The sequence below is a fragment of the Tachysurus fulvidraco genome, chromosome 17, assembly GCF_022655615.1.
Source record: "Tachysurus fulvidraco isolate hzauxx_2018 chromosome 17, HZAU_PFXX_2.0, whole genome shotgun sequence".
Lineage (NCBI taxonomy): Eukaryota > Metazoa > Chordata > Actinopteri > Siluriformes > Bagridae > Tachysurus > Tachysurus fulvidraco.
In genome coordinates this window covers 6780932-6838075 of record NC_062534.1, presented here as the reverse complement: position 1 = coordinate 6838075, position 57144 = coordinate 6780932, and the positions used below count along the sequence as shown (strand labels likewise).

General features: G+C 38.3%; 4 protein-coding genes across 5 annotated transcripts; all 4 read right to left on the bottom strand.

The window, feature by feature from the left end:
• Positions 1-2928: 2928 nt before the first annotated feature.
• Positions 2929-7822, bottom strand: rnf4 (ring finger protein 4). 2 transcript variants are annotated; one of them, XM_027154785.2, is made up of 8 exons: positions 7674-7822; positions 7028-7127; positions 6750-6873; positions 5798-5874; positions 5605-5617; positions 5312-5435; positions 4476-4527; positions 2929-3630 (listed from the first exon to the last, which is right to left on the bottom strand). In XM_027154785.2, exons 2-8 carry the CDS (start codon positions 7037-7039, stop codon positions 3481-3483), a joined length of 552 nt encoding a protein of 183 aa, XP_027010586.2. In that variant the 5' UTR covers positions 7040-7127; positions 7674-7822; the 3' UTR covers positions 2929-3480. The 2 variants fall into 2 exon arrangements, with proteins under 2 accessions (XP_027010586.2, XP_047658567.1); XM_047802611.1 differs by having other exon boundaries at positions 7587-7724.
• A 985-nt stretch (positions 7823-8807) lies between these two features.
• selenot2 (selenoprotein T, 2) lies at positions 8808-13812 on the bottom strand. Its single transcript, XM_047802483.1, has 6 exons — positions 13495-13812; positions 12789-12899; positions 12134-12260; positions 11841-11928; positions 10760-10908; positions 8808-9697 (listed from the first exon to the last, which is right to left on the bottom strand). The coding sequence occupies exons 1-5, from the start codon at positions 13704-13706 to the stop codon at positions 10787-10789; spliced, it is 660 nt and encodes a 219-aa protein (XP_047658439.1). The 5' UTR covers positions 13707-13812; the 3' UTR covers positions 8808-9697; positions 10760-10786.
• A 2137-nt stretch (positions 13813-15949) lies between these two features.
• Positions 15950-18594, bottom strand: rab33a (RAB33A, member RAS oncogene family). The gene is made up of 2 exons (XM_027154536.2): positions 18265-18594; positions 15950-16860 (listed from the first exon to the last, which is right to left on the bottom strand). Exons 1-2 carry the CDS (start codon positions 18511-18513, stop codon positions 16414-16416), a joined length of 696 nt encoding a protein of 231 aa, XP_027010337.1. The 5' UTR covers positions 18514-18594; the 3' UTR covers positions 15950-16413.
• An 811-nt stretch (positions 18595-19405) lies between these two features.
• Positions 19406-31976, bottom strand: si:ch211-159i8.4 (matrix-remodeling-associated protein 5). The gene is made up of 7 exons (XM_047802034.1): positions 31868-31976; positions 29015-29232; positions 28576-28705; positions 27877-28267; positions 24410-27691; positions 22672-23575; positions 19406-22140 (listed from the first exon to the last, which is right to left on the bottom strand). The coding sequence occupies exons 2-7, from the start codon at positions 29206-29208 to the stop codon at positions 20232-20234; spliced, it is 6810 nt and encodes a 2269-aa protein (XP_047657990.1). The 5' UTR covers positions 29209-29232; positions 31868-31976; the 3' UTR covers positions 19406-20231.
• Positions 31977-57144: the final 25168 nt, after the last annotated feature.

Sequence of the window (57144 nt, the reverse complement as noted above, 5' to 3'; positions counted from 1 at the left end):
GAATCAGAATGAGCTTTATTGCCTGGTATGTTTTCACATGCGAGGAATTTCTTTTAATGACAGAAGCTCCACAGTGTAACAGAATGACATATACAATAAATATACAATTTGTATGTACAAATGTACAAGTGTGAAATGTGCAATTGAAATATAAATAGTATGTGCTTTAAGTAAATGGATTGCTTGAGGGAGGAAACTGTTCCTATGTCTAGTCGCTCTGGTGCTCAGGGCTCTGTAGAGTCGACCAACTGGCAACAGTTCAAACTGGGAGTGTGCTGGATGTGAGGGGTCCAGAGTGATTGTCTTTGCCCTTTTGCTCACTCTGGAGAAGTACAGATCTTGGAGAGAGGGAAGAGTTGTGCCAATGGTTCGCTCAGCAGTCCAGACTACCCTCTGTAGTCTCCTGAGGTCAGATTTGTTAGCTGAGCTGAACCACACAGTCACTGAGGTGCAGAGGATGGATTCAATGATGGCAGTGTAGAACTGTTTCAGCGGATCCTGTGGCAGGTTGAACTTCCTCAGCTGGCGAAGGAAGTACAACCTCTGCTGAGCCTTTTTCACAATTGAGTCTATGTGAATGTCCCAATTCAGGTCCTGGGAGATTGTGGTTCCCAGGAATCTGAATGACTCCACTGCTGTCACAAAGCTGTCCATGATGGTAAGTGGGGTTAGAGCAGGGGGTTTCTCCTGAAGTCCACTATCATCCACTGTGTTGAGCATGTTCAGCTCCAGGTTGTTAAGACTGCACCAAACAGCCAGCCAGCCAGTTCAACTTCCAGTCTGTAGGCAGACTCATCACTGTCCTGGATGAGGCAGATCAGTATGGTTTCGTCTGCAAACTTCAGGAGCTTGACTGAGGGGTCATTAGAGGTGCAGTATACAGGGAGAAGAGCAGTGGGGACAGGACATCAACCCTGAGGAGCGCCAGAGCTGATAGTGCGGGTGCTGGATTTGAGTTTTCCCAGTCGCACTAGCTGCTGCCTGTCTGTCAGAAAGCTGGTGATCCACTGACAGAGGGGTTGCACGGAGAGCGGAGTTAATTTGGGCTGGAGGAGTGACGGGATGATACACACACACACACACACCTTTCTGCAGATTTTGGTAAAGAAAAGGTTCTTGCTGAAATTTACTAAATGTGTTTACTCTTTTTAAAAAAAAGAAGTGCCCTTTACAATGCAGGTACTATTTTTTTTTACTTAATGCTGTGGCTTTGTTATTGGTGTGAAAATTCTCTGTTATCCGTTACTGGGTGCCACACTGACGTCACAAGAGGACATTGCTAGTGCAGTTCTAACATTTTACAGAAATACAATATATTGCCAAATGTTTTGAGACGTCGGCCTTTACACGCACATTAACTTTAGGGCCCAGCCTTTGTAGCTATAACAGTTTTGACTATTATGGGAAGACATACAAGGTTCTACAAGGTTTAAAAGAGTGTTTTTGGAGATTTTTGACCTCTCACTAGAAACCCATTTGTGATGTCAGGCACTGATGTTGGATGATAAGGCCTGGCTTAAGGTTCCTCCTTAATTCATCCCAAAGGTGTTCTAGCAGGTTGAGGTCAGGGCTCTGAGCAGGCCAGTCAAGTTCCTCCACACCAAACTCGCTTAACCATGCCTTTATATGTACCTTGCTTTGTACAATAGTGTGTGGTCATGTTGGAAAGGGCAGTCCCCAAACTGTTTCCATGAAGTTGGGAGTATGAAGTCCTTGTCCTGGTATGCTGAAGCATTAAGAGTCTCTTTCACTGGAACAAAGGCGCCAAGCCCAACACCTAAAAAAAACCAACCCCATACCATATTCCCCCCTCCAACAAACATTAAACGTGGCACAATGCATTCAGGCAAGTGCAGTTCTTCTAGAAACCACCAAACCCAAACTCGTCCAACGGATTGCCAGACAGAGAAGCATGGTTCTTCACTCCAGAGAGCATGTTCTAGAGTGCAGTGGTGGCATGCTTTACACCACTGCATTGCACTTGGTGATGTAAGGCCGGGACACATGTAAACCAATTCCTTTAAGCTCTCTACGCAGTTCTTGAGCTAATCTGAAGGCCACATGAAGTCTGATGGGCTGTAGCTATTGCCAGCAGAAAGTTGCACACTGTGCACCTCTGCATTGGCTGACTTCTCACTGATTTTACATGGAGCTATTGTTATTCCTAATGGCTTAAATTCACTTTTTTGAATTTGATTTCTTGAGAGCGATCCATTCTTTCACAAATGTGTGTAAAAGCAGTCTGTGTACGCCTAGGTGCTTGATTTTATACACCCGTTTCCATGCAAAAACCACAACCTGCACATGCATCCTTTTCTACCTAATTTGTGGTCCAACATGAAGATATCGAACATCGATCTGAAATGCTCGACAGCATGCATAACAGCTACACAGTCACATTACAGCAAATTGTGTGTTCATTTAATTAACAATTGATAACACAGAAAGCAAAGACAAGAATGATGGATGAAAACGACAGTACTTTTAAACTTTGGGGCCTAGAACACTTGAGTTAACAGAACAGATGAGAACAGCTAAACAGACTAAAGTACTGCTGCATTGCTCTCGTTTAAACAGACATGATATCAAGTGGTGCCATTAACATAAGCTAGTGAAGTGGTGTGAGCAATGTAGAAATCCGTTAACAAAAGCAAAATATAAATTGGAATGTAAGTCAGGCAGAGTGAATTTTTCCTTCAGAAAGGTGAAATCAGATCACCTGCTAGTCATTCTTATCCTTAAATAACATTCATGGAAATGATTCTACAACATGCTGATTTTTTTCTTTTCCCCCCCAACACCAAAACATATTAATGAACATAAAGCTGCAAATTGTATCATTTCACATATTAAATTACCATAAGGAATACAGAAACAAAGCTTATGATCTCTCCTCAGCTCACCAGTAATTTTTCTAAACAAGTGAACTGACGGCATTATGACCATTTATTGGAATAAGCTTAGAATCCACACGTTCCTTACTGTTAACTTACTAGATCTTTGTACAGTCATACATACAAATATTTACAGTGAATGGATTCATGGAACAACAAAATCAATTACACACAGCTTTTACAATAAATTGCAAGTACATAACCTAAAAGCAGTTGGCAAAGTCATTCTGTCTGTAAGCAGTAGAGTGCACGGATTCATTTCATTAAGCAATCATTTTGCTTCATCCTAAGAACTATACACAAGATGCACTTCGTCTAGAGATTCCTGTAAAATACAGTAAAGCACATCACGCCACCAATATTTTAGTGTGAATGTACCATTAAAAGCAATACTTTACAAAGAACTTAACTGCTTTCTGGTTTCAGGTCCATGATCAGATTTGATCTTTGTGGACATAAACCCACAAATGCGTGATGTGTAGAAGCTCAGGTGATGTACCATGCCAGCTTTAAGAAAAGAATTTGTCAGAGACGGATAAACCGTCTGGTTATGCAGGACAATGAAACTGCGACATCCCTTTCTGTCTCAGATATAGATAGGGTGATACTGTTTATAAGTTAGTTTCTTCCGGCACGTGGGGCAGTTGTGAGCCCGGGCGAGGGAGTCACGGATGCACTGGCTACAGAACAAGTGGCCACACTTGGTAGAGACCATAAGCCGCCCACTCTCGATGATCTGGAAAAGATTAAGACAGAGGCTCAGGTTAGAAGCACGGTTACTCTGAATCACTTGTACCTTTAATAGTTCAACACAGTTGTGTGTAAATATTTGAAATAACCAAAATCTTTCTGCCTCATATACTAAATGTTTCTTATGCTGATCACCATAAAATGCAAAGCATGTTCCAGACACAGCTTATTTGCAATTTCGGTCACACCCACAAAAATCCATAAGTTCAAGTGCACAGAAAGACCTTGACAAGAGAACAATTAGGTTAAAGAGAAAGACATAATACAATAATATAATACAAAATAACAGCCAAGTACCAAATCAGGCATGAAATAAATGAGGCATTTAACAATAGCTTAAGCCGTACTGCTTCTTTAGACATTGTTTTTTTCTCTTCGATTTTTAAATTAAATTGACAGATTTAAAATATTGGTTAAATTAGTCACTGAAAAAGTGAACTAGTATGAGGATTTTTGCTCAGGATAAAGGCATCTGCTAAATGCTGTAAACTTAATAAAAACAGGCATATTCACACACACTTAAAAAAGTAAATCCGACAGACAACCATAATAAATCACATGACAACCAGAACAAATGCTACTGCAAGGAACACAATGTACTGTACAAGGCTGCAGTCATGAAGCATGCTTTTTAAACGCAAGCCTTAATCCCAAACCCCTTAAGAAAAGAACAGCGAATTATTTTCTTCTAGTAGTGCAAGGATTAATGTTTACTTGTATTTACTGTTATTATTTACTCAAAAAAAAAAAAAGGATAAAAATGACTAAAATACTAAAAAAAATTATATAAAAAAAAAAAAAATCATGTATTGAATTGGAAATCATTTTTACCTCTGCATAAGCATCCATGCACACAGGGCAGCTGACTGCTCCGGGTGTAGACCTGCACAAGGGCACACAGATTTTCCTTGTTGGACTTCAACTGATTAAGTGATGATCGTACATATGACAAATGTTTTGTGGATAATTTCATTAGGAGTAATTCAATATTTCCAACAAACCAAAAAAATAGACTATACTGTGGGTGTGAGAGAAGCAGAGCAGTTTCTGTAACTGACAAACTATAGTGCATTGGGGGGGGGTTACTAGCTTCAAGCAGTCTGTTTCATTTATATTTCAAACAATTACTGTAAAATTAGGAGATAGTACTTGAAAAATCAAAAACTGATCTTGCAGGTGTTAGTCGTATGAGATGGAAAAGATCAGGAAATTTAATGCAATATGCAATTCTTTGTTTCAATAATATTTACACACAAACCAAAATATAGCTAATTAAAGTAAAGCCCAAAAAAAAAAAAAAAAAAAGATGCACTTATTTGCATATGCTTATTTTAATGGATTCAACTCATCTTTGCTTATGTGGCAGAACAGAGGAAGGGCTACTGTTTGCCATGAACTGGGAAATATCGGAACGGTTATAGTTCAGAGTAGTAAAAAAGCCCTTAGTGTTAAAACTACCAATTCAAAATTCATAGATTATAGAATACATAGTGTGTGATGCATGTCATTTGAGATGTAGCTAGAAGCGCTAACAATTTAAATAAATAAATAAATAAATAAATAAATAAAAATAAATAGATAGATAGATAGATAGATAGATAGATAGATAGATAAAAGGGAAAATAAACAGAGTTCTTAAAGCCCAACCCTGATGCAGCAAGGTTTACCTGGCTCTTGCACTTGCATGTAACGATGACAGAAGAGCTGGACTAAGACTCTGACTCGGCTCTTCCTCATCATCGCTACTCAGCACATAACTCTCTGTGCCCTGCATACGTCTGCTCTGTGTACCTTCCAAAGCAATAACACTGTGACTAATTTTTAAATCACATAACTGAATATGACAAACAACAAAAGCAGGGTATACTAATTAATAAAATGTTGCATAAGAGTCAATATGAAAAAAAAGCCTATGTTTCACATATACAGGGCAAATGGTCTGAACAAGGAGGTTTATTACCATCATCCACAACCTGGGTTTCACACGGTGATCAGCATGATTAAACAGGAGAAATGGGGGAAGAAGACAAAAAACAAAAACAAATACAAGCATTCAATAAAATGAGCCATACTGGCATGTTGATGGACATCACAAAAGTAAAGCCATGAATTAGTAAGGACTTTCTTCTTGTTAAAGAACAGAACAAACTCACCACCACGGAATCATTGTTTGTGAGATCAACCACAGCTGGCTCAGATCCTTCACACGTTAAGTCTACTACCTCTTCACCTAGAACAACAAGGGAAATAAAGTGGATAAGTGAGAAGGGGCAGTAAAAATGGACAATTCCCAATCAAGTCTAGTCCTTGACTATTCAAGAAGTACACAAACAAGAAACATCTTGATGGCAAGCTAAAAGAAAGCTATTGATTAAAAAAAATATATTTCAGACATTTGACCTTGCTGTGACCTTGACTGGATCAATTTCAACATGCAATCAGTTAATCTGCAATCATCACCAAGCTGAGAGGCTAACAATGGAGAACTTCCTTTAGCTGGATAACATGGAGAACACCTTTTTGTATGTAACTTGACATGTCTGACAAGATAGAGAACAAACTGAGGCAGTAGTTTGCTTAGTGGTTATAGGATTGGATAATGGATTTAAAAAAAGGTACCACCAAATAGTTCCCTTTTGGACTCCTGAGCAGAACCCTCATACTTGATTAAATATACAGTTTAGATAATACAACAATTCCTGATTAGTTACAACCAAGCATCCTTTTGTTATCCATGCTATACTATAGTGTTTATAAGCTAATGCTCTCCATCAGCTCTTGAGATCATGGTATATTTTATTTACATTTCTGTCATTTAGCAGACACCTTTATCCAGAGTGACTTACAATTTACACAACTGAGCAATTAAGGGTTATCAGGGGCCCAGCAGTGGCAGCTTGGTGGACCTGGAATTTGAGCTCATGACCTTCTGGTCAGTAGTCCAACACCTTAACTACTAGTCTGACATCTTATGTGAAGTTTGCAGCTCAAAAAGCAGTAAGATGAAACCTAGTCACCCTTTCTTTTCTAGATCTAGAAAGAATTGCTGCTTAATCCTACACCTACAAACCAGTACATGTGTACACCTGAAGAGACTCCACTTACTGCTTAATCTATCGCTTTCTAGAACGTCAATGGTCTCCACTGAGGCTTGAGACATTTGTGTCCTGCTTCTTTTGCTCTTGCGTCGTGAACCTGAAGTGGAAGTCGTCCGTCTCTTCCTCTGAGTCTACAAGGGGAGAAAAAACAAAGTGTTTGAATAAGTTTAGAAGACACAACAGGTAAGCAAAGCCAAACCTCAGGCCACAACCATGGCTTAAATGTAATCTGTGAAAGTCACGTGATTGCTATCAGATCACGTGGGGGGAAAAGAAATCACTCACGGAGCTGCTCATAATTGATTTGGGAGGTTCTTAGCAGGTAGAGAGGAAATAAATGGTCATTGACGCTACCAAAGATGCCCAAAGGTCTCCAATACACCAACTATAAGGAAAACAAATGACTTACAAGTGAGATTCACAAGATACAATCTAGTCGTGATTATTAGCCATGACATTTCGAGTAGTCTTGATTTATGCATGGATATATGAGCAGATGTACTATAATAAGGCTTACTTTAGCACGTCACACTGAGTTTTAGATTCGATTATAGAAAAGTTAGCTTCATGTTAGCAGAGTAGCTGAATATGTGTTAGCCGAGAAAATACCCAGAATGCTAACTTTAGCAGTCGACATAACCTGGTAAGATAAGATAACGTCGTATATCTTAGATTATATTGAATTAGACATTAAATTTAAATTAAACTGAGGGGTAAAATGGACTTCCTGTTCAATAGCTAACAATAACAGACTTCCAGCAAAACCAAATCTAAGCTAATATATTAGCCTGCAAAGCTATGTGATGTTTCCTGGTTTATTTTCAATCCGCAAAATTAAACTTACATTTAGAAATAATGTTGGTGAAATTTAGCTTAAAATAATATGGATGAAATGAGAAAGAAAAAATAACAAGTTCTCTCGTCTACATACTTTAAAATCATCGACAAAACGAACCAGCTTCTGTAACAAAAATCAACGGTCGTGTACATTTACTAACGCACTCTAGTCACTATGTCCTATTTAGGGTCGATAGAAGAGACTCCACACCCTATATAGTGCACTTCATCATCAATTCGGCCGCCATTTAGGACAAAACCTATATATCGAAGGCTCCATGCTGCCACATATAGGTGTGGATGATTATTATTATTCTTCTACTATTATTTCCTGTTGGCTTCTAATTAGAATCAGAATTTGATAATATATAATACAAGATTTCGACAATAAAGCTATAAAATTGCAAATTGTTATTTATATTATGAGAGAATTTCAAGGATAAAATCATAACATGTCAGGAAAAAGCTATTACAAGAAAAACTTAAATATTTAGAGAAAATCCTATTCTAAGAAAAATTGTGTAATATCTGATACGATGAGAAAAAAGTTCCAATATTTGACGAAAAACGGTGATATATTTGATATTTTAAGAAAAACACTGAAATATTTGAAGAATAAAATCAATACTATCGTAGAACGAGCCACGTAAACAAATAAATGGCTTACAAATAAAAAAGGCTGAAAAAAAAGCTAAAAAAAAGCAAATGAAGCTCCTATTTTAGAACTTTGAAAACTACTGTGCAAGAAATTGAGTTTATTTAGAATAAAAGAACCATGTGAACTTGAAGAAAGGTTCAGAAGAGTTAACAAAAGGGCAGGTACAATGATCATGTGTTACAAACTGTGTTGAGGATTTGTCTCTTTTGTAAAAAAAAAGGTGAAATCACAGACAGTGGTCACCTTCAATGTAACATAACTATAATTCCAGATTTACTCATTCCAGCAATTGAGTTGCAGACATTTTCCCATTAGGCACAAACTATACACTCACTCTACATTTCCATAGGAGATTCGGTGCACCTGCTCATTTGTGAATCCATCTCACAGGTTTTTTTTCCCCACTTCCACATGATTGAATATTTAGATTCAGGCATGAATGTGCAGGCGCAATAATTCATATTAAGTAAGTACATAAGTAAATGTTTCATGCTTTTGATCTGTGAGCAACCTGAAATTTGATTTTTGGTATAAGATTGTGTCTAAGAAATTTAGAAACCAACCCACAAGTGGTGTAAATTTTTGTCCTCTTTATTCTTTTGAAACAAAGGTAAAATTTCTGATCGCTCAAGATAAATTTCAACGTCATCGACATTACAATTTCATGAATAAGGTTGATTAAAAGAAAAGTTTCTTATTATTTCACCTATTAAAAGAAAAATTGAAAAATATAGAGAGCGCTTTTGAAAACGATGAGTACCATTTATATCTGATATGCAATGTACTGTGTTCTCATTAAGACAGTGGTTAGTCCAACAACATTTTTATACATTTGCTAAAAAAGCCTGAAGAAATAAGAGGAAAGGATAAATCTGCAGACCCCAATAGATACCATGTTTCCCATCTAACAACATATCTTCCCATCTCAACTCTCAGCTAGAAGTACATGAAATTACACGTTAACCAAAGTGGGGGAAAAAATTAATTGCACATTACCAGTAATATTTTCCTTATCCCCGAAAAAAAAAACAACTGTTCAGTGCAAGTGAAATGTATATATGGGAAAGATCCTGTATACATAATTACAGTTTTACAGCAGCGCCCCACACACACAAAAAAACATACCCTTGATCAATCGTTTGCAGACAAATGTGAGACATTTTATGACACTTTCCTTATTAAGATTATTTGGTCTCACATGCTCATGTATCTCTAGTTTCAGCATTCGAAAAATAAAGTTTAGAGTGTCCGGCTTATGAATGACTTTTACACAATGGATGCGTATAGCACGCTGCCCGGTCAAGATTGAGTCAGTCTGGAGGAGTGTGTCGCTGGTCAGAGGAAGCGTGTGTGGTGACAGGAACATCCAGTCTACACCCACAGCAAGCTGTTTGCAGTGCAGGCCTTCATTAAGCCACGGTCCACGGTCTCACTGTCCAGAGAAACAACTCCAGAAACCTGCAAAGCAAAAAGACAGTTAAGGCTTAGAGAACAACTTTAATGAGGTTAACATCCACCTGTTTTATTTATTTATTTTTTCATTTTTAACACTTAAATATAAAAGGTATTAGAAAAACTGTTACTCTTGAACAAACTAAAAACCTACAAAAAAAAAACAAAACATGAAATATTCGAAGACTATATGACAAGCTATTGTTTATTGCCACTGTGCAACGTTCTGACAATTTGGATTGATGCTTCAATTCAATAAATGAATTAAAACGAAGAAATAGAATGAATAAAAAAATGGAATTCATTCATTTTCTACCGCTTTTCCAAACTACTCGGGTCACGGGGAGCCTGTGCCTATCTCAGGCGTCATCGGGCATCAAGGCAGGATACACCCTGGACGGAGTGCCAACCCATCACAGGGCACACACACACTCATTCACTCACGCAACCACACACACACACTACGGAGAATTTTCCAGAGATGCCAATCAACCTACCATGCATGTCTTTGGACCGGGAGAGGAAACCGGAGTACCCGGAGGAAACCCCCGAGGCACGAGGAGAACAAGCAAACTTCACACACACAAGGCGGAGGCGGGAATCGAACCCCCAACCCTGGAGGTGTGAGGTGAACGTGCTAACCACTAAGCCACCGTGCCCACCAAAAAATGGAATTGATTATTGTAAAAGGAGAAACTTGTGTAAAAGAACATATTTTTAAACTGATGTGTATTTGAAAATGCTGGTGAGATGATTGCCTGTAACACTACCCATGTTTTTCACATATTGGCTACTAAATACCTTTATAGCAGATTCTTTGGAATATCAAACTGTTGAGTACCACAATCATGTGGTAGCCAGCGGTTTACACCCTTAGTTTTTAAGCAGTGTATAATTCTACCTAACAGTGCATTCTAAATACTAAGTTTCCAGATCTCCTAGATATATAGTGTAAATGTTTAAAGCATGCAGTTTAAAATAGAATGTCTGGCTTTCTATGAAATAAGTAAACAATGGTGGGTGCTGAGAAACAGGAAGCAGGTCTCAGTAATAATGACTTGACCACTTGCCTCTCTCTCTCAGCTCAAACAGCAGTGCTACGGCGAGGGGAATTTGAGGTTGTTTGCCTGATTCATCTTGAGGTGGTTGTCCAGAATGTGAAAGAGCTCCTGAATGTTCGGTACATACCCTGACTGTAGCTTCGACCAAATGGGAACATCTACAACAAAGGCAGAGCGTAAAAATGGAAGTACAGAAACACAATTGTACACTGTATCCTGAAGCACGAGACAAAAAAGGCATTCAAAATACAATAAGACAGAACTTTAAAAATTCTATTCTCATGAGGCATCATTTGCTGCTGAAATGACGAAGTGGCTACCAAAACGCTGATGAATTCTCACCCTGATTGCTCTGGTGGTGTTGCATTCTCTAGAAAAGCAGCTCTAATACCACTGACTGCAGGTTTTACATGAATGTGCTTTTTAGTATGTGACTTATACACATAAATCACTGACATGGTGATGATATATGTAAGAAAATATTTAGCAGTTTTGTCTAATGGTAACACGATAAGGTTCTTAGAAAGTTCAAAAGAAACTGTAACTATAATTTCAATAATGAGAGCGATAACAGACTTTCCATGAAATTACACGGAAATCCAAACAAAGAGCATGAGGTGTTCTTTATTTAATCACAATAGAGGAACAGCTAGAAATAGCTAAGGTGTGAGAGCAAGAAAACATGTTGGGATCTGCCATTACTGGGAAATAATCAACTTTAGGCTGGCAAAAGCTTTGAGTCAGTCCCTGTGGTGTATTTTCCTGTAACAGCATGTTATGGCCTTGTTTATATAATAATTAACGCACAAGACATCATTAGGATGCAATTAATCTAATATTTGTCAGTTTAAAGTCAACAAATATAAGTGTAAACAGTAAAATTGACAAAGTTTCTTTAAAAAGGCCCCCTTATAATCAATGTTCACGGAGTTTTGATGTTTAAAAAGATTAGTTAGTACTTTTTTAAATCGCAAACTATTACTATTTCTGTCCACTAATGTACGCAATGGATTATTAGACAAATGTTCAGAGCTATAGCATAATTTAGCATAAAACCCTTTAAAAACATGAAAAGATACCAAAGAAATACCATTTAATGTTATCTCAAATGCTCCAGTAGACAGGAACTGTGTCTCCAGCATGTTACTGAGAAAGAACATCATGAGACATGAGAATATCTGAAAGAGAAATAAAATGATATAATGTCTTAAAGTCCAACACATTTCCTGCAGAGGAGTGTTTTACAAACAGGCATATCATCTCTCAGCTCACACACAGCTGCCAGTTTTGACCTCGACATTCTACACATTTCTCAGAACAGGCTTCAAGTTCAAAAACAAACATGAAAGTAGTTCCACATGCTTGAGCTGCTGCATTTCATACCTTATTTTCTTGTCCCCAAGACCAAACTCTTGGTGTGTTTGTTCCAAGCATTTGGAAAGGGTTTTGTCCAGTGACAATCAGAGCAATGGCAAGCAGTTTAAAGTAGGAGATGAAATTTGCAAGGTATCTGGGGAATAAAACACAAAATGATTTAACATTTACCTGCTTGCATGTAGAGCAAGTTCAAGAAAAAATCCACCATGTGCCGCTTACATTTTAATAATTTACAAATAACATGTAACAAAATTCCTAGCTGAATAATGAAAATGTCTTTCGTTGACGTGTTGGTCTGTATTTATTTTGGTGACCTGGTTTGTATGTCACGTAGGTGGTGCAGGAGGATTTATGTGGGTGAGGTTTGGTGGGTTTGATATTTGCATGATACCCGCCTCTAGGATCTTAACTGGCCTGCACAGTGTCTATAAAATGACTGAAAAGAGGTGGATCCAAACACAAACAAGCATTCAGGACAAGAGACCTGTTTCCACATGGGGTTTCTCAGTGACTGTCTGTATAGTCGTAGTCTTAACCCACTGCTTTTTGTTTTTAAATCATGTTCTAAATATGTTACAGGTTATTTGTAAACAAAATAAATAAATGTGTGCGTGTGTGTGTATATGTATATATGTATGTGTGTGTGAGCTAGTGAACTGACTTGTTGATGAGTTTGGGAGGATAATTATCTCCCTCGATTTTGATGTCAGGATACAGCTGGCTGATAGACCTGGAGTATTCCTGGAACACCTTACTGTACCCTCAGGAAATACTGACAAACAAACAACATTAAGATGTCAACATTACCTTATTTACAAAGCACCTTTAAAAACATTACATTCACTAGTTTGTGTGTCTTTTTTATTGCATTACATATTACATTTAGAACACGCCTCACAGATAAGATTAGCGTGCTAATTTAGCATTAGCATAGCAGTTAGCATAGTTAGCATACTACTACAGAATCATACAATAATATAGAAAACACAATCTAAAGACTTTTTTCGGTGACACGAGTCTGTTGATCAACCTTATAAGACAATATTTACGCTCTACAATATTTCTAACATATTACTTTAGGACACAAAATCGAACCGGGTCAACGAGCTAGCTAGCCTGTGCGCGAGCCCTATGGCTCGGTCCCAAATTCGTCACTACTTCCTCTAGTAGCGCACTACAAAGGGTAGAAAACAACGGCGTCTTATACACTACGAAGGGCGTTATGGAGTCATTAGGGACACAACCTCGAGTCCTACTGACAAATAGAGCACGATAGCTAGCTTATAAGGCTAAGACTACATTTATATTTATAATAGTTAGCTATTTAAAAAGAACGGGCTAATATTAGTATGTTAAAATGCTCTCACCAGTACTGAAACTTCAGCACCGGTCCTGTGTAGAATTTCGGCTTGTTCTGCCTGTGTGTGCTGCTCTCCGCCTCCGGGAAGCCGCCGGAGGCCACGCTGCTCTGCGCGTCCTGCTGCTCTGTCGCAGTGCGGCCCAGGTAAATATCTCTCACCGTCACGGCCGTAAACAACAACAAAGCCGTTAATATACCCGTGTGGCTATATTCGGCCATTTCTATGAAGAAGAAGCGAGGGGACCTGCATGAACTGCAACGCCCCGGTCACTAACAGGAGTGACAGGTTCACTACACACTGTGCAGACTCTCACAGGGTTGCCAGATATACAGAACCAAACTCAACCGTACTATCTATGATAATAGTTATAAAATAAGAATTAAAAGAAAGGATGAAATGTATTATCTAAGGAATAACACACCATCAATTAATTATTTTTCACTTACTACAGAATGGCCTGGAGTGTGTTGTTATTCTGCTTAAATATATATGTGTGTATGAATATATGTGTATGAATGAAGACATGTAAATACATCCTCAATTTGCATGGGAATGGCGGAAACGGCAACCCTGCTCCTTAACATCAGGCGAACGTTCCGGATAAAGTAGTTTCAAAATAAGAGCCCTGTTACAACGCCCCCTGCTGGTGACAAGGTAATAGCTGCCTGGGATTAATACCCAAGTTTTATTTCTGAATTGTACCCTTTCATATAACTGATTTAGCGTTCACATCTAAAGCTATCTTTACCTGCAATGGAAATATTGGTAAACTGTGGCAATGAAGAGATCCACATCAGCAACCACAAGTGTTTTAAAGAAAATGGTATTGTAACAAATTTGTTGGATTGCATTTTAACAAATTGTAACACCACCACCTGGTGGTGAATAGCTCTTACTGCACTATTCGCGCCTCTTCCTTCTAGATGACTATTAAAGGAAAAACGTAATTGTTTTTACATTAATTTAAATCTTGAATAAATCTTTTGATCCATATATTTTCTCTCAGCTCTGTCAAAAGAATTCAATAGCACATCATACATTTGTTTGGAGGTTTAATTTTGAGCTCAGAACCTGACAGAGGAACACAAACACATCGCTTTGCAAATGCTTTTGTCTGAAAAATAGACAAATCATAAAGACAAACACACTGCCTCATAGAGGACGCAAAAGAAACACTTCAACTCAAGGTACAGACAAGTTCATGAACGGAATACAGTAATACTGGAACTGTGCTTGTGAACTTACATAATCATTAGTGCAACACTTTTTAGTGTCTATGCTAACAATACCTTCATTTAGGACCATTTATTTCACCAAGAAACACTCATCTTTGTTTAAGAAACTTCTACTTTTTTAATATAGAGACGTGGTCGCCTATTGGTTAAGGTGTTGGACTACTGACCGGAAGGTCACGAGTTCAAATCCCAGGTCCATTTTGTAAGTCACTGTGGATAAGGGTGTCTGCTAAATGCTATAAATTATGTAAATGTAATATTGATAGGTTAAAGAAAATAATATTCTGTAACAGCATGGCTTGGAATATCTGGTTGCAATGTTTATATGAATGTGATTCTTTTAATATTATCGACTACATGGTGGAAGCTCCACATAAACGTCCTTAACTTTGGTGTGGTAACATATCACACCACCTCTTAATGTTTTAGTCCTTACACACTACCAAGAATTTTATAAGTGTATATCCCAAAAAGTAGTGTTTAACAAGTAATGGCCACTGAGTTGCTTGGTCAGCAGGCATAAATGATGCATCACAAATAGATGCTAGAAGACAGATTCTGCTATTGGTCCACGTATAACACACACCGCTATGCAGAAGGCACAATAACTATGACCTCAAGCTGTATGTTACACATAACACATTTAACTTTACTTTAAGTGAACAATTAGTTTAACACAGAACATTTGTACACAATTGTTTCATGTGTAAAGAAAAATATTTTTCAGCCTTAAAAATGATGAATGCTGACAATTACACACGGTCACTTTAAAGGTTTTCTTGAAAAAAATAAATAAATCACATAACATGAGTTCTAGTATCTGGGATGTTTTCTAAAATGACTGGATGCATTTGAGCATTTGGATAGATTGAGTTATTTTTTTTAGGCCTTTAATAAAAGGTTGAATGTTAGACTTAATTTTGCAAAATGTTAATAGGATGTGACATAACACACTGATGGTTAGCTTGTATCTTGCTCATATTGCTCATATCTCCACATATTATCCAGTCACAGCGCTGATGTGTTCTATGGCAGCGTCTCATTTCTTAGCACTAGCTATCCTATCACTAGCTTTTACTCTCCTAATTTACTTTCAGCATGCAGGATAATCATCTGTTAACACAACATGCAACTATCAAGGATGACTACTATTCCACTATTGTGTGGCGTGAACGCAAATACTTTTTAGACTTTATCAGTAAGAGTCCCAGAACTGCAATCCAATATACAGCTTACAATCTGTTTATATGCAACTCTTGTCTTCAAACAGATAAATAAACAATCAAATGTGGTATGGTACGTACTCCTTATTGCACTCAATCTGTCAAGCTGATTGTATGCTGGGAGATGAATCCATATGAATTATACAACACATTAATACAACAAGATTATTTGGCTGACTGGATATAATAACTGAAATTTCTGTTTCCAAATATTAGCTGAAATGTAACAGTTAAAAAGGCATGTACAACAAATCAAACACCAAATGATGCTGTGGCCTGTGGATAACAATGATTCCTATGTGACAATGTGACTGGCAAGATAAAACAGAGAAGGTGCACAGAGACAAACAAGCAAACCAAAGCCTCAATATGAATCAATTTTTGCAGGCACGTTTTTTTGCAGTTATCAACGTCAGTCACAGTTGGTGTGGAAAACAAGATAGGATTATTCTAGGCTTCACAGGTCTTCAGCATGGACAGCTAGTCTTAGGATTAGGTTCTTGGTTAAGCCTCACTCTCCCATCCTCCCTCTCCACATTCCTATAGATGAGAGATTTTTGGGCCTTCAAACGACATGCCAGGCACATAAAAATGGAGTCCACATTCTGGCTCTCCTTGGGGTCTTTGGCAGATGTCTCAAACAGCAGCATGTTGTGTGCATCAGCGAACTTGAGTGCCATGTTGGACGGAACTTGGATTTGGTTCACTAGGTCGCACTTGTTACCGACCAGGACACGGGGCACTGACGCTGACACACGGTGCCCGTTGCACTCCTGGATCCATGTCTTCAGGTTCTCAAATGAGGCCATTTTAGTGACATCATAAACAAAAACAACAGCGTGGACGTTGCGGTAGTAGTGCTCCACCATGCTTTTGCGGAAGCGTTCCTGGCCGGCCGTATCCCATACCTGTACCTGTACACACAAATATGATGAAAGAAAGCAAAACAGAGTCGATTCAGCTGTGAGAAGGGTTGGTCATAAGAATTCATGCATTCATTCATCTTTATTAACTGCTTCATCACAGAAAATTTAGCAGCTGAGCTAAAGCCTATCTCAGGAACTCTTCTTGTAGGCTTGATGTGAGAATACATCCTAGATAGAAGACCCACCCTTGGCAGCTCAACATACACATTCACTTACACAGACAATGACATTAAGCAGCAGTTTGGCATAGCCAGTCCTTATACTTTTGGCAAATAGGAGAAAACCAGAGAATCTGGAGGAAACCCACAAACATGCAAAAATAAGACAGTAACCTGAGCTCAGGGTCAAATCAGGGACATTGGCGCTGTGAACTGGCAAAGTCACTCTCTTTACATGAACATCACCAAAGCACCTCACAGCCGTGATCAAAAAGCATTTTAATGTTCACAAAATAATGTATTTTATATTACCTTATTATGAAACTACACTTTTTCCATATTTAATGTCTCAAGCTGACTCCAACTCTGACATACCAAGTCAATTGCAAATATCTAGCACTTAACAAAATGAATGGGTGTCATATGTGAAATATTGCATTAGACCCAGTATGATGAAGAGAGAGAATTTTACAAATTAAAGCATAGAATATACAAATTACTGATCTAAATTACTAAATTGGCTACTCTATTGCCACACAAGAGGTGAATAAGAGTGTGTGTGTGTGTGTGTGTGTGCTGGAGTCCAGTCCCATCCGTGGTGTATTAGCTCATTACACCTACGGATTGACTCTGTATCCATCACGTCCATGAATGTTTACTGAAGATAAGTGAATGAATCGATGAAGGTTATTTCCCAAGATGACTCAAACCATGACACTGCTGATGATCTAAAAGCAACAACACTTCACGTGTTCTGTGAAATGTTCCAGTGCACCAGCATCAGTGTTTTGATGTACAGTTTAGTGAGATAAGCGGTTTGTAACATAAGAAATTAGAAAATATTACTATCTACTGTGTTTGAGACAATAGTGACTCCATACTGTGGAGTGGTTTAAGGTATATATATGTATTTATATACATATATATACCTTAAACCATTATATATATATATATATATATATATATATATATATATATATATATATATATATAGTGCACTCAAAAACCGCTTTTATAATGCATTCTAATTCGTTATCAAAGTGGTTTTTTTTTTGAGTGCACATAATGAATTATTCAACAGTGCGACATGAATCTCAGTGTAAACACGAAGGGAAGAATATCTCGAGACATTTAGTTGAAAAACACTTTCAGTTCATTACGTTCATCTGAAAACATGACACGGTTTAAACTGTACGGGTGGTTTATTGATGTATGTGTATAATTACAGACCCACCTTTATCCTTTCGCCCTCGATTTCGACCGCCTTCTCCCTGAAATCCACTCCGATCGTGGCCTCCGTCTTGGCCGGAAAAGCGCCGCCGGTGAAGCGGAACGTAAGGCACGTTTTACCCACGTTCGAGTCGCCGATCACGATAATTTTAAAAATGCGCGTTTGCACGCTGCGCTCGAGAGACGTGCTCAGCTCCAAGGAGCTAGAGGCGAAACCGGCTCCTTCTCCGCGCCCTTGCGCTTCGTTCGCCATCGCGGCGAAGTGATGCTCGCTCACACACGCGCGCACACTGCCGTGCTCGTGCACGGCTGTTCAGCTGGTAGCGTTGTGTGGCCATGAGTGTAATGCTACAAAACTGACTATGTATAGCATTAGAACATTATGGATAGGAGTAGGATAACATGGATTATGGATGGAATAGGATAACACTATGGACAGTAGGGATAACACTAAGTAAGCATGGACAACACAAGGAGAGTAGGGATAACACTATGAACAGTACGATAACACTATGGTCAGTACGATAACACTATGGACAGTAGGGATAACATTATGGACTGTAGGATAACATTGTGGACAGTAGGGATAACACTATGGACAAGCATGGATAACACAATGGACAGTAGGGATAACACTATGGACAGTAGGATAACACTATGGACAGCAGGGATAACATGGATAAAAGGATAACACTGTGGACAGTAGGATAACATGGACAGTAGGGATAACACTAAGGACAGCATGGATAACACTATGGACAGTAGGGATAACACTATGGACAGCTGGATAACATTATGGACAGCAGGGATAACATTATGGACAAAAGGATAACAACTTAGACAGTAGGATAACATTATGGACAGTAGGGATAACACTAAGGACAGCATGGATAACATTATGGACAGTAGGGATAACACTAAGGACAGCATGGATAACACTATGGACAGTAGGATAACACTATGGACAGCAGGGATAACACTATGTACAGTAGGATAACACTATGTACAATAGGATAACATTATGGACAGTAGGATAACAATATGGACAGTAGGGATAACACTATGGACAGTAAGCAAATTCCAATTTCATAGGAATAAGTCACATTTGACAAATAGGCAATGTCTGACACACAAGCTGTGAAAGTTCTTTTTTGTTTCTTCTTGGAAACAGAAAAGAATATTGCTCATGCTCTCGGTGTTGATCAATAAAATAGGCAGTTTAGGTTTATCTAACAAAGTTGTTCAACGTTTAAATCACAATAAGAGTAGCAATAAAATGTACAGTTTCACAAAAAGTGGAAGATCAACGCAATTTCTGGCTTTAAGCTACACTTCAATTTATTAATTAAAGGTTTTTCAAAAATGTGCCTGTGCAAAAACATTTCTCAGATAGTACCAGTAATTCTGGTACAACTGCAGAATTGGCTGCTTGTATGTCATTGTTGGTAAAACTGTAGGAACAATGCTAACATTTGTGCTTACAAGGCTGCCTTTCTACTCCAACAGTGAATGGCTTTGTTGTTGTAGATGATTTACATCCTGGGGCTGTTTGTTAGACATATATTTACACTTTATATTAACATCAGAAAAGATTAAAATGAAATATATTGTGGAATATAAAAATATACATTTATATATATTTTTGTAATTTTCAAAAAAATTGATGAATAAGTATCTAAGAGGTGGATGTATAATTTTATGTACAAACCAATTTTCCATAAATTAAGTACAAAAACATTTTAAAAAATGCAATGGGTTCTATAAAACATTACTGTATTGGTTCCAAACTCAAGGCTGCAACAGTAATTGTTAGTCTTTTGAAGAAGAAAGAAAGATAATGCCCATTTGTATATTGCTGATTTTTTTTCCACGAACATTAAATTCTGCTTTCTATTTACACTGGTTTACAAGAATATAGCGTCCATGTTAAAAAAAAAAGCTTCGGTTTAACACAGTTTCTCCTTCACATGTTCAGTTCACTTGAAGGTATGTTGCTTTGAAGTCCATTCCCAAAGCATTCTTGGCATTACACTTATAAATACCAGAGTTCATAAGGCTGGGATCCTGTATGACCAAACTACCATCCTCTGTCATGTAAATTCCACCCAGTGAGGTGAAGCGATTATTGGGCACAAGTGTGGTTCGTCCAGGCAGTGTCCATGAAATATCTGGTTTAGGGGTTCCAGTAGCAATGCATTTTAGTGTCACTGGAGACCCCTTAGTAACCCTTATTATAGATGGGGGTGCATTAGTTATCTGTGGTGGTAGTACCATAATAGTCACAGGATAAGACAGTGTTGATGATCCAAATGTGTTTGTGGCTTTGCAAATGTAAGTACCTCTATCAGATTTTGCAGCTTCTCTAAGCTGAAGGGTTCCATTTGATGCAAAGGTGACTCGCCCAATAATCTGAGGCCTGTCCAGTACCATACCATTTGGAAGAGTCCATGTTATGGTTGCTTGGGGCCAGCCTTCCACTGTGCATGGCATGTTTAGTGTCTGTCCAAATGAAATCTTCATAGTTGTAGGTGTACCCCGGATATGAGGCTTCCTTCCAGGTTCTAAAGCATAGCGTTTTTCTGCTTGTCCTGCAATATTTTTAGCCAAGCAACGATAAACACCTTTGTCACTGGGAACTGGCTGAATAATATGCAAACTGCCATTTTCTAAGGAGTGAATAAATCTTTTTAGTTTCATTCCTGGAACCAGCATTGTGCTGTTGGGCAGAATCCAGACAAACTCTGGCTTTGGTTTTCCCATAGCCTGACACTGTAAAATTATGTCATCTCCATCAGGTTTGAGGGATAACACCTCAATATTCGGAACAAGGAAGCTTGGTTTTTCAGCAAGTGATGCAACTTCAAGGTCAATTGCTAGGCTGGCCTCTCCCAGGTAATTTTTTGCCAAACATAGAAACTTACCCTCATCAGTTTTCCGGGTTCCTCGCAATTCAAGAGTCCCATTCTTATGGACTTGGAATCTGCCTCCAACATAAGGTGTAGGCAGGGACATGCCAAAAGATGTCTTCCATATTATCTGGGGTTCAGGCATGCCCTCCGCTTTGCAGTGCATCAGCACTGTCTGATAAGACACTGCTAAAACTTTACTGTCAGATCGCCCATTTTTCCCATTGATAGATGGCTCACTGACCTCTATCTGGAGCTTCACATTTTTAATGTCATCACCAGCTGAGTTCCTTGCGACACAAGTGTACTTTCCCTGGTCTGCCAACGTGACCTTATTAATGATCAGTGTTCCATCTTTGAGAATTTGATATTTGACTGAAGATAAATTTATCATTTCATTGTTTGGTGAAATCCAGATAATTGTAGGTGGAGGTTCACCAGCAGCATCACACTTTAGCTGGGCCGATTGGCCAAGTGGAAAATGGAGAGACACTTGGTCTTTGGATGAAATTCGGGGTGAATTTTGAACAACTTGTACGCTCACTTTCATTGCATCTTCTCCTAGTGTATTCTTTGCATAGCATGTGTAATCGCCCTCATCACTTTTTCCCATATGTGGCATCAAGAGTGTACCATTGTCAAATATGATATAGCGACGACTCCGAGTTCCACTGTCATCTGATTGGAGAGCATTGTTTATCATTGTGCCATCAGGGAGACTCCAAGTCACTTCAGGATCTGGAAGACCTGAAGCTACACAATCCACAAGGAAGTTCTCTCCATTTGTAACTCTCTTTTGTTGACTGCCCATGTTCTCTATTTTAGGCGGCTTCATCAGGACCTCAAGTTCAAATAGTTCCATATCCTCTCCATTGGGCCGTTGATACATGCACAAGTAGCTTCCTTGTTCTTTTTCAGTCAGTTGCAGTATCCTGAGTGTCCCATTAGGGAAAGCATTGATGTGTCTGTGAGGACTAGAGACAAACCAGAAATCAGAACATTGACTGTCTGTTAAATGTTTGTTATTATTTCTGTGAGCATTGTTATTTTATTAATCTATGAAGTCTTCAACATTGATTTGTTTTATGTTCAGGAACAAAATGATTTAAATTTGAGGCATGGATTGTTACAAATTATTTAATGTGAAGTGTAACTGAAGTTCGATAAATACTGAAATTTCTGTTTACCACATCATTATTGTTTTGTCTGGATCAGCAAAAATATTTGGGCTTTCTGTCTGACACCACAGATTGTTTAACGGTTTTCAGACGCTGTTTGAATTACAATAATGATTAATATATTGTTCAGTATAGAAAAGTCAGATGTTTTTAATTATCTCACACCAGCTGTTTTGTACAGAGCAGTATCTCTGACACATTTGTGGGCCTGTGGCTTGTGAAGTGTTTATGTATAAAATCATCTATTCTTTTTGCTGAAGAATCACAGAATAAATTAAATTTATTGCCAACCTAAACTTGTTACTTATGTTTACAATGCATTCTTACCTGTAATGATGTTCTAACAGTGTTCTAGATGGCAGCCTCCAAACTGTACCTTTGTGGTAATCAGCTGACTCAGGACAGTGTAGGAACACTGTGGAGCCATACAAGGCTGAAACTCTATGCTGGTGAGATGGACCTTTCCAAGGACCTGGGGACTCTTGCTTGATATCCAGCTTTACCACTCTCTGAGCAAACCCAACCATGTTTGTGGCTGAACACTCATATTTTCCAGCATCAGCTGGAATTATACTCTTGATGTAGAGTGTGCCATTGAGGAAAACAAAGAGACGCCTCCCAATATACTGTGTAGGTTTCAGTTGTGAACCATCAGGCAGAACCCATTTAAGAAAAGGCTCAGGTTCTCCTTTAGCTGTGCAGTGTACATAGATACTTTTTCCAGTGTTAATATTTACACCCTCAAAGGGCTCTTCTTTGATTGTTGGTGGCAATGCAGCAACATGTAGCTGATAGGTCAGAGTATCAGCACCTGCTGCATTACTAGCAATACACTTGTAGTTGCCCTTAATGGAAAAGTTTGCCGAGTGAATGCTGAGTGTTCCATTAGAAAAAAGTGACATAGGTCTATCAAGGGGCATCAGCTCCCGTACAATGGTTCTGTCTGGAAGAATCCAGGAGATCTGAGCTTGAGGTTTGCCTGCTGCGATGCAGTCCAAGCTGATTGGTTTTCCCAAATAGACAGAAACATCTCTGTATTTGGGGCCCTCTATTTTTGGAGATTCTGTCTGTATAGTTAGAGTGACCACCATGCGATCGGAGCCGAACATGTTCTGTGCAGTACAAAGGTACTGACCTCTGTCCTGTAGCTGTACATTCTTTATAATAAAGGAACCATTTGGAAGAACCTCAAACCGTTGTCCATGTTTGGTGCTGGCTTGAATTGTAGCACCTGTATGGGAAATATATAAAGGGTACATCTTTTGCTGTATTAAGGAAAAAAAGCAGACACAAAAATTTCATCTTGTTTGTCTCAAGCATCTAAATTTTAGTTTACTTCATAGTCATTCAAAAGTGTAGGTGTTTCTGGCTGGTATATCATGTACTAGTTTAAAGTATGCACAGCTCTCAACATGGAGCTTATGAGTTTATTATGTCAGCAGTGACATAGGTAATCTGTATGAATATGTACAGTATAATGACTCTATACATTCACACAATAAATAAACACTTTATTGTGTATAAGCCAAATATTGTGAATATACATTTTCTTAAATTTTTATAAAAAAAAAAATATGCCTAATATATACAAAAAAAAAAATGTCATATACAAATTTTTTTTTTGTCACAGACTTTGTATTGTGTATATACATTATGTGGCCAAAAGTGTATGGATATCTGACCATAACACACATATGTGGGCCTTAAACTGTTTAAAATTAAACTGTTGCTATGAAGTTGGGAGCACCAAATTGTCTTTGTATGCATTAGCATTACAGTTTACCTTTCACTTTAACAGAAACATATTCCAAACCTGTTGTATGACAATGCTGATGTGCACAATGAAAAAAAATGGTTTGCCAAGGTTGGTGAAGAATATATTTTGTGGCATGAACAAACCCTATACTTCAACCCCACCTTTGTACTTGTGCTTTAGCTTGTAGCTAAATGGGCAAATCCAACAGTCACATTCCAAAATTCAATGGAGAGCATTCAGAGAAGAATGTAGGTGTCATTCTTTTGGTCATATAATGTACTGTATAAAATATTCATGCTGGTCACCTACCTGTTGAGACTTTTGTCCAGGAAATAACAGGCTTGGGGTCTCCTGATGCCTGACAACGCAGAAGAACATTTGTCTCTGCCAGTGCAGACACAGTAGATGAGTCAAGTGTCATTATTCTTGGTTTCATTCCACTCCCCATCAAGTTTGGAAAGGGCAGAGCAGTGCTTAGTATCTTTGGTCCAAAATTACTGTAGTGCCAGCGACCGCCATATAGTATGCTGGCTGTGGTGTGTGGCTTGCTAGTAGCTGCTATAATAGAAGGGGATGTTACAGGCTTGTAGATGCTTGGAAAATTTGGAAACGTATGTAGTTTTGGGGTGGGCTGGTAAGTTCTTGGTATGGGAGTAACTAGCTTTCCTGGCTGGGCTAAGCGATGAGAATTAAGCTGGGATTGACGGTATCTGTTTCGAAGCCTGTTGAAGAGCAAGTAGTCCCTTACTTGGGATGAGCTATCATGTGGTGCTACTAATTTGGGAAAGGGGGTTGCTGCTGACCACCGGATGTAAGGTGTGGGGTTTGCTGTTTGTGCTGTGATTTCAGGTCGATTAGTCAACCCTGCATTCCTTCCGCTTGTGTGCAATAATTGCAAGGTTTTGTCAAGTGAAGAGTGATGTTTTGATCCATGAACTCTGGGCCAGACTGGGATGCGATTAGTATATGTCCCTAATGTAGAAGTGGTATAAGGCCTTGGTGTAACTGAGATTTGTTTATTTCTATGAACTAACCAGGGGTGCACAGGCAAACCAAGACTTTCATGTCTGTTTACTGAGTTATCCACCTTGTGTTTATTATTAGATAGGGCTGGTTTCTCTGTGGTCGGTGGTTCCTGGTGAAGTATGGGAGGTTTAATGTTAATGATTTGAATTGTAGGAGAAATTGTACTTGTGGTCTTATGTCTAAAATTTTCTACATTTTTTGTGTCATTACTCCACTTAATAACCTCAATATTTTTGTGTCCATGCCACGTATCGGGTTCTAGAATGACTGGAGCATGAGGAATCGTAACTGTAAGTTTTCCATCTTTTGCAGATGTATCTTTTTTGTTAGCGTGAGATTTCTCTGTTATGTGTACATTTAAAGTATCTTTGATTTTAGTGTCATGTTCACTCAAAATATCTGAACCTGTGAGTGGCTTTCTGAATCTCTTATTTAGAGTTTCTAAGTGAGTGTCTGTGGTGATGAAAGATTCAGATACTTTTGTAGTTAATAATGTTGTGAATGCTACTTCTGTTGTGGTTTGTGGGGGATGTGTAGGCCTCTGTGTACGTAACCTTCTTGATTGAGGTTTTCTTCTGTATGGTGGTTTTCTTCTTGGCTTGGCGATGCGATTATTTACCCTTCTTTTCTCTCCTAACATTTGCCTTTCAATCTGATTCTCAGTTTGTGTCACAGGTTGCAAGTTTGAGCGAATAGGAGATAATGTGGTTATGAAAAGATTTATGGAAGCCATTTTTGTAATGTTTGAATCATCAGAATTTTGATGCAGATGTGTTCTCTGCTGTGAACTGTGGTCTATAGGCTTTCTATTATGGCTATGTACCAGCTGCTTAGAATTGAAATCATTTATAAGTCTACTAGTAGTAGCGCTGGTAGTAAAAGCGAGAGTGACCGGAGCAGAAGTGGTGGTAGTAGTAGTGATTGTAGTTGTTGTGGCTGTACTTGTAGTTGTTGTAGTTGTTTTCCCTTCTGTTGTGGCTACAACCGTTGTCAAAATTTTTACTGGCTTCATAGTTGATAATTTAGCATTTGCTTTTGCTAACATTCGTGCCCAGTGGCCTGGATCAACCTGTTTGACAGATTTATTTGGTTTCCTCCCTTTCTCGTTGATTTTTTTTCCTCTAAAGCCATGTCGATTAAGTCCACCTTTACTTCTATCTTTTCCAAGCACCATGTGTGGTGTTTGAGTAACAGCCAACTGCTTGACTTCTTGGTATCCTGAACCTTCTGCATCCTCCTTGTCATACATCGATTCACCCTTGATCACACTATCGTCTTCTTCTTTTTCACCTGTTACAACTACCAAATGAGACAACATATCTGCCCCATGAAGGTTAGCTGCTAAGCAACTGTATTCCCCAGCATCTTCATTCTTCACTTGTTTTATGATCAGTGTGTTATTTTCTGACACATAGATCCGTTCCAATGCACTTGATGTCTTTAGAAACTGATAATTTGGTAGAAGCCATCTCATTTCAATTGGCTTTGGTGAAGTAACTGAACAGGGGAGACTGAGGGATTCTCCATTCTCCAAAGACATTTTCTTTCCATTTAAGTCACTAGGACTGAGGAGACGCTCCCTAACTATAAGCCTATATGAAACCATATCTACTTCTGTCTCAGTACGCACAAAGCAGTGATAGAGCCCAGTGTCTGACAGGCTTGAGTTTTTGATGACTAATCTGTTATTATCTGATGTAATTCTTTTGGAATCGGTTTTGTCTAAAGTAGTTAGGTCTGGAAGCATCCACTCAACAGAGAGTTGACCTGAACTAAGTACAATACAGTTAAGAATGGCCTCAGAGTGCTCCAACACTATTTGTATCCTCCCTGGTCTTCCTCTTGGAATCAAAGCCCATGAAGAGACTGTATTTTCTTGTTCTCCTCTTCCACTGATTTGCTTTGATATAAATGTTGAGAAGTTCATTACCAGTTTTTTTGTTGTTGTTTTGCGTCTGTTCAACTGAATAGTAATCTTGGGCTGCAGCAACCAGGCTGGTTCAGCCATTAAATGTCCTTTGAGTTCAGTAAAGTAAGGGGAATTCTCACTTGTGACCTGCGAATACTGAAACCTCACCTTTGAAGTATTCTCATGCCTTGAACCTCTCTCCAAGATGGCTGGGCTTTCATAGTAGTATGCAACAAGTCTCCACAGGTTCTGGAGAGCATCCCTGTCAATCTCACACTCAAGCAGGGTTAGTAATGTCACATTAACTGCCACCTCGTCTGACCCTTTTGCCTTTTCCCATACAATGGAGGATTCATCAACAGGACGGTTTACATCACATGCCACATGGGCCCTGTTACCATGGCTGTCAGACAACATGAAGGCCAAGTGACCCAGTGGATGCTCCAAGTCCTTGGTGTAGGGGACGTCTGGCTCCTGGTCCTCCAATGCACTATATTCACCCACCTTCAGTGGGGATTGTAGGGAAGGCCTGTCACAGGACAGCTGCTGCACTGAGAGCTGGAAAATCTGGCTGTTGTTGAGAGGTTGTGGTGAGGCACAAACAGCACAGTTCTCACTGGATACAGAGTCTCTGTCCTTCTTGCACTTAATCACTCCTGTAGAGAGACAATATACTGTTAAAACTAGTCATTATGTTTTTTTATGTTGTGGAATTATTATTAGTTCAACTGTCCAAGTATTTGTTTTAAAATGTTTTGTGCTTTGATCAAATTACTTCTAAATTGAATTATTATAACTACTTTATCATGTAGGTGTAGGGAAGGTGTCACAAAAATCTCACCCTCATGTTTCTTGTCCCATTCTAACAGCCAGTGGAGTTGACAGTCACAAGTCCAAGGATTATTATGCAGAGAGAGGACTTCTAGTCTGTTCAGGTGCCGAAAAGTACCAGGCAGCAAGTACTCTAGCTGGTTGTCTGCTAGGTGAAGATGTCGAAGGCCTGATCCCCAGAATGTCCCCAGAATAGAGAGGGTGGTGAATGTGTGTGGGTGAAGGTCCTGCAACTTGTTGCTCTCCAGCTGAAGTAGCTTCAGTGATGTTAATCCATTAAACGAGAAAGGCTCAATAAAATGTATTAAATTGTGGTCTAGGTGAAGGCGGACCAGGCTCGATAGGCCCTCAAACATACTGGGATCTACTCTTGTTAGCTTGTTGTAACTCAACTTCAATATCTGTGAGAAAAAAATAGACCTTATATGACCTTTTCGGTGGTACTACCTTAGGCAGAGGCGTCCAATCTTTTTCACAAAGGACTGGTGTGGGTACAGGCTTTCATTCCAAACAAGCAGAAACCACACCTGTAGAGGTTTGTGGTTTAGATTGAACACCACTAACCTAAGGCATTATAAATTATGTATTTTACTGCACATTAAAACATATTAATGACAAAGTTGTGTATCACGTCTGCATGCATAGACATATACATAACTGCTTACATGTAGGCACACACACCCACCCACACACACACCCACACACACACCTGGAGGGAACGTAATTGGTAAAAAGATCCTGAAGCCACAGTGTTGATCTCATTCCCATGCAACATAAGCATCTCAAGCTGGCGCAGATGTCCAAAATTTGAAGTCCCCACAGCCGCAATGCTATTATAGCTTCATGAGAAATTAAGATTAATTAATGAATAAATTAAGATTCATTTCTAAGCAAATAATTCTGATCTGTTAAAATAAGATGGCTTATTGTGCAAATGCAATATTAAAGAACTATCACTTATTATACTGAATATAAACAGATAAAGCAGAAAGCAATCACATTTAACATTAACTAGAACTACATCAATCTCTCTCTCTCTCTCTCTCTCTCTCTCTCTCTCTCTCTCTCTCTCTCTCTCTCTCTCTCTCTCTCTCTCTTCTCTCACTCATAGATTGTGTGTATGTGTGTATGGAAGCAAAGCTGCCTACCCCAGATTGAGTCTCTCTGTGTCCTTGGGCACATTGCGTGGGGGAGACGGGAGATGGCGAAAGGTACAGTGCACCTCTTTGGGATTGGGGCAACTGCAAAACCTCGGGCACACGCACACACAAGCAGGCAAAATGAGGAGCACCAGATACAATGCTGCCTTCAGCCAGGGAGGAAAGTCACCCAAAGGAGCCATGTCTCTTTCATGCCATTCTCCAAACTGTGGACGAGAAATCTATGTAAGTATACATCCAAGCACAGTTTCAAAGATCTAGTGGTAACAGTGATACTGGCATAATGCTTTTATGATGATAACTTGGTTAGACAAAATAGTTTTTTTCTTTGTTTGAGCTCCGTGGCCAGAAATGAAATGGGTGTCATTCGAAATGTCAATATCACACAACATAGATAGGGTATTTCATCCAATTACTAAGCAAATACAGAAGACAAAAATGGAAAATGACATGTTACTACAAAATGCGAAGGCTTTTGTCCTGAAAACTCTGTTGTGTTGAGACACTACGGCTTAACCTCTAATAATTAAAAATTGCTGACAGTGAATATTCTTTCCACAAATTCTAAATAAACTTTACCATTTCAAGGACTACACATTATAAAAATCTGTTTTTGTGTAGCATCTGCCAAACAGGTTCATTTATAAGTTGTTGCTACAGAAAAGATAACATATTACAACAAGCAAATTAATATAAAACTTTGTGAATAACAGCCAGCACTGTCAGTGTTGTCGCTATATAAAAATGAATCAGAATTGAACAATCAGAACATTGTTGAACATTCAACATGGTATAAATATATTTAATAGAATCATTAAAATGTCTAACAAACAATTCCAGACTTGACAAATTTATTGACATCGTAAAGACATGGAATTATTGTCTTAGAGTGTGCAAGAAGCCAACAAAAGCATTTGTTTTAATTTATCTTCTTTGTGGCTGTAGGCCTTATTTTCGACCCTGCAGTTTAATCAGAAAAATTGGCGATATTAAAAATACATCTGGTGTCTTTTCCTACTGTTTTGTGCAAGAGCTAGTAACATCCTTATTACAACATGACTCACTAACCACAAACCTCACATGACACGGTTGGATAATTTGCATGGTGTCACACTCCAAAGTCCTGATTATTTAGATTTCAAAATGAAGTGCTTAGAAGTCTTTAAAAGGTTTGCTTTATTTAACCATGCTAATAATTGGCAATCAAGTCAGCAAGTTCAAGTAAAGTAATACCCCTTTCAATCTCCTTCACATTTAGCCTGTGCATTACACAATTACAGTGAATGAGGGGGGTGTATTACATCTTTCCACCCCCACGGAACTGCTGAGTCCTTAAGAAATAAGTCATTGCTCAAGTGTTTTCCTCTGCAAGCAAGCTCTCGACAGCCCAATTACACCATCAATTTCTTGAAGGATATTTTAAGGCAAGATATTTAGACTGCAGGGCAAAGACTGCCAGTTAGGTCTATGTGCTCTGCTTTTATTGCTTATTCACCAGCTTTTAGTTACTCCAGATTCTTCTTGTTTCATGTTGTGTGGGAAAATAGCCAAATGTAAGGCATGATTTATATGTCTGTCAGTAATATGATAATAACCCATGATGGGTTTTAATGAAAAGGGCTCCTCCAGCTATCCTGGTCAGATGGTAATGGGATTACCTTGTGTAACCACAAGACAGGAAGAGCAGTTCCTTGAGTTTGTTAAATCACTCTAACATTTTTTCCCCAACATCTGGAGTGAATAATTTCATCAGTACTTCTTACAAAATATGGCAATGGTATATCATTTTCCATTATCTTGCAACTACTGTTTTATACTGTGCTTGACCCTGTTAGATAAAATGGGCTAAAAGTCAAAGTTCACATAACACATTAAATATTTGATAGATTTGTAAGATATATCAAATACGCAGATATATCAAATATGCAGTTGCTTTAAGTTATGACAGAGACGACTTCACTACTTAGCAATCTATGAGATGACAAGCATGAATACGGTATTAAGTGACCCGAACCCACAACCTTAGGGTTAGGAGTCAAACTCTCTAACCATTAGGCCACGACTTCCCGTGGCCTTATTAGCATAAAGCTTTGGAAGGTGATCTGTTTGAAAAGCGTGTACACATAAGGGGCTGAGAGAACTGAAAATACTTAAAGACTACAGTGTGCTCACTGTAGCTAGAGATGAAAGCACTGAAGATTAATATGCAAGTTGTTTGAGCTGGATTTTAATTTAAAAAGACTTCTTTTCAATCAAGATGAAACAGGGAACTGGTGAAATATTGCTGCTTTCTTTTAGATGAGGTTTATGGTCAGCATATGTAATAGAATTCAGTCATATGCTTCTAATATTTTGCACATGTAATGGTCTAATATTATACAAATATTCCAAACAAACTCCATTGAACTTTTGGTGTTGCTGAAGTCCGAAGTTCAACTTTTTCATCTTTGCATAATATAGAATGCTGTCCATATTTTAAAAATGAATCATCACCACTTCATTTCTTGAACCTTAAATTTGACTCACATTTCACACAAACCAATTCCATATGAATTCATAGCAGTGACATTAAATAGACAAACCAAGTAGTGCTTAAGAAGTGATGAAAGGTTTATATAACACTCATATTCTTATTAAATAATCTTATTATATATTTTATGAAAAAAAAAATACTTCAATGTGCAAACCGAATTAACATTTTATCTGATGATAGAGTTACAAAAGCAACTCTCACATAAAATGACGTAAGTACTAATCTCAGTACAGTGAAGTATGAAGTAAGTTTAAACAAATCAGAGCATAAATTAAAAAGATAATCAAAAGATGCCAAATATGACTTACCCTGAGATTTGTGGTTGAGAATACAATTGACTGCTAGCGTGTACTCAGTGAGAGGCCACGTTGTTCTCCTTGTTTCTCCTTGTTCTGTGTGTGCATGTGTGTGTGTTTGATGTGATGTGTTAGCTGAAGACTTTCGGACCCTGCCTCCTGAAGTCCAAGCCTTCCACATCTGGATAAATGCTTAACTCCCCCCCACTCTCGCTTTGAGCCGGCCTGCGCAGAGGAGGAATGTGGTGCTGACTTGGCTTCTATCCACCTCTCTCTTTTTCCCTCTTCTTTTCCCCTTTCTCCTCTTTTCATCCTCTCTCTCAGGCGCTCTCACTCTCCCACTATTACCTGTGGCTCCGGAACACGCTGTTTTTTTCTTTCTTCTCCCTCCTTCTCTCATCCCTTCCAGCACTTGGTTTTCTCTTTCTATGGAAGGAGTACTTTGCTCAAGTTCAGGGCATAACTGAAAGTTCACCATGGAATTTGTAGTATATTATTATTCATAGTGCATGGATTAAAGATGGAACAATTGCTAATAACAAAAACACTAAAACGAAATATTTCTACAAAATAGCAATGAAAGCAATGACAAATGATGCAAAGTTCACTTAGATAAATCTGCCATAATAATTTCAGCTCAGTCTCTTCAAATGCGAAAAACATGCACAGATTTAAACTGCTTTGTGAATATCTACACAACAAGGTATGCTTTAATTAGAGCAACAATCTTAGCAAATAAAAAATGTACCAGGCAGACAAATAAGATGTCATTACAATCTAAAATGTCAAGATGCGGCCCACTGCTTACAAGTTTTGAACACCTCCTCCTTACATGGCTCTGAATCCACATTTCATAGGAAGTCTGCAAATTAAATTTGCTTTCAGTGCTGCTTCCTCTTTTTTCACCTTTTTGTTATGTCTTCATTCATTTTTGTGCTTAGACTCTCCACTCTTCTCATTTTTCATGCTTGCGACTTGCGTGTCTTCTGGCAGAGCAGGAAATGCACACTTTAACATTCCAGCCTGGTGTTTTGGCCGCAGCTGGCAAATTAATTTGAACACTTTCTGCCCTGTTATTCAGTGCTGTGAGTTTGAGTCCAAACCCTGGGGCAAAAAAAAGTCATACACCTTAGGAAGACTTGAAGAAACCTTAAGGTACCTTTGGATATTTTATATATATCCCTCATTTCTCATTAGAAAAGCAGACCAATGTGTAAAATAAAATGGGGTGCACAAAAAGTTTTTTTTTAATATTCTACATTAAGTAGAAAAAAGAAAGAATGCTATTCAGTTGATGAGGCTTTTGGAGTCCATTTTAACAACGTCATTTACTTTTCCTACTTCATTCACATACAGTAAACATGTTAAACACACACACGCAAAAAGGAGAGTGCATATGGAGACAGGAGCTCACAAATACTTCCATGCCTGAAGCACTGCTATCAGCACCGGCAAATAAATCCCAGATTGCAATATTAACACTGTACTCTGATACAGAGACAGTCTGAGAAACTTTCTGTATCTATACCCAATATACATTTATGAGAATTCCTCTGGTGCTTTGGCTGTTTGTGGGAAGCCGAGAACAGGCTTATTTCAGTGATTACAAATTCATTGCTAGTTTTTCCCAAAGCGAGGCAGTGTTTATGTAGAGTAATCTGTTGATGATGCAGAGAGAGATGTAGCATAAGCTTTGCAATCCTAATATACTCTAAGGGGGCTTTCTCACTGCAGTTCATTTTGAAACAGTGTAGCGTTTGCATGGGAAATTGTCATGTGGCTCATGAAGTGCACCATGGTACCAAACCAAATACTACCTGTATGAGGTGACCTGCACTCGGTTGCACTGGAACTGTGATGAGATTCCAGTGAGTGTGAACAACCAGTCTGACTTTAAAGCAGCTCATTCCACAGACACAGCCCTTTTGGAGGTCTCTGAGAAACTACAAGTTGCTAGATCAGCCAAACTGTCATCCGTCCTCATCCTCCTTGACCTTTCAGCAGCGTTTGATGCGGTAAACCACAAGACTCTCTTGTCCACCCTCAGAAGTCTTCCAGATTTGCAGATTAGCATGGAAATGGTTTGCTGGAAGGATGCTCATATCAGGTAACATGGAGGGGAGTGACATCTGCTCCATGCAGACTCTCCACTGGTGTCCCACAGGGCTCAGTACTTGGTCCTCATCTTTTCTCCCTGTATACTCACTCTCTTGGTGAAGTTATTTCCTCACATGGGTTCTCTTACCACTGCTATGCTGATGATACACAAATTATCTTCTCTTTCCCACCCTCATATACCACAGCTTCTGATCAGCATGTCTGGCAGAAATATCATCATGGATGACGGCTCATCAGTTAAAGCTCAATCCTCAAACAAAAGTGAACCGCTGATCATCGCAGGTGATTCATCCACAGGTCATGATCTTGCAATATCCCTGCATAACGATCTGATTTATCCCCTTCAGTCACAGCTTGCAACCTTGGGGTAACCATGGACAATCGACTGTTGTTTTGTGACTCGCTCATGTCGGTTCCTTCTCTACAACATTAGAAGGATTCTGCCATTTTTGCCCACACAGGCTGCTCAGGTACTTGTTCAATCTTGGCCTTGGCTCAAACCTGTATGGCAAAAATCCAAAACCAAGTGGCATCTGATTCTCTGGATATCGTATTTCTTAAAATGGACAGGAGTGGTGTTAGTGCCTTAGTGAAAGCCACCTGCCTAAGATGATTCATTCCCATGTGTGTCAGAGACTTAAGAGAGAATAACTCTGACCATATGAAATATGAATGTGATTCTGGCTCTTGGATGCACTGCATGTTCTATGCATCTAAAATGGATGTTCAAGAGTGGGAAAACATGAAGGGCAAAGGCAAGGTTGGAACACAATTGAATTTTGTATTAAAAAGATTTCTTGACATTTATATTTTCTAGCAAAGGCGACCCTTTGATCCTGCAAAATATAAACAGATCATCAGTAACAAAATGTACGTTGATACACATTGCTATAACATAATTCTACTATCTGAATCTGTGTTCCAAATGTAGAAAAGCCAACACTGGCAGCATGCTCTGTGAACTCTGTGAACGCCTTTGACAGTTTCTCAACCTCAGCTACATCATTTAGTTACTAATTAATCTCAATGTTTTTTTAATCTCGTCCTCACTGGTATTTTTTTCTGAACCTGCCCACAATATATTTTTTAAATACTTCCCGTGGTGACCAGGCAATTAATAAAGATGAATGAATAAAAGCTAATTGTTTGTCTATATCTGACAGTCTACATTACAGTGAAAACCTCTCATCTGCTCATACATTTTGGTTGTGTTCCCATGGATCCCAGGCTTGATGCAAATCTCAACCAGATGCCCTGTGAACATATCTGTTGTAGCAAAACCAGTTTAAATGCCTATTAGCTGCATACCACCCGTGGACACAAAAAAGCCATCAAAAGCCCCGTAAGATTAGACTTTTCAAGAAATCAGTGCTTAGTTCTTTCTACAAAAGAAACAGCTTCCATTTACATGCAGTTGGAAAAATGCTAGTAGGCAGATAAAAACCAAAACGACAAAATCAAAATTTAAAATGAACTAGCCGTGATTAATTTGGTCAATGCCAATAGCATCTCCAAACAGAGACCATAGCCCTGCCTTCATCTTTTTTGTTAGCTCAAAGAACCAACGCTTATTATTTCACTGTCAAAGTGTTTTTCACATCCCACAAACATTCCCCTTCAGACACTTGGAATTTCCATTTGGTTTCACTGCTGTTTTAGCTGGAAAAAGCAAAAATATCTTGTCTCACTGTAGCAAGAGATAAAATAAATGCCGGAGAGCTTTAGCTGTTGAAGTCGCTTTATGAAATGAATGAAATAGCTCTGAACTTAATTTGCACTAAATCTTTACTTTTACTAAATCTAAGTCTTTATTCATAGTCCTCATCTTCTCTACTGGTTAAAAAGTACTCATCAAATCTGTGGATATTGAATTTTTGATGTAATCTCAGGATTGTTCTTCCTTACGCCACAGTCAAAAAAGAAAAATCAGATTAAAAACAGATACACCTTATTACAGTCCTTCCACATTTTAGCCCGAGCAGCAACACTACGAAGTGAATATGGGTTTTAGATTTTAGTAATTTCATCAAATGGCCAGTTGATCACTGGAACGGTTTTAAACATTCACTTTTCACTCTATCCCATCTCTGGTGAAATTATATATAAGCTTTTTTTCTCTCCTGGAAATGATTTGTGGATCATAATGGAAAAATTACCTTGTTTTCTCCTTGCTTGCCAAGCTACAGGACATCTTAGATGCATATAAGTGCTGTGCTATACTTCCTACCATGACTGAATCTTGTACAATGATTATTTAACATGCAGATCCCTATTGCTTCTCCCTGGAGCACACTTTGTCTTTTATTCTCATTTCCTACGGTCTAATTACTGCCGATCATTACAAATTCGATTAGCGTATATGAGGGCGGCAGGTTGCCTTTGCCACCAACATCCCCCCAGACTGCACTTTGTAACTAGTGAGGAGTGTGTTGAGGTTGACGACTGTTGAAACTTTCTCAGAGCATATTTAAGCATGTGAGACACGCAGGGGGCAGATGGTGTGGGCTTGTGGGCTGCCTGCCAAGCCTCCTCTGACTGTCACCATGCACTGAGAACCCTTGGTGCTCATTAGGTCTGATTGTTGGTGCTGATCTTCACCAGCATCCTCTCCTGCACTGCTGAGCAGAATTCTAATATCACAGGAAGTTCAGCTGAACGGGAGCCAGATGGGCGAACCAGAATAACACCCTGATCGCAAACCAGATGGGCAAATCAGAATAACATCTGGCCAAAGATGCTCTCTGTGTCTGGGTTGTGCTAAGCTTATTCCGTGGTGTCGTTATGGATATGCATGTTTGTTCTACATGGGTACTTTTGGACACAGATTCAATTTTGGCATCAGTGGTATCATTGAGATTTTCTTCCATATTGCCCTTTAGATTATGTGCTGAAAATAGGGCTTTAGGGCTCAGCAATGGAATGGAGCTTTGTGTTACGGTTAATGACGTTAATGTGCCGCAGACCTCATGTCCGCATGTCAAGATAACCATGAGTTTGAAAGACTGAAAGCATTAAAGAGAAGCCATTTTAAAGATTAGCGAATAGCAGGGTTCCTCAATGGTTTCATTCTGATCATCATTAGAAAATGGCTCTTGGCAGAACCAGGCTGTTTTGCTTGCCTTGGAATGTCTGGTATTGCTGGGAGGCGAATTCTTCTGAAAAATAACATTTAAATGCATGCATCTGAGATTGTACATGTAGGATTTGATGAAAGTATTATTCTCCAGCCCTTTTCAGCCCATAGCATTGACTAGGCTTTACTTCATGTTATTTCACCCTAATACTCTTATTGCAGAAACAAAAGGAATGGATCATATCATATAATATTTGGGTCTTATTTATTAACCGGAATATGTATGGATTTATTTATAAATAATTTGCAGGAGCATTAACCCAAGAAATATAATATAATTAAAATTTATGTATAAGGAATCTTGTATATAATATAAATGTTCACTGATGGTACACTTGTGTTACAATTCATTAATTTTATGAAATAATCTCATGAATTAGGTGACAAACTCATACTAATATCCTGAAAACAAACAATTGAAAACAAATACAAAAAATAAGACTTTCGTTTATGGTCAAAAGATTTCACACCATAAAAGAATGAAGAATTTGTGTATCTGTGGTAGATGATGTGCTGCGTTGGCTGAGCTGCTTTATTGGTAGATTTAGCACATGCCACACTTTCATTGTTAAGAGGTGCAATTCTTCCAGTCTTTTCTTCATTAACACATATTAGTTTCTTCGTATTACATAAGCAGGAAGAAAGGTCAGTATAAATGTTTCAGGATTATTAAGGTTTGGTTTTACCTTGTTTGCAAGGTACATTTACGCATAGCTTTTCTTAAAGGGTTGATAAATAGCACCTATTGTAAAAGAATTCACCCACCCACAGTCTATAAGCCTTTAAATGGTTTTGCTTTCCATTATTAATGCTGAGCACCTAGAGTTATTTTTCATATTATAAAAACATCAATGTATACGAAGCATCTATTAGTCAAAGTGATAAAACAATAGTAAACGTTTATGAGATGATTTTACTTTTATGAAGGTCCTCTGCTGCTTTACATTACAGCCTGTATTCTCACCTATCTCCAGTCACAGAGACTAAAGAGTTCAATTAGGCACATAGTCGGTTAAGCTGGAGGAAACAAATCCAGAGCTCAAGCAGAAGTGCTACACTTGACAGCTACAGAGCGACTTAGAAACTGATAATTCATGACTTACCTATCAAAGTACATCTATTATACACTTACCAGGCTCTTCATTTGTTTCCAAAGACTGTAGGCTTCATCAGTTTCCTATTCTTCCAAGTGTGTGGCGTGTTGATTTACGACCTGTAGGAGCATGCAGTGGGCCACAAAGTTCTGACTAGTTTTCACTCTTTTTTATTCCATGATTAATGTTTGCACTGTTTGTGATCTTTTGTAAGAAAAAACAAAGTATGGACAGGAGTGAGAATAGTTCAGGGGCTCAGGATTTACAATGTTTATAAAGACACATTAATGAATTGGTTTCTTTGTCTTGCTTTGTCTAGCAATTTCCTGTGCAAAAGAACATACCTTTTCTTTTTCACAGCACAGCCAATGTAAAGTAGTACCGTTTTCCAGAATAGCTTTCTCATTATTCTCTTATTCTGTATTCATGGCTCAATTCAAAATTCTAATTCATTACGTTAAATAGTTTCAGATGAGAATTATTTGGTTGATTCTTCAGTAAAAGGTTGATGGTGGTATGGAGAAGAATGTATCTATTCATTTTTTTTATTTGTTATTTTTATAATTTATTTGTTAATTTTTTAAAAAATAATTTTTTATAAATAATTTTTATTTATTTGTTATTGTTATATAAACTCTTTATGCGCTGGTCCAAAGTAAGAATGAGTAACTATGAAACGTTTTTATGATGATTTCATAGTCACACATAACTAAATATCATAGTATGATATATCCTACATTTTCCAACATTTTCGATTACATTATATGATGTTAAAAGATCTATGATATAGGACAATTAAAGATGAAGTTCCCTCTAAGACTCATTTATATTTTTATAAAGTTACAATATTCAAATAACAGATTTCTTTGAAATAAGTACAAATTTCCTTATTTACATAGGGATATATAGCTGCTTAAGTGGATATTCTGAGTAACCCATTCTGAAGTTTGCTCCTCTGTGATTGCCTGATTTTTCTTCAGTAGAATCGTCTGAGACTGGGTTTTCAATAGCGTTTAGACCACAACCATGACTTCAAGACTAAAAAGACAGAAAGTAAAAAAACAAGGATAGAAATGCAGACTAAAATCAGAGGAGTGTAAATCCAAACTAAAGAAACAGTGTTTTTATTTGTTCTCAAATATGTTATGTAACGTACTGTAGAAGCAAGAGTCAGTTTAGAAGCAAGTAACTTTTATACAAGAAACTTTATTTCTTTATTGAATATTCTCCTTATATAAGTTACTACTTTGTCGAAACCACTCTTTTATAGAATTGGGAGGGTTGAAATGTGCTTCACAGATGCCAGTTGCATTTGATGACTTATGGAGCCCAGGCAAGCTGTATATATCTGGACAAATCATCAACCTGGAGAGTCTGACAGGCTGTCCCAGGCTTTCCACACTAACTAAACTGATCTCAGACCCTTGAGCCATTGTATGTGAATGCATCTCATGTGCTGCTTTAGTGTAAAAGAGTCTTCATCCATATCTACATTTAAAAATCTTGCCAAGTTTACTCCATTCCATGCATATTTTGGAAATTGACCATATGCTGATTTCATAGCTCATACATCTAGGAAGTTGACTTCTATAGCTGTATTGAGCTGGAGAAAGAGATTAGGAAAATGTGGGGTTAGCTGTACATGATTCGTACATTGTCCAGGTCATGATGTTCTTGTTAAATTATTGACAATTGACCTAGGAATGAAAAAAAAAACAGAAGAAAAACAGGACAAGATTAGGATTCTTATGTAGAATTTCATGCCATTTAAAGAAAAGGTGTTCTTGAGGGGATCATTCTGTTCTCAAGGCATAGTGTCTGTGCCAGCAGGTATTAGCTGCATGGCTTTTCATCATTCACAAATAAAAACTGTGAAGATGTTTGGCACCATACAGAGTACATTTTCAAAATCTCTCAACTGCCAGTCTGGGTCACAGCTCTTCTTTCAACCCCTTCAATTTTAGCCACCGTTTAGAGCCGAGTTTCGATCAAGGCATAAAGTGTGTCATGCAAGGCAGAAGAAGCAAACTTGAAGATGATGAGTTGCTGAGAAAGTGGGAGGCATGTACTCTGGCAACTCTCTAGATCTGGGCATCCCATGAGTCTCGAAATTGAATATGATTCTCATCGAGTTGGACAACTCAGAGAATGGCCTCGTGCTGTTTTATGGCCAGTGATGCTGTGTTATGAACAACAGCACTAGGCAGGGCCCTCGTATTTCACACAGCAGATTAAGGGATTTAGCATAATGGTCCCATGAAGGGATGTGGACTAAATAAAATAACATTGCCTTAGGTGGAGCTGCATAATAGGTGCTGTCAGGGGGTGACTGCAGCAGAATACTGTTTTGTAGATTTTTTTTAGAAATCTAGAGATCATATCTATAGAATAATACAATATTATGTGCAAGAACCAGACCATATTTGAAACCCTTACAGTCTTACAGTTTATACCACAATGTTGTTTAATTCTCAACTCCGACGGTATGAATTAATTTTCTGTTATTTTGTATACTAATGCGCTCGTTCTACTACATTTTCATTTCTATAGTAACTGCTCGTTTACAGGAACTTTTATTTCAGATTCTTCACAAAATCTAAGGGTAATATGTAAGGGTAATATGTATTTACAACCCTTTGCTCATAATAAAATGAGATAATTGTTGATATGGTGGGGTTTACTGTAAGGAGATGCTTATTTAGCATTAAGGGAAGGAGTCTCCGGTGTGACTGGTGTGTAACAGTTTCATAAACTTAAAGAAAGGATTAAAAACAGGCCAATTGTTATAATGTAATTTAGAACAATAATGAACATGTTTCATGGATGTTTTATAGCATTTATTGTGATTAAAAACAGTAAAAGAAGAACATGTTTTAAATAATTCATTTAAATGTGTCATTTGTGGTGTAGGATTAATAAAACAGTTTGGGCATAGTTTTTATAGTAAAGTAATTGACTTTATTACACCTGGATATGACCTGATCATCCAGGCATGGATTTTATTTTAAAATAACAGTACGTCATGTGCTATTCCTTATTCATTCTGGTCTCACTACACCACAGTGTTTAATCTTGAAATGATCTTGATTCAGTAGTAGAGTCATGATCATGACATGGCATGCTTATAATCAGTTGTTGAAAGGACTAGCTGACATTTGCTGTAGACTGGCCAAACATTGATTCCAGCTCAGAGCTACACTTCGTTGGAGCATGAGGATAGATCTTAGGAAGCTTTGAAATCCATGTAATCAAAGTTTTCTGAGACCTGCTGACAGAAATAGAATGCCAGCACTGTGAGGACATCAAACACATGGAAAAGGCTTCATTAGAACAGCTAGGTCAGTGCAGGTACCCGACATTCTTCAGCGGGGTAGTGGAAGATGGCCAAAAGCTTGAAGGGACATCACAGAAAACTGAAGCAGCTGCTTGATACATGGTCAAGAGACATGGAGAGAAAAACAGAGCAATAGAGAAAGATAGGGCAAGACAGAAAGCAAGAAGAGAATCTGTCATGTTTGGAACCAGGCATGTGTCAGAATGCTTCGTTGATGTTTGGCTGAGCGATTAGTGATCTGAAGAGGGAGTGTAGAGTAAGTTATATACGTATTTGAAATGAAACATAATTTCCAAGAGAAACGTACAGGATAGAACACGTGTGCTCCATTTTCCTTGTTACCAAAGACCCCTGACTAGTTCAGGAGACATAAAGAGGAAACATTCGTGTTGTGCTTTTATTGTAGGTTACTTCCTAAAATGTTCAGAAGAAAGTATAGGCAAGGTTAAAAAACTAAACATAAATATTAGCCAGCCATTTTGGTAATACATGTTTAAGTTTAAGGTGTTAAAGTTACAGGCATGACATTTTTTTTTTTTCAATTTTACAGATTTCTCAAGACTTACATGCTGTATTTTACAGTACAGTTTTCCATAGGATGCAAAAAATTCCATGTTGCAGTAGAATCCAAATCTGAATCCAGTACAAAGAACTGCTTTTCTTTATCAGTTACAACAATGAACACACATTTACACACTCATTCACACCTGTAGGGTTTTAAATAACAAACACGTATGTATGCATGTTTATGGACAGTTCGAGGAGACCAGAAAACACAAGAAAATCCCTGAGAAAACAGAGAGGAAATGTTTAAAACTCTACACAAAGAGAAACCTGAGCTTAGGATGGAACACCGGACACCACAGTGCCAGTTGACATAATTTGGAGTAGCAAAAATCAGATTTGTACAACCTGAATAAGGCAAGAATGCATTGCAGTCCAATGAGGTGCTCACGTGTTGCTCATAGCCATGTCTACCACATATCACAGGGTCATTGCTAAATGTTACAGTTACCCTTGAAGAGTATGCACTGAAAAAAGACCATAATCTTGACACTATGACAAACAAGCAGTGGACAGAAGTCATTTGGTCGCTCTTATTAGGAAACAGGGACCACGACCAGCATTTTCCAAAATCATTTTCAGCAAAAAAAATTGAACATTTTTCAGGCTATGGTTCAGATTAAAAATAACTTCAGTACTCTTGGTTCAATGCCATCAGATGCTGCAGCTGTTCTCTGCCTGGATTTCATCAGTTTTTTCTTCCAACTTGGTCTGATGTTACAGGATAACAGAATAAAACAATACATAGAGACCTCAGTGGATTCTATGATTATTCAGACACAAACCTAACTTGCTGGTATATCATATGTGTATCGCTTAATTCGATTGTATGTAAAGCAATTTGATTCTAATTTGCTTGTTGCTGGAGCACAAAATCAGTAGTCTTTTTGAGCCTTCTTTTACCCACATAGCCGGCCACTGGTAAAAATTTTCCAAAAGCACTTTGTCCAGTTTTCCAGTTTACTTCTGAGACTTCTGTGGACAAATAGACACATATTTTGAGTCTGCTTTTGATAAAACCAAAAATTTTTAAGTTTAACAATGTACAATCTTTTGTTTTATTTAAAATTGAATACAAACACAAATATTATTAATTGTGAATTTTCACTAAAGATAATCTAATGTGGCCAGGCATGAAATCTTATAGCAGCAAGACTGATCCAGAGGGATGTGATCTGGCAATCATCTGTTCAGGATCTCCTCAGTGGACCCACATGTTCTGATCATGGAAAAACATCCGCACATGCTTCCTGCTGTTGATTTTTTCGTGTTCCCAGATGCTATTTGCTCGCCCCGAAGATGCACTAGGTGTATTTTACCCAGCTATAAAACTGCTGAATATTTCTAACAGACTGAATGGAAATGTGATCAAGAGTCCCACAATTAAGACATACATTTCTTGGGACCTTGAATGCAACTTACACAGTTGCTGACCTGCTTTAGTTAGAATCACCACATTTAAGCATAGATTGATTAAGCAATCAGAGTGCATCAACATGGAATAAATCATTGTTGTTACGGATTAATTTGTATCTACAAAATTGATTTTTGATTATGTATGTACGAAAATCAACCCAAAGTAAATAAACAGAAAGAAATCTAAGCATTATTAAAATCATTTTCGCTCATTCTGTGATTAAATTGTTCCTTAAAACTGGTAATACAAATGATTAGCAAAAATTGCCATATATTTACATATGCAAATAAATTAATTATCTATAAGCTAATATGTCATACTTGAGCATGTCATGCCATTCATTTTAGCAGTTTATTAAATACCAATATCAATACCAGGCAGTTTATTATAACTGCTATCTCATTGACTTTTGCAGGTTCGTGTACTTACCCACACACACACACACACACACACACACACACGGCCATATTACAAGCATGTACATGCATATGTAAATGTCATCCCCTCTTGAACAGGCAAGCGCTGTTTACACAAATAAAGTCTGCTCATTTGATCAGCGATGTTAAACATGCAGACATGACCCATGCTGAGGCATGACATTATAACACCCGTGCTCAGGCATCTGATGGCTCTAAGTAGCTTTGTCCCCAGCTTCAACTCACGCAACAAACACACTCAGGCAGCCTCATAACCTACTGTAATTATGCTGATAGACCAACAAGCATTAAATTCATATGCAAGACTTTAAAGCTTATTCGTATTATTGCTTATTTCTTGTATTGCTTCTCTTTTTGGGTTTTCCTTTCAGCCTAACTTGAGGTTATTGTCGCCCAGGATGCCTTGGATTTAATTTCAGGGTCATTATTGAATGATGCAGACACTCCCTTCAGCTCTTTTAAGAAAAATGATTATTCTTTTTTTTTTTTTTTACCATTTGGCTCATAAAGCAAGCAAGCGGTGTATATACATTCCAATGCAAAATGGCCTACAAGCCAGTTCTTGCACACAGATGTGCTAATATCCACAAATCTGACTGTCACAGAAAGGTCAGTAAGCTCCATGTTCAATGTAGAAGCCTCATACATTAATTTCATCAGCTATCATTTGGTATGACTGAAAAGGGGTATTTTTTGTTCAATACTGAAGTGTCATGTGCTCTGTGTCATGGCCCATTTTGACCCATTTTTCATTGCATATGTTATGGATGATTAGATTGCACAAGATTACAGGTGTCTTAGAGCTGACCTGATAATGTATGTGGCTGTAGGGAACTGTAATATTTCTTCACATTTACAGCTGCGTGTTCATGTATGGATAAAATCAGATGCAAACACATATGCAAGTAATCTATGATGCTCAAACAGACTTCTAAGAATTTTTTTTCTTGCTAGAGCTTTTTTTTCACATGCAAGCCTTGATACTTGGCCTTGATGCTTGAATTAGATCATTTAGAAGGTTATCCTGCTTTGCTCTCTTAGAGTCACTAAGAACTAAAGGTTCCTAACATAATTATTCAAGGACAACATGTTTGGTGCAGGTAAGTAAGGTGATAAAATTAATGAATTCATTAAAATGTATTTAAAAAAACATATGTATTTCTCAGGCACATTTATATCCAAAATGAGCTACAGGTACTGGCATCCCATGCAGAGTGTATTATCATGTCATGCCTAGTTTTCCCTTTCCATGTGAGTTTCCTGTTGGTTCTTTCCAAAAAAATTAAAAATTCTCACAATGAGGGTGTGAAAGTTTGTCTTATACCTTGAAATGGACTGACATGACATCCAGTGTATATTCTTACCTCAAACTCAGTTTTCCCAGAATCTCCCGTTACCAGGGATGAAGTGGTTAATGAAAATGAATGCGTGAGAGATTCATGACTAAGGTGGAGGCATGGCAGTAAAGTGGGTAGCATTGGTATCTCACAGCTCCAGGGTCTCTGATTTGATCCTGAGGTTAGGTTACTGTCTTATGAGTTTTGGGTATTTTCCATGTCTGCATGAGTTTCTGTGAATGTGTTTGTGAGATGTCCTGTGGTGGACTAAGATACACCTAAACCTGAATAGGATAAAGTAGTTACTGCACATGAATAAATGAAATAAATTAGCTTCTGTCTGAGTTGCTTTGAAGATGGTAACAGCCCCAGGTCATTTGGATGTTTGGATGGAATAGTAAACAAATTAAACCCTTCTTGAACTTTTCCACTGAAACATTCCTAGGCATATGCTTACAGTAACTAATCAGACATGGAAAAGCTGTGGAAAAGCCATCTCACTTGCTCCCCTAACGTGAAACAGGAGGCTTTTTAGAAATGTAGGCCACAGACAAAGATCTTCACAGTACGTTAGCCAAGCCTCCAGAGAGGTAGGTCAAGCTCCAGTTACAGAAACTCCATGGTTGGGGCATATAAGATGAGATGTAGAGGTCACTTGGAGGATCTAACCGTGCTAAGATTTCTCTGTCTGATGGGGTGTCCAGATGCTGGGAAGCGTTTGCACACAAACATTTACACACTGACAGTACAATCCTTTGGGAGAGCAGAAGATGATTCATGGTCCAGTTAACCCTGTACCAGGGATGTCTTTGGGAGCATCTTTGAAAGCCATCAGATGGTGTATGGAGGGTTTTTTTAAGCTCATACAATAAAAAAGTAGGAGTAGTAAAAGTATTATTACTGCTGCTTAACTAGTTAAGAATAATGTCTTAATTGCTTGTTCTACTATTATTACAGTATTCTTTTTACAGGTCACTAAAAAATTTTAGCTAGACAGCAAGCCTCAAGTCCTAGTCATAAAGTGCAGGGGATGAAGTGAACAATAGCATAAACCCCAGATAAATCTTACTGAGATAGTCTTTAGAGGTTCTCTGACTACTGTTCACTTGTGGGCCATTTTAAATTGGTCTGAGTTTGTTAGTTGTGCTCACATATGCCCAAATGCCCAAATATTGTCTATCTGAGACTACCTTGAATGCAAAAATGGACTAAGTGATCATCTTCATAACCACAAGATGGCTCTCTTGTACACTTGTTTGGAACAGGATATAAATTGCTGGTGTCAAGGAAATGGCTCAGATTTATAGCTTCTAAGAGACTGCCATTTGCCCTATGGGCTCTTTTTGCAGACACAGATTATTCCTAGTCCGGTCTAAATTGCACTGTCAATGAGGTTTCTGCAGTAAAATCCGCAATTAAATTTTACTCTAGGATTTGTCTGCGTCTAAGATTGGGAGGGCTACATTATGCAATTTTATGCTTGGTATATAAAATAAGTGGTAAAAGTCTTTATAGTATTTTGATCTAGGTTAGATCAGTGATAAAACTCTTCAAAGCAGACTAGACATAAACCTTTGAGTCATCCACATTTTTTCTCTTTCAGAATCAGTTTTGCTTCTGTACAGAGTATAAACTTTAAGCGGTAGATCAACAAGACAGGACTTCCTTCCCCAAGGGAACAAAATCACACTCACACCTTGTCATACACACATGCACACATGCACACACAAACACTTGATCCTTGGAGCGTAGTGTGTCAATAAATTCAAATTATCCAGCCAGTGGCAGTGGGTGAGGGCAGTAAGCGGGCTGGACAGTGGCAATGATTGAGTAGTAGTGATTGTATTTGTGCAGTCTCCTGCTCCTCTGAGATGAGCCAGCGATGCTATCTCACACTGGCTGGCCAAGACCCGATTTATAGTGGTGCTTTCTCTGTGTTTACCCAAGGATCAGCACTATATGAGCTCCATGTCAATGCACCATGCTCTCTGCTTTTTCTACTGGATATGCCTCGGCTAAAATCCAAACAGGACTCTTCTGTTCCTCCTCATGCATTTTTTTTTACGTTTTCCATCACTTTCTATTCTCTCTCATCCTTATTCACTCACACTCAGTCAATTTCATCCTCATTTTCATCTTTCTCATTTCTCTTCTTTTGCACTGAATTTCCTGTTTCCCCCCCTGTTGTTATTGCATAAGACCACTTTTATGCCATATTGAAATTTCATGGTATTAGCCATAGGTATATTATTTTAAAATGTGTAATGTGTTATTTTAGTCTATTACTAGATAAAAGTTACCAGATTTTTCATTCCTTAACGGTATTATTGATATTGTTATTTACTACAAATTGACATTATTTGTAATGCCTTCTCATTTTTGACTTATTCCAGTTTAGATTAAACACATTTAATTCAAGTGACCACTCAAATTGACTGATAAGGGTAGGTAAGGGTAAGGGTACTGTTAAAAACTACTATACTTCATCAATTTCTGGGCTCTCCACCAACCCCACCTTGAGAACCATGGTTAATAACCATGGATATCAGCATCTTTACCTTAGATAAGTGTTTTGTGACTATTTTATTGCCAATGCCTCCAATTTTAATAGAAGGACTTCCTTTTTAATGTATTTATTTCTGGTGAAATTTGTAATAAAAATGCTGGAGCTGATTCATCTCCGTGGTTTGAATTCAGTACCACTAACAGTGGGATAACAATTTGCCCCCACAAATATAGAAACCTAGTTTTTCACTACACCCCCAGTATTAAGTGTGAAGCAAATACTTTGTGTGATCCTGTGTTGAAAATGTTGGACATTTAATCTTATCAATGCTTGGTTGCATGGTCTGCTTTGTTGTTTAATCAGAAGACTCAACTTAAGTTACTCTAGACTGCATGAGCTCCGAGGTATCTTGGTCTTCATGTCTTTCTTTTTCCTTCCACTAGATGTTGCTGTGACTCCCTGTTGGACTTTAGATTAAAACATGATTTCCTTCTTTTTTGTCCAGTAAAAAAAAAAAAAAAATCAAACTTCTATGCCACAATGGACATGAACGGGGATACCACAGCACAGCTCTCCTTTTCCATTTATTACCTTCTCTGGAAGGAAAGTTTGGTTCAATTCTCTTTATGTGTTCCCAGTGAGGAACACAGCTATGTGTCTTACTGTCTATAAAGAGCTGAATATATTGCTTTCCATCACTCAGTAAAGGAGTTAGAAAGGCACTGCTGCTCCTATTCCCTTCCTCCGATTAAGTGGCATTAAAATTTGAGTGAGCTTCTAATAAGTGTCAAGTGATCACACACTCCCACATCTATCTGATGCTGTATCATTAACCTTGTTCATGGCTGTGGTGATGGAAGAAAAAAGAAGTTGGGAAGAAAGATCCAATTTGGCCCAGGGAGGATGGGATTAGCAGGCAGAGGGGAGTATCTTGGATCAGTGTGTGATGGTGAGAGGCGGTTTGGTTTGCAGGTCGAGGAACCGTGCTTGACGTTGTTGCTGTTGCGGCTCAGCTGGAGGTCAGACCTGAATAGCACTGAGTCATCACATGTGGGTAGATGTTGTGCTTTAGTCAGTGGCAGGGAGGGGACGATGGAGGCGGCCACTGAGAGGCCATGCTAAACGACATTAATAATCTGGCAGGTTTAAGGTCCTGTTGCATTTTAACAGGTGCTCTCTCTCTCTCTCTCTCTCTCTCTCTCTCTCTCTCTCTCTCTCTCTCTCTCTCTCTCTCTCTCTTTGTCTCTCCCCCTCTCTCTCTATCTGTCTCACTCTCTCACATCTTTCTCTCTTACGCAGTCTCTCTTTCTCCCACTCCATCCACTCAGGTTTATAGCATGCAGCCATGATCAGAGAGAAAATGAAAGAACTGCACTTCTGCTTGCCAACTGGTTACCATGGTGCCTGTTCTCATTTTGATCTTGAAGTACAGATAATTAAATAAGAGAGAGAGAGACAGACAGGGAGAAAGAGAGAGAGAGAGAGAGAGAGAGAGAGAGAGAGAGAGATGGACAGAGAGATAGAAGAGGTTGAGAGGTAGAAGGTTTTACCTTTGGCTGACTCAACTAACATAACTAGATTCAATAAAGAAGGCTGAACTTGAATCTACTGAATATAAAACCTTAGATATGTAAATGCTTGTAAGAGCAAACAGCTATTCTTCACAATGTGATTGCCTGTGCCTGTCTACCTGATCCATTTCTCCTTTTACATGTGCATTATTATTTACCTTATGTACAGACACGGGCGGGCAGTATATTAATAAATATGACTTAAAATCAATATTAAAAAAAATTATATCTGTTACCCCGGTAACAAGGTTGTGTGTATATACTCGAGGTCCCAGAAAAAGATTGTCTGCAATTTATAAGCAAAGTGCATATTAGAAAGAAGCTGGGAAGGGAAGTAGAAAGAGTTTAGTATTTATAGATTTTTGAGTAGAACGTGTTTAGTATTTATGGATTTTTTATTACCTAAAACACCCTCATTTTTCATTTATTTTCCCCTAGTATTAGACTCCTGGATAACCTCTCTCAAGTGTATTCATGTATTTTTTTCAGTGCTTTTACAAAAACACACACTATTTCTGCCTATGTTTGTGAATGTGTCCCCTGAGTTATGGTACAGAGAAGAACAGACCCAGTGCCAATTATCGAACCTTGGGCACGGTGGATTTTGGCTGAGGTGGCTGCTGAAGCAATCGATCACCATGACTGAGTACAGAGAAGGGAAGAAGGAAAAAGTAGTGAGCTTCATTTAATGAGTGAAGGACTATGAGGAAGGGACAAAAGGATATTCACTGAGTTAAACACAGCAGCATTTTGGTCTCTTCTGAGATTCCACAATTGCTGTGATTATTGGCATATGTAAAGAAATATGTCGCAGACCGATTGATTAGTAACTTAGTGTCCCATCGCATACTGGAATAATGGGATGCAAGGGCAACATCTGGCACAGATTCAGGATGTACAAAGCACAGTAAGGGGATCAAGGGGATTATAAGGGATTCACCTTTAAGGGGATAGAATAATAAAACTTCACACAGAAGAGTTCTGTAAGTGCCAACAAGTTATTTAGGCATCTAAGCTCCTTGGAGTGAGACACTGTTCGGCACGATGCACTTCACCACATTCACAACTTTAGTCTCACAGAAAAGGGGGAGGGTTAAAAATGCAGCAGACACTAAAAAAAACATCCCAATACATTATTAACACAGCTCTATTACATATTTCTGCTTTATTTTTTCTCATGAAAATTGTGAAACGCTTCCACATGGCTGACATTTTCACTACTGATCTGCTGCTTCTCAAACTGAATGTCTGTGCTGACTGGCACAGGACAGAAAAAAGAGATTTTAATCTCATTAATATTACCTTTAAAATGATTGGTAAAGTGTTAGATTTGGCACTTCATTATATTTTGGCTGTTTCTCTCAGTTGGCTGAAAAACAAACAAACAAACAAACAAACAAGGACACGCTGTTAGTCAAAATGCTTTAAGGAGTCACAGTGTTAGCCAATAATGTAACAGAGAAAGCATGAGGTACTTATTATAAGGCTAAATTGTAGCTTCCTAAACTTAGGTAACTCAGTGTTGACTGTAAATATGATTATACAAAATAAAATGCTAATTAGTTTATTATTTATTATAAGAGCAACTTGGCTTCAAGTTATATCCTTACCTCAGGCAATGTTATGTTCTATACTTTTTGCTAGCAGGGTAACACTGGTTACTACACGTTAAAAAAACAAGAGACATTAACTACACATTAAAAAAGTTAATGTGCCTACATTATGGCTATAAAAAAATTTGAAAAAGATTTAATTAATAAATCACAATTAATAAAAAAACCTTTTTGGTTTTTGTTTTCTCTTGACAGATACTGTGAAAATTCATTAAGCCTGTTTCATCTGAGGTCTTTTGCCTATTTGAACTATATGCATTTCTTATGCTAGAATTGTGAAACTTTACATAGTGACAAATTTTATTTTACATTAATTAAACTTGAAGCATTGTCTTTTACCCAAAGCGCGTGTGCTGTATGTTTTGAGTGGAAACGATTAAGTTGCATTTACTAATGTTTACAGGTCAAACCCAGATATCTACGGTAGTCTTGATCACCCGCATTACAGGGAATCAGACCTATATGCAGGATGAAACTGATGCGCTGCTTTATTAACTTCAAACTAGACAAACACTACAACGTGACTTGAACAAGGTACAAAACAAAAAGAGCATGAGTAACAAAAACATGACTACCACATGGGTACCTGTATACACAAAACAATGACCAGGGCCCATATCTCAGAGAGCTACTAATTCAGCTCAAAAATTTCTAACTGGTTATATTAGCTTAAGAGAGTTTCAGGACCAATCTCAGAGCAACCCTGAGCAAGGAAAAAACAAAAACTTGAATCTTAGAGAGAAGGCGGGGCTAAACAATGTTGATGGTATGACACATTCTTTTGAAGTCCGTGATTGGTTGTCCAATAAAAAAAGGTGTGCTTTTATAACCTGGTCTATTATAAGCCTTCACTTTGTCTCTATGTTAAGATATTTGAGACTATATCACGTAGGGATTACATTTGTGACCAATCATATTAGAGGTACGCTAACATCTGTATGTTACAAATGTAATAAATATAATGTAAATGTAAACATCTCCGACACACCTCAGAAATGCCATAGCTCCAAATGATATCATTTCTGCCCGCTATAGATTTTGGCTCTGTTTCGGAGATGTTATAATATATACTGTAATACATTAGGGGACATTTCCGGCAGCGTGTTGTTCATCTTGTCTATTTATTTCCTCTGCATTGCATCTAGTTTGCAGAGTCCTCTTCTTTTCTTTGTCTGTGTTGGGTGGTCACCTATTTGTTTAGCCGTGTTTCCAGTTTTTGTCGAATTTTTCCCCGTATATGTTTTTTTCTCTCAAGAAATGATTTTTTTTTGTTATCCCTGCATTTGGGTCGGGGTTTTATCCTTGCTGTTGAAACTATATACAGACACATATATATGTCGGAGCAACTCTTTTCATTAAGAGTTTTCATGAATAAGGGCCCCAGTATATAGGGCAGAACATAAGAGGAAATGGAAAGTAGGTGACAAGACGAGAAAGCGGAACAATAGGAAGGGTGTGGCGTAACACGTGGGAATAACACAAACAGCAAGCCTTTATGAAACACCTGCCAGCACCCCCTCTGGTGGTCTGGCAGGGAACTGTCCCAGTAGTTGTGATAGTAAGATGGAGGAAAGAGTGGGGCTTTCAGGAGGTCAGCTAATATTGGAAAGTTTAAAACACCTTCATGACTGTTACTGCATAATTCCAGATTGGGTGTCAAAACTGACATGTTTTTGAGTGATAACTTAATCTACTTAAAGCACTAGCATACTCCAGTGTTATAATATGGAGCTTCTACACAAAGTGCATGAAAGTTGGCAGCTTAATATGTTTTTCTGATTTATGTTGAGGAGCCAGGGAATCCAGGAAAGCTGCAGCCCTCTGACTCCAAAGGTTGCAAGAGAAATTGTCATTACACATAGATCTGGCTTTTCAAAGTGGAATGTTCACTCAATCAGAGATGAGCATGCAGGAATGCTGAGTGCACCTAAGCTAAGGATAGGAAGCTGAGATAACATAATCCACTCAGCATGCAATTCGCAGCAATATCAAGCTGCACTGCGTTCACTGCATCAGCATTAAGGTGTGAACCATTGAGCAGGAAAAACAAAATAAAATAACATCAGGGATTACCCCAGCACCCATCCTCTTCCCCAAGGATTGTGCTTTAGACATTATGAATGTTATGAATCCTGCACATAGCAGGAAAAGGTCAGCAGGGACAGGGAGGGAGATTCACCCTAATCAGTTTTGTTCTTTTTGGCCATTCTTAAGGATTACATTGGAGACTCTTTGGCTTTGCTTCCTCTCTTTTCTATCTGTTGGATTAATGGGCTATTAGGTCATAGTATGGAAGGCTGTTCTACTTCGATAACCATTTGGGCTTAGGATTATGCAAGAAGGAATACTGTGTATATACTGGGAGAGATAGAGAGGTAAAGAGGTAGGTTCTTTAGGGTTCATTGCTCAGCCAGTAATGACACCACTGTCTGTTTGAATCGAATTAGTGTGTTCTTCCTCTTGCATTAGGATGTTGCTCTTTCTCATTACTAGTCTTGCCTTACTCCCTCCAGAGGGTTTTGTGCTTTTGTATGATTACTCCAGCCAGTGGAGCGATTAGCAGGAAGATTTAAAGTTATTTCTACTGTATTGGGAGCTTCAAAGAGCTCTCTCATCAACATAGTACTCTAGCTACATGCATTAGGGTCTACTGAGCCTGCTAAAAATGGAATAATATTTCATTTGATGTCTCAATCAAAGCTCTCAGATGAACTGAGCGGATGCTCTTTTAAAACTAAGTTTCCGCATTCATTCATAAATGTGAAAATAAACATTAATAAACAATGAACAATTAACAAATTGAAAAGAAGCTTAACCATTCTTTCACCATGTGATGTATTCTGTTAACATGAGGCTTACGTTGCTAAGCAACGTAACAGGCAAAGATTAGGGTATTTCACGGACAGCACAATGAATTAGTTTAATCAGTTAGATTTTTTTTGGTTTTATATGGCACATCTTTTTGTGATGCTGTAACAATTGGGTATGTATGGTATCAAGGATTTCACAACAGCTTCAAACATTTAATTAACAGTACAATTAATTCTATTTTAGGACAAAACTGTATATATTGTGTAATAAAAATGAACTCAATTTGAAACATTAAATTTCAGATTATTAATAAATATTGATAATTTACTGAAGTCCAGGTGTAAATATTACAGCATGTTTTTCAGTCTCAGCTCTAATTTTTTGTCAATAACCAGAAAGATGTTGGTTCCAATTCATTGATTTTTCATTGGGTATTCACTGATGGAAAGAGCACCCACTGCATAGAGTGTTGGTTCATGTGTGTTGCTTATTTGTTTCATTACTAAGAAACAAGTATAACAATTGTTTGTTTGTTAAGATTAAATTTGGTGTATTATATATTTTAATAATATTTAATTCAATCTTAATTGTTAATATCCTCTGATATAGTTTTTAAGACCCCAGATCATTTCTAAAAAAAGCTTGTATTTGCCTTGGGAAAGTGGACAATTGCACCAGGCAGTTTCTGTTCAGTTCACACTATATCAAAAGCCTGTCCCTTCCTCGCTGGGTGCTACATATTGAGCTGTCGATTCCCCTGTGGAGCAGATTTCTCACTTTTGCTCCTTGATGGCTTAAGACCTGGACTAGAGAATAGTGCAACCCATTCAGGTCTCCCAGGCATCAGGGCATGGCCCACCTGGCAAGTGGATGAGCTTCATAATAAGCAATACTCCAGGTACTAACCCTCCTGGCATCGAAGTAATTGGTCAGAAAACCAGAAATCCATTTTTCCTTTTTTTTATCCCCATCCCATTCAAGCTGTACATAATAAATGTGCAGTAGTCAGTGGAAGGGGCGGGTGGTCTTCTCAGTAATTGGTCAGTTTTCAACTGGAGGTCAGCTTCCGTGTTGTGCCTACACATACCCAGGGGGTGTCTGCTGGCGATTCAACTAATCACCATGTCTGAATCGATTTCAAATAAAACTGCCAAGCCACATGTGTCATTTCAATAGTTATTAGCCAAATTATGTTCTATGTTCTATTTTAGACCTGGTAATATAGCTGCTTAATAAAGTCAGTGTAAATTGCTACTTTTGGTTTGCTTGCTAATTGGTTTGGTTTCACTCATAATTTAACAACTCAAAAAATAAATAAAAAAATAAATAAATGAGGAAGGGTGTGTAGAACTGAAAACGTATTATAAAACACTTTAATTTGGTCAGAAAGACGCTTATCCTCAGGGTGCTCTGCCATAAGCAGAGTTTTTACTTTCTTTTAATCAATCCCTGGAGCAATTTCCTATTTGGCAGAAATGTCTAACATTTATTTAGGTAATTACAAGCAATTGAACTTGGGGGTCAAACCAAAATAACTGGTTCGAGATCATCTGACCTCTGTGACCTCAGTTTGGTTCGGCTGAATTCTTTTGACAAAATGATTCGACCCCGAATGGACACATCTGCACAAAGGTAACCAAACCTGCCATGTGGGACCAAACTGACCCAAAGGTTTCTAGACCAAAGAACAAAAACAGAGTGGATATAACACAAAATGTTTGTATATGCCTATACTGTATCTGTAATTATCTATCTTTTCTTTTTTTTTTTTTTTACCTTTTTCTTCAACATAATTTTGAGAAATGAATGAAGAAGTTTTATCCATGATTTTTCAGCCTTACATGCCCCTCAGTCAGTGTTTTTTTTTATTAAATAGGTGTGAACTTGCCCTAAGAAACAAACTATTCCCCTCACATGGCCTTCAACCTGAATAAATCACAAAAAGATGGTGTCTGGTGGTACAAAAGGATAGGCATAAATAATCTTACCTACTACTACTTGGACACATTAATTCCCTTATTACCTAAAGGACCTTATGACACAGGCACCTTTGATTTTTATTAAGCATATTTTTGGAAGTAGCCTGTTTTTATCACTCCAGTGCCCTCATGCTCGAGGTGGAGAATGCTGTGAAGTCAGGCTTCATACCTGTGCCAGTTAAAAACGGCTCTACAAAATTAGCGCCCTCTTGGCCTTGTAATGATTCCCTAAGCAGATGAGTAATGTATTGGCCTGTCTGTCGTTTGGCTAACAGAGCTTTGTCTCCTTTAGCTGTGGCCAGGCGACAAATGGCTGACAAATGAGCTGTGTTCAGTGGCAGAGCGTGTGTACAGACCTTGGGTTTGCGGCTTGGTTTTGCGACAGCAGCCCTGGCAGCCACCATGTGGTATCTAGTCCTCACAAATGTGTTGGGCTTTAACTGAAACTTGATCCCCTCATTAAATGGCAGAAAAGTCAGCTCATGGGGATGCCACCGTTTCATTCATGTCCAGGGCTCACTCAGTACTAACTATAGCTTCGGTTATCATATGATCAGAAAGCTGCGTTAGTTTGTTTACCATTCCATATCTCTGTCTGCTGGAAATTGATAGAAATAACCACTTTTCTTTAGGACACCCCAGGCTCTAAATTGAAATTTCAAATACTCTTTGTGGGATTTTGCACACCGTTACAGTCAAAAGTGTTTTTTAATGGAGGCCTGCATAGGTGCACTCCATAATCCATTTTTCGCAAGCAATAAACTCTTCCATATTTGCCACTATCTACCTGAGCCCTCCATCTGGACTCTTTAGTGTCCCCATCCACAGGAGACCTGCCCAGAGCACGGCTTCTGTCCTTTGTCAATACGGCAACAGCCATCACAATTAGTGCTCTTAATTACACAGCAGCCCACAAGGCATGCTGTTTTCACCCTCCTCCTTCCAACACTTGTGCTAACACTGTTTAGGGGTCTTCGCCTGAATGCATGAAATGTTTCTCTCTGCACCTTATGAAAGGAGCCACAGCTGTGTCTCAAATGATTAGATAGGAGGAAAGGAGGGCTTATTAAAATTATTGGTATTCATAATGTATGCATTAAGCTTTGGCAGTTACCATTATTAGACTGAGAGAAAGCAAGGATAGCAGAGTGGGACCATAAAGACAGGCTTACATGGCTCCTCTAGGAGGCTGCTCTAATTAAAAGACATGAAGCTGTAGGTGGATGACTGTAATGTGATCTTCTGCAAAACAACAATGTGGTGTAATTAAGCAAGGGTCATGTGTATGAGAGCTTCTGTAACTAGATGCTCCTGTGGTCAAATTAATCACCTCAACAGTGGTGTACCTAAAGAGCAATTTCCTTTTGACGACTCA

Bases quoted from the DNA above. Each gene is read 5' to 3' on its own strand.
- rnf4 (XM_027154785.2), bottom strand. The intron at 5,875-6,749 runs GTAAGTGGAGTC...TTGTTGTTCTAG, and splicing joins AGAAAGCGATAGATTAAGCA to GTGAAGAGGTAGTAGACTTA. The intron at 4,528-5,311 runs GTAAACCTTGCT...GCCCTTGTGCAG, and splicing joins CATGCAAGTGCAAGAGCCAG to GTCTACACCCGGAGCAGTCA.
- rab33a (XM_027154536.2), bottom strand. From the start codon at position 18,513: ATGGCGAACGAAGCGCAAGGGCGCGGAGAAGGAGCCGGTTTCGCCTCT. The intron at 16,861-18,264 runs GTGGGTCTGTAA...TTGTGTGTACAG, and splicing joins TCGAGGGCGAAAGGATAAAG to GTACAGGTATGGGATACGGC.
- si:ch211-159i8.4 (XM_047802034.1), bottom strand. From the start codon at position 29,208: ATGGCTCCTTTGGGTGACTTTCCTCCCTGGCTGAAGGCAGCATTGTAT. The intron at 28,268-28,575 runs GTGTGTGTGTGG...TTTTTCTCACAG, and splicing joins ACCAATTACGTTCCCTCCAG to ATATTGAAGTTGAGTTACAA. The intron at 22,141-22,671 runs GTAAGAATGCAT...GTTTGTCTCTAG, and splicing joins CTGTTAGAACATCATTACAG to TCCTCACAGACACATCAATG.